This window comes from Tamandua tetradactyla, chromosome 13 (genome assembly GCF_023851605.1).
Source record: "Tamandua tetradactyla isolate mTamTet1 chromosome 13, mTamTet1.pri, whole genome shotgun sequence".
Classification (NCBI taxonomy): Eukaryota; Metazoa; Chordata; class Mammalia; order Pilosa; family Myrmecophagidae; genus Tamandua; species Tamandua tetradactyla.
The window spans coordinates 96,814,821-96,885,794 of NC_135339.1; the positions used below are offsets into that span (position 1 = coordinate 96,814,821).

General features: G+C 45.7%; 2 protein-coding genes across 4 annotated transcripts; one reads left to right on the forward strand and one right to left on the reverse strand.

The window, feature by feature from the left end:
* Positions 1–1,369: 1,369 nt before the first annotated feature.
* On the forward strand, positions 1,370–11,272 carry SYCE1 (synaptonemal complex central element protein 1). The gene is made up of 13 exons (XM_077126473.1): positions 1,370–1,506; positions 5,891–5,953; positions 6,621–6,680; positions 7,057–7,131; positions 7,795–7,842; positions 8,056–8,110; positions 9,013–9,102; positions 9,294–9,357; positions 10,114–10,180; positions 10,254–10,377; positions 10,472–10,582; positions 10,794–10,881; positions 11,104–11,272. The coding sequence occupies exons 1-13, from the start codon at positions 1,428–1,430 to the stop codon at positions 11,194–11,196; spliced, it is 1,017 nt and encodes a 338-aa protein (XP_076982588.1). The 5' UTR covers positions 1,370–1,427; the 3' UTR covers positions 11,197–11,272.
* A 10,083-nt stretch (positions 11,273–21,355) lies between these two features.
* Positions 21,356–44,669, reverse strand: LOC143654490 (zinc finger protein 248-like). 3 transcript variants are annotated; one of them, XR_013161821.1, is made up of 7 exons: positions 44,265–44,669; positions 41,744–41,802; positions 37,627–37,737; positions 29,115–37,172; positions 26,458–26,582; positions 24,391–24,499; positions 24,094–24,205 (listed from the first exon to the last, which is right to left on the reverse strand). XR_013161821.1 is itself a non-coding variant. In XM_077126472.1 (5 exons), exons 2-5 carry the CDS (start codon positions 26,464–26,466, stop codon positions 21,472–21,474), a joined length of 339 nt encoding a protein of 112 aa, XP_076982587.1. In that variant the 5' UTR covers positions 26,467–26,582; positions 29,115–30,308; the 3' UTR covers positions 21,356–21,471. The 3 variants fall into 3 exon arrangements, 1 of the variants encoding a protein (XP_076982587.1); XM_077126472.1 differs by lacking the exons at positions 37,627–37,737; positions 41,744–41,802; positions 44,265–44,669 and adding an exon at positions 21,356–21,581 and having other exon boundaries at positions 24,058–24,150; positions 24,391–24,517; positions 29,115–30,308; XR_013161822.1 differs by lacking the exons at positions 24,094–24,205; positions 24,391–24,499; positions 26,458–26,582; positions 29,115–37,172 and adding an exon at positions 43,051–43,330 and having other exon boundaries at positions 37,182–37,791; positions 44,265–44,660.
* Between the last annotated feature and the right edge of the window lie 26,305 nt (positions 44,670–70,974).

Consider the following 70,974-nt stretch of genomic DNA (forward strand, 5'->3'; position numbering starts at 1 on the left):
AAAAAAAAAAAGTTGCCAGCTAAGGATTCTATACCTAGCAATTGAATTGCTATATCTAGCAATTCAAAACTTAATACAAACTATGCCCTTGTGCCAGTACAAAACAGTGTTGTACTGGCACAAGGACATGCCTATTGAGCACTAGAATAAAATTGAGTTCAGAAGTAAATCCACACATGACAGGGGTGTCAAGTCCACTTAATGGGGAAAGAATAGTCTCTTCATAAATGGTACTGGAACAACTGGACAATGTTTGATAAGTGCTACCTGCAGTTGCATATTAGTCTAACCTACATATATGGAAAGCTGGGGGGGGGTGCTCTTAGAACATTTGTTAAGTGTCAGGTGACTGCAGCCCACAGATGAGCAGATTGAGGTCCTTCAATCCTGTACCACTCACACCCAGGTCCCACAATCTACGTTAATTAACTAACGTGCAGAAACATTAATTTAACCTCCAGGCATGGCCAAGAGGCAGCCCTAGAAGGGGTTGGGGTGGCTCTGCCACCCTCTAATCCTCATCCCTCTCCCAGCCCTGCCGGTGATCTCCTCCTTGGAGCTCCACCTGCCTCAGGCCCCAGGTGACCACCTCCTGCACCACATGAAGGAGGACACGCTCCACAACCTGCTGAAGCACTGCACCACTGCCCAGGAGTCTGACCCCAGGCAGCTACTTGCCGGGTTTCCAGAGGGAAGCTCATGGGGGCCAAGTGGGGAGCCAAGGGCTTTCTGTTCGTAGCCCCTCTCTCCAGACCCAGCATGGGGGTGTCCGGGACCCTGTGGCCGACGCTGATGGGGGGATGCATGGCAGGGGGACCATGCACCAGGTGAACGTCAGGACCCCCAGGCACGCGCCTGGCTTGTGGAAACTTTGGACCCCATTTCCCTTCCTCTGCATGCCCACTGGATGATGTCTCGCGCCTGACTCTCTAGCCCTGCACCAGGGCTCGGCCTTCTGACTGAACTTCCAATTCGGGTGTTCCTTCGTCCCTCCCGCGTTCCTCTGCTTCCTCTGCTCCTGCCGAGAGGCAGCGCCATCAGAGCTTGTGGTTTAAAGACTGATAAGGTGAGACAGGTACATTCTGGCCTGTATGGTCCGGGCAGAACACTCGTCATGTCTGAGCCGTGCTGAAGTCCAGAATTTTCACGCACGGAATGAAGATACCACCCACGAGGAAGAATATGGGCAGAGAGCTGCGCACATGCACAGTAGTGCAACACCAGCGTGGAAGATTGGCGCGGCCGGCAGTAGTGTCCATGCGCAGGACACTGACTGTCAACTGGCCAGTGCTGGCTCGGCCCTCGCGCAGGCCCGGAACCAACACCCTCGGCTCCTGAGGCTGCACTGCGCAGGCGTGCTGCGGCCGTCCCGCCCCCACGAGGGTGGGGCCCAATCATCACGTGAGGCACCAACGGGTAGGACGGAAATGGCGGAAATGGCGGGAAGGTCGGGGCCTTCGAGCGCGGAGCCCACAGGAGCCGTGGACAGCGTGGAGCCAGCTGGAGGTAGTGGTGTGGAGGCGGCGAGGCCCTCCTTGGGAACTGGGCTTGGGAAGGGGCTCGGGGCACCAGGCGCCGGCGGAGGGGCGGGAGGCATCCCCTGCTCTCTCCAGATGGAAGCCACGTTTGTGGGAAGCCTCGGCTGTTCCACAAATGGGAGGCACATTTACCCACATTCCTCCCACCTGGATTTAACTCATTATTTGATCCAGATTTTGCTCAAGACGTCGTTTCATTTCTTTCCTAAGAATTTCCGTTCGTACCTCTTAAAATAAAGAACTCTCTCTTCTCCTGCCGCACTTAAGGGAATGAATAATTCCCGTTATCTTCATCTCACAACCAACCGGTATCCAAATTCTCCTCTTTATCCCATAGTGGCTCTTACACGTGGATTTCCTCCCACGGAGTCCCTCTTTTCTTCCTGACACTGACCAGAGTGACGGCACTCCCCTTGTCCAGGGAAAGAGGGACATGGCAGCCCCTTTAATTTGTTCAGAAGTTCAGAGATCGCAGCCCAGCAGAGTAGAGAATTGAAAACTTCTCCCCCTGCTATTGGGTGTTTTGTGGGGATTTCAGATGTATGTAACATGGAATTGTGCAGTGACTCCCACATGAGGTCACTTGTTGACCCTGTCAGGTTGGCTCGCGCTCCACCCGTTCAGGCACATTGAGGTGCTTTGTCAATGCAGGTGGCGGTCGCTCCCTCCGAACTTGCTTACAACAGAGCCTGCTTCGCACATTTACACATAAATATTTGAACAGTGAGGTGAGTTTAGCACAAAGCTGGCTTAGGATACAGCATGGCACCCTACCACAGCCCTCCTCTAAGGACAACAGAAAAGAAACAAGACAGATGCATGTATATCCCTTTTATTATGCAGCTGCAGTGATTGCCACTGTCCTAAAGAAGACTTTTGGTATTTCTCTTTCCAGTTCCTCAAATAAGCTGACATATTTGCATGAAGATTTAATCAACTTTACCATCAATGGAAGAAATTTAAAAGAAAGTGAGATTCTGTTTTCAGTTCATCAGATTGTTTCAAAGAGAGCAGGGGTGCTATCTAGTGTCACAGGTCTTCACATACAAGCTGGTGGGAAAAACAGTAGGTAAAGACTATGCAGTAGCCCGTCTGGTAAAATTTTTAGCATTTAAATAACTTGTTTGCCTTTTAGTCACTGTGTTAGTCAGGTTTCTCTTGAGAAAGTCACCTTCCTAGGGATCACACAAGACACAGATCCATGTACCAAAAACAGTGCTGGAGCCTTGCTCTTCATAGCAAAACATGGGAATGGAATGGCTAAATCCAAGTATACACATGCACACCATGAAATACCTGGGCATTAGATTTCTAAAATGAGGAAGAAACATAATTAAAGTCAAATGTATTGGACTTAATTTTTACATTATATATATTTATAATGGATACAGGAAGTTAAAAGATATGAGAAGAAAGCAAGTTGGAAAATTGTGTTAATTGTACCCCAGTTTCCATTTCACAGGAAAGTGTCTGCTGAGACCTATGTTCCTAATTGATGACTCTGGGAAGGGGATTTGGATTTGCGGGTGTGTGTGCAGAAGTGGAGGGACATTTTCAATGTCATTGTTTGATTTTTCTGTTAGGGAAATGTGGGTAGTACTTGTGGAATTTTAAAGTGGAAAGGAGAAAGAGAAATTTTTTAATGGTATTTAAAGATCAGATATTAATAACACTGTTAATTTCTTGGATTTGATTGTTGTATTGTAGTTTCCACATAGGAAAATGTTCTTGACCTTCAGAACTTCACAGTGGAGTATTAAAGGGTAATGGGACATTGTGTGTGCATCTTATTGTCAAAGATTCAAAAATATTAGCCAGTGAGAAATTGAGGTGAAGGGTATAAAGGATCTCTGTGTCCTACTTCTGCAATTTTCATATAAATTTGAAATTATTTCAAAATAAAAAGTTAAAAGGAGAGGGCTCATACTGTACAAGTGTTTGGTTTTAATTTTTTTAATTGTAGTAACATATAATTAACATAAAATTTGCCCTGTTAACCTCTTATAAGTGTACAATCCAATGGCAGTAATTATTCTTATAATGTATTACCATCACTACCATCCATGGGCAAACCTTGTCAACACCCCAAATGCGAACTCTGTACCCATTAAGAATAACCTCCAATTTCCCTTCCTCTATCCCCTAGTAATCTGTATTTGATTTTCTGTCTCCATGAATTTGCTTATTCCAGATATTTCATGTAAGTGGATCATACAATATTTGCCCTTTTGTGTCTGTCTTATTTTACTTAGCATAATATTTTCAAGGTTCAACCATGGCATGTATAAGAAACTTTATTCCTTTTTATGGTTGAATAATATTCCATCAACTGTCTATACCACTTTTGTTTATCCATTCATCTATCAACACTTGGGCTGTTTCCATCTTTTGTCTTTTTTGAATAATGCTGCTATTATTCACAACATAATATTAAAATTACTGCCATATTCAACATATACATTGGTAAATGTTTATACATTTATGGAACAGGTAAATATCTGAGTCCTTGTTTTTGATTCTTTTGGATATATACCTAGAAGTGGAATTTCTGGGTCATATTTTAACTTTTTGAGGATCTGACAAACTGTTTTCAACAATGGCTGCAGTGTTTCACGTTCCTACCAGCAATGCAGGAAGGTTCAAATTTTTTTACATCCTTGTTGCACATCCAACACTTCTTATTTTTCATGTTTTGAATTCTAGCCATCCTACTGGGTGTATCTCCTTGTGGTTTTGATTTGCATTTACATAATGATTAATGATGTTGGGTACCTTTTCATGTTCTTGTTGGCCATTTTTATATCTTCTTTGGAAAATGTCTATTCCAGCCCTTTGCCCTTTTTTCAACTGGGATGTTTGCCTTTTTGTTAAGTTGTAGTTGTACAGTATTTGCAACTAATTTCTTCTGTTCTTTAGACTGTTTTCACTTTCTTGATAATGTCCTTTGATGCACAGAGGTTTTTAATTTTGATGAAGTCTGTTTTATGTATTTTTTTTTCTTTTGTTCCTTGTGCTTTTGGTGTCACACCTAAGAAATTATTGCCATATTCAAGGTCACAAAGATTTTCCCCTATGTTTTTTTCTAAGAGTTTTCTGGTTTTAGCTCATATATTTAGGTCCTTGATACATTTTGAGTTAAATTTTATATATGGTGTAAAGTAGGGATTCTTTTTTTATTTTTTTTTATTTGTACATCCAGATTTCCCAGCACCATTTGTTGAAAAGATTATTATATCCCCATTGAATATATTTGGCATCCTTGTCCAAAATCAGTTGGTCATAAATGTGTGGGTTTAATTCTGGCCTTTGAATTCTATTGCATTTGTCAATATGTCTGTAGTTATGCCAGTACTATACTGTTTTGAATACTGTAGCTTTGTAGTAAGTTTTGAAATCAGGAAATGTGTGTTCTATGACTTTGTTCTTCTTTTTGAAGACTGGCTCTTCTGAGTCCCTTGCTCTTCCATGTGAATTTTGGATTTGTCTCTTACATCCCTTTTAATCTGTTAGGATCATCCTTTTGCTCTTTTTTCTCCTTCAAATTTATTTGTTTAGAAAAAGACAGATAGTTTGCTCTGTGACATTTCTCATAGTTCTGCATGCTGCTAATTGCATTCCCATATGTCATTTAACACATTCCTCATCCCTGTCTTCATGGAACTGGTATTCAGATCTACTGGCTTAATGACTTGTAGGTTTCATTTATTTGGCAGTAATCCTTAATGGGTATTTCACAATGTTTGGTTATTTTTATTGTAAAGTTATTGGCCATTAATAATCACTGTCTAGATCTAATCATTCATTAAGAATTTTAAAATCAGTATCTATATTGATCTTTTAAAATTTGTTAATGAGATGTTTCAGAGAGGTTTTATAATCATTTTTTATTTATATGGGAAAGCTATTTATATATATATTATCTTATTAAATTTCCTTCCTAGTCCTTATGATGCTTTATATGGTTTTCTAGAACTTTCTAATTGACATGTCATTGCTAGTTTTAGTATTTTTGACTCCTTGTTTCCATTTTTTTATTCCCCCCGCCCCCACATTTTTTCTTGCATTATTACATTAGTAAGCTTTGAACAACCCTGACTGGCATCAGCAGTGAGGTGCTGTCATCTTTCCTTGACTCTGAGTTTTATTTAGGGGATATCTGTGGTATCATTTCACCCTTTGGGGAATAGCTGACCATTAAGGGCCCCTGAATCATCTTTGGTGCCCTGACCACTTCAGGACTTTGGCTGGACACCTGTCCTCAGATTACCTTAACCCCCACCCAGAGCTGTCTGACCTGCATTCAGGCCTCTTACTCTTAATAGATTCTGAATTTTTAAATTTTGTTTCCACAGGGCAGGCCAAGTCCTCAAGGAAAATTGAAGACTTGATGGAAATGGTGAAAAAACTACAGAAAGGTCATGTGTCTCCTTTGTTCTTTTGTGTCTGAGGCACATCCTGGGGCTTGGGAACAGGCAGACATAGATTCAATCCAGGCCCCACATTTCACGGTGTTGGGAAATTATCCCATTCTCTTTCTCTTTCTTTCAAAATTTAATTTTTTGAACTAACAATATGACCCCATGGCTCAAAATTAAAGAACTCTGTTGCTGACCACCTCTTTAGTTCTCACTACATTCGGAATGAAACCAAGAAGACTTCATATTCTATCCCTTCCTTCCACCTCACTTCCTGCTATTTTCTTCTTGCTCACTGAGTTCCCTCTGGCACATTCCCACCTCAGGGAGGGTCTTCCTATTTACTCTCCCCATGCCCCTTACCAGAGAGCTACTCCCCTCAGTTGATCTGGGTCCTCAGAGGCTTCCTGTATCTGAAAGTTGCCCACTCCCACTTTTCAACCACTTGCCTCACTTTATTCCTCCTAATAGTAGTTACCACCATGTATTTTATGTCTGTTTTCTGAAACCCTTACCCAGAATATAAGCCCCTTGAGGGGTATACACAGTGTCTGTTCACAGGTGAATGAAAGCAGCAGAGACATAGGGCTGGTACCCTCCCACCTCTGCTTGTTCTGTACAGCTGGTCACCTGTCACCTCTGGCTCAGTCTCCTTTCCTCCCTGCAGTGGGAAGCCTGGAGCCTCGGATTGAGGTCCTGATTAACCGTATTAATGAAGTTCAACAAGGTAAACTCAGAAACTTGGCTGCCAGCCAGTGCCAACCATAAGATTTGCATGGCCCGGTACAAAGTGAGGTGTGGGGCACTTGTTCAAAAATTCCTAGGAATTTTTGAAGACAGGGATAGTAGAGCATTAAACCAAGCATAGGACCCTATTACGATGGTGACCTGTGTGACTGCACACCCTTGAAGCTGGCACTTGGTGCCAGTTGAACCCAACCAGAATAACCTGAGGTTTGAAAGCCCCCTTTTCTCCTCTGAAAAATCTGGACCCTTCCAAGATTGCATGAAGACAAATGTGAAATGTCATAGTTCAGAAGGGAATAATAGCAAGGCTGGCAGCTGCACCAGTATAATGTCTGAACTTGTGCTCTTTGCCTCAGCAAAAAAGAAAGCCAGTGAAGAGCTGGGAGAGGCCCGTGCCCTCTGGGAAGCCCTGCAGAAAGAACTGGATTCATGTAAGTTTGGAAGGGGCCCCCAGAGTTCCCTCAATTTCTTGTGCCTCCCCAAACACAGTCTTCAAAAGACTCAGCATCCTTGCTGTGGCCCACAGACCCTCTTCTGCAGCCTCAGAGCCTATCACTCTCCCTGTGTCCCACTCAGCTGGTATAGTGTTTCCAAAACACCCTCTGAGAACACTCCCAGTTCAGGCCCTTTGCCTGGCTTTTCTCTCTGTCCAGAACACTGTTCCTGCCAGATAACCTGGACAGCCAACTTCCTGTTGCCTCATGGCCTTTCAGCTCTAATGTCCCCTCTCAGAGAGGCTTTCCATGATCCTCCCATCTGAAAACTGAACCCTGCTCCAACCTGGTCACATGCCTCTCGGCGACTTGATTTGTTCCTTCATTGTTCTTATCTCCATATGTGATATACTGATTTCTTTCTCTACCCTCCATGTAAAAGACTCGGTGCATTCCACCAAGTCTTCGTACTACCATTTGTAAATGTCAGGGCCCTTTGGTGCTTACAGTGAATATGGACACAAAAGGGGAAGGGCTTGCCTTGAGGTATTTACATTTGGGATTGTAGGTAGGGGCATACCAAACCTCAGCACAGCACCTGTGTGACCATGGGTGCAGTGGGTGGTCTCTGGTGCCTGAACATGTCACTGTGTTTTCCAGCAATTGGAGAGAAGGTACGCCTGGAGGAGATCTTGAACAAAAAGCAAGGTATTTGCAGCTACTTGGTCTCTGTGCCTTTACCTGTGTCACCCTATATAAATCCCTATAGGAATCTTTTGAAACCTGAGCCAGGTTCCAACCCTCCTGTGTCTTCTACCAGAATTGCAGTAAATCTGTTTCCCACAAGACCTGTCATGATCTTCCCAAACCTGATGCCCTTGATGAACTCTCAAAAAAGCCCCTTGGTTCCTCTCCCTGCAGAGACACTCAGGATCCTCCGGCTACACTGCCAGGAAAAAGAATGTGAGTCACAGAGGTAAGAAGTTCCACCTAAGCCTTGCCTTGTCCTATCCCTTCATTTTGTAGAGAAAGGGAAATAGCCTTCAGACTCACACCCCCCATTACTTCCCACTATAAAATGTATAGTCAAGCAAGTGTCTTCCCCCCTCAGCCCCAACGTGAGGCAGTGGTGTTAAGGGTAACTTATTCAGTGGTTCATCTGCTGGTTTGTCAATTAAATTTCGTTCTGTGACTTTTATTTTTCATGATCCAGCTCCTCAGCTGTCTATTCACTTATCTGTCTCTCCATTCATTTGCACTTCCATTCTGTTATCTGTCCACTAGTCACCAATCCTTCCAGCTACTCATCACCCACACACCCATTTATCCAATTCACCATCCATCCACCAAACTCTCAACTGTCTGCTCATCTAAACATGTGTCCATTCTCTCTCCATTAATCCTTTATCTTTTCATCCATTTCTCCACCTCCTTAATTCTCATGTAACTCATTTTTGTGATCAGAGACCGTAAGCTCTGGCACACAGCGATTGTAACTATTTGGGAAATCTGATGAAATTGATGTGTCTGTGCATGTACACTTGGCCATGCCCATGCTGATTTCCTGAATCCTCATCATGATACTCTGAAGAAGCCAGTGCTCAAGCCACTCCCTCAACCCCACCATGTTGCACAGAAGGAAACTAGAAGCCAAGGAGGTGAGGTACCAGGGGTTCCAGTGGAGTAGCAGAGCCACTCGAAGCTGGGCTTACAGAATCTTCCACAGCAAACTGCTGGGTCCACATGTAAGCTTCTTGGGAAGGCAGCCCTGGCCTGATAGAGAAATCACAAGCTTCTCATCTCAGGCCCTTCCTTAGCTCCCACCTTTTGGGGGATCATTCAGGGAACATGACTGAGGATGGCCTTGTCCCTCCTCAGGAAGCACACCATGTTGGAGGACTGCAAGGAGCGAATTTCTGCCCTGGACTCCCAGATTGCAGAGGAGAAGAATAAACAGAGGCAGCTGAGGTGAAGTCCAGTGCCCAAGGCCTGGGCAGCTTGGGATGGGCTATAAACATACGGCAAGCTGGGTACAGGAGAAGCTGTGTGAGCTGGGGCTTGGAAGGTCAGGCTGGTGAAGGTGCTCCTAGCAGAGCAAAGAGCAGGAGCCTCTGGGGAAGGGGTTCTCAACCCCTCAACCTTTTGTTCTGGGTCCCCAGGTTGGATTTTGAGGAACAGCTGGAGGAGCTGATGCGCCAGCACAAGGACCTTTCAGAATTTCACGTGAGTCACAGTCATCGTTGCTCACCCAAATCTTCCATAACAGCTCCTATGAAGACCTGCTACATAGGCCCCAAACCATGGATTATCCTTGAGTCTGGTCTCCTTTTTCGCTGGCACACCCAGTTTCTTGTGCCATAATGAGAAAATGGCCTCAGTCCAGTCACTCTTCACCCTCACTGACAGCCAGTGTTGTCCTCACAGCTGCTCCTGCCCACCCCTTTGCATCCCTCCCTACTGCCCTCTATGATCCATCCACCCTCAGCCATCAAAAGAAACCTTGACAAGACCAAGGCCTGGTTACTCATATACCGATATCCATGGAAAATGTTTGGAATCCTCACAATGGGGAATAACCTGGCCCGTCTTTGCCCTCTTAGGCTTACTTTTAGGTTGGGAGGAGGATACCAGAAGCTAAAGCAAAAGTAGGCAGAGTGAAATGGCAGTGTCAGGAGGAAGGAGCCTCGCTGCAAATAAAATAATTCCTAGCATTTGCAGGATTCCCTTCAGATTCGATTTAAATTCTTGCAAAATTCCTGAATATCAGCAGTCAACATGTGCTTCTCCACAGCACTCCGGGCCTCTCTTGTGAGAGTTCATGGTACAGGCCTGCCTGGATGGGGGAAAGGGAGGGGGAGAGTGGTGGGGATTGACTTACTGAGTGGGGTGCTTGGTGAGCGGCCGGGTCCAGGAAGGCTTCTCTGTAGCTTGTGGGAGGAGGTCCGGAGGGGTGGACAGGCTTCCCTTCTGTCACTTCAGAGTCCTGAGCGGCTGGCGCAGGAGATCAGCACCCTGGATGGCAGCAAGGAGCAGCTGCTCAAGGAAGGTGAGGCCCGGAGGGTTGGCGACCCTGTCCTTCCCTACCTGCAATGACTTGCTGTCCCCTCTTCCCACCACAGAGAAGCTGGTGCAGGCGAAGCTGGAAGACGTGAAGCTTCGGCTGCATGCCCTGTGCGGGGCTGAGGGCCCCACCACCATCACTGAGGGCATCTTTCTCCGCAGCCAGGAGGCCACTGCTGCCATGTAAGGACAGGGCAGGGCAGGGTGCAGCGGGCAGTGTGGGGGCAGGAGGGCGCGGTTGGCCAGGGTGCTGATGACCCCCTCCCCCGCCCTTCAGGCAGCTGTTTGAGGAGGAGAACCGGAAGGCCGAGTTACTCCTAGAGGTTGCCCAGCAGCGCTACCAGCAGCTGCAGCAGAAACGCCAGCAGCTGCAGGAAAAGCACCAGAGGTGGATATAGGGCCCCCCAGTGCATATGGCGAAGGTGGCTTTGGGGTTCTCACCTGCCCCCCTGCCTTCTGTCTCCTGTCTCTTCTGAGCCTCTCCCAGTTTGAGCTGACAAAGTTCTCAGGGCTTTGCACCCACTTGTCCCTCTTCCCACTTTGCCCTTTTCCCTCCCCCTCCTCCGTCTCCTCCCCATCCCATCTTGCCTCTTTTCCAGGCTGAAAGAGGAGCTTGAGAAATATGGAGTTCAGGTCCCTGCCCAAGCACAGAGTGCCCAAGAGGAAGGGTCCTGCCTGGGAGAAGTGGTGAGCATGGGGGCTTGCGGGGAGAGATATGGGAGCGTAGACTATCCACCAGGGATCAGAGAAGGGGTCTGTAGGGAAGGGCATTCCTGGCAGGGCACCACCTGGACAAAGGTGCTGAGGCTGGAGCAGTATGGTGGGGGCTAAGAGGAGTAGGCTGGAGGAGGTGGGTGCGGGAATGCATGTAAACTCCCATTCAGAACTCTGACTCCTTGTCCCTCCCAGGTGCCATGCCTCCTGCAGGGCAAACCCAGGCTCCTTGGAGTCAGAGAGGAGGAAGAACCACTGCTGTCCACCAAAGAGGGCCTGCCCAACTAGGCCAGCAGCACACCTGAGCCCTCCCTCCTCTCCACCTTATCCCAGTCTATGGGAAATAAAGGCTGTTTGCACATCACCTGCCTTGGCTGAGTCTACGCTAGGAGAGGGATGGGTGTTGGGCCCAATACCCTGGCCCCTGAAAGTGGGAAAGCCATGGTCTGCCTCTACCCATAAGAGGGAGGCAAACAGCAGGCAGTCAATTCATGCTTGAGAACAAAGTGAGGTATAAGTGGATGTCAAAGCTTCCTGGCCCCACTGTGGGCAGTTTCACCACACTAGCCTCCTGGGCGCCCCAGCCTTACTGTCATCTCTAGAACTTGACCACCCTTCTGGGCCTCCAGGCAGAGGGAGGCATGTAGAAGCAGGCCTGAAATCTTCACAGTAGGCCCAGGGGGTCTGCGAACCCACCCTGTAATTACTTGTTCAGTTCCTTTATGCGAGGCTGCAGTGCACCCACTCCCAGAAATCCCCACACTAAGGATCAGTGGGCAGGTACCCTCAGTTAAACTGTTCATACATAGGAAAGGGCCGCAGCATGCCTGAGGCCCTTGTAGCTGATCTGAGAAAGAGAAATTCATAGGCACTAAAACACATTTGTTAACAGGAATGTAATGGAGTCCTCCATTGTTCCTGGAAGTTATGCTCTATAATATTGCTGGTGATGAGCAAATCCTAGGAGCAAGATTAGGTTCCCGGGAGCCTCTGGTTATACATTTTTTCAAGGTATCAGTGCAGAACCTTGTTTTATGTGTATTTCTGTTTAAAAACACCTTATATCTTGTGCTTTGTTAAAATTAAAAGGAGGTCACCAGTAAAATCAGAGCCGCAGGTTTTTTGAAGAAGCTGGGAGAGCTCAAGCCCAGGGTTAGGTGAAGTAAGAGCCTCAGTAGCTATCTAGGCACAACTATTAAAGACATTTAGGGAATGTCCAAGTTGGTGGTGGTGGAGGGGGGAGTTGGTTTACAATGACTGCCTGGCATTAAAGTTTCTTATGACACAGGATGTCTTTTATTATAAAGTGGAGAGTAGCTACACAAGGTATCAAAAGACAAAATGAAACAGCAGGTTTACCTTTGAAAATCAATCAAGTGATTCACTACAATAAAAGACGCAAAAAAAGAAAAATGATTATTTAAATTGACAAATAAAAGACCTTAGGCAAAATTTAACACATTCATGATAAAAACTCATCAAAATAGTTTAGGAATAGACAGTAACTTCCTTCATACTTATTGGTGAAATGTTTAAAGCATATTCTCTGGATTGAGAGCAAGACAAGTATCCAAATGGAGGGACAAGTATAACTACTTGCAGTTATAATGGAAGTTCTAGAGTATAAAACAAGGCAAGAAATAAAGGCATAAGAAGGTATGATTATATACTTTTAAAAAATCTAAAAGAATGCACAGATAAATTACAGAAGTTAGATGGTATACAAGTTTTCTAAAAACAGGTAAATATTACAAAATCAACTTTATATGTCTTACATACCACTGCACAAGACCCAAAATGGCAAATGCTTAGGAATCTACAATTTATTGCAGGAAAAGGATACAATATAGAAACAGCATTAAAAGAAGGACATACCTCAAGTTAGGATAAGCTTCACAGCCACCAAGACCACCCTCAGGTTCAATGATTCACTAGTAGGACTCAGCACTCTGAAAAACTGCTTTACTCGCAGTTATGGTTTATTATATCAAGAGGGCACAATAAAATCAACAGCAGGAAAAGGGGTATAGAGCAGGATCTAAGAGTGGTCAGGCACAAACTTCCTCTTGTCCTCTCCCAGTGGAGCTGGGTGCACAGCTCTTAATTCTTCCAGCAACTATGTGTGACAATGCACATGGAATGCTTCAACTAGGGAAGCTCACCTAAGCCTGCTGTTTTGGTTTGCCAAACTGCCATAATGCAAAATACTAAATTTTTATTTAGTATTTTGGAACAGCTTTTAAAGGAAGAATTTATTAAAGTTGTAACAGTTCTAAGGCTGTGTAAATGTCCAAATTAAGGCATCAACAAAAGGTTACATTCCCTCAAGAAAGGCTGATGCCATCCAGAACACCTCTGTCATCTGTGAAGGCACGTGGCTGGTATCGGCTGGTCCCTTGTTCCTGGGCGCTATTGCTTTCAACCTCTTTTTCCTGTGGGGGTTCCTCTCTTGGGTTCTCCAGGATTGGCTTTCATCTCTTGGCTTTCCTTGTCTCTCTCCATGTTCTGGTTTGCTTAGCATCTCACAGAAGGCACATGGTGATGTCTTCTGGGCTCTGCATTTCCAAATGACTGGGTCTCCTGTTGGCTCTGTTGGTTCTCTGAGCATCTTCAAACATCTGTGTCTCTGTCAGCTCTGAAGCTCCTGTTCTCCAAGCATCTGCATGTGAGGTTTCTCCAGAATGCTTTCCCATTTAAAGGACTCGAATAAACTAATACTCACCTTGAATGGGTGGAGTCACATCTCCATCTAACCAAAAGGTTGCACCCACAATTGGGTGTGTCACATCTCCATGGAAACAGTCCAATCAAAGTTTCTCACCCTAAACAATAGGTCTGGCCCCACGAGATTAGATCAGGATTAAAACATGGCTTTTCTGTTTTAATAGTTTCAAGCTAGCACACTTGGCATCTGAGGTTTTTATTGGGGTTCAAGTTAATCAAGGAATGTCTGCATGGCTGTCCTTAATACTCAGTCTCTAGCCCCTCCACAGATCAAGCCCTTTGCTCATGAGCCAAGACCACCATCATTCACACGGTTATCATAAACTCTCTGGCCTAGGTATACAAAGACACTCTCCTTAGGCTATTACAAAGGCTTAGAGGTTATGTGCAGGGTTTGAACACCCCAAGCCTTCTGGGTTAACTCTTCATGACACAGGCTGCCTCACAAGGGGTCTAAGGGTTTGGAAAGGCTGGGTACAGACTCCAGTTTTCCTCTCTCTGTAGGGATGTACCTGGGTGCACTTTATCTCAGATCAGGAAAAAGAAATATGTGCATAAAGTGCCTCGGTACCAGGCAGCCCCAAATGGAGACTAGGCTAGGGTTTCATCTACAGCCTGGTGGTCACGCAGGTATATCCTTGCTCTGTACCCAGCCCTGACAGCAGAGCCTCCCAAGTTCTCACCAAGCCCAGCTAACAACTTGGCCAATTATCAATCTTACTATTATCAATAAACAATACTGATGAACTGGTATGACCAACACTAAAACAGCTCAGACCCATGACTGGTAAAGCAACATTTCATGCCTTGACACCCTTGTCAGTAACTTTCAGGTACATCTCTTACTTCAGCAAAACAGCCAAGGCCAAATCCAGGCCTGTTAGAATAAACACAGCCAGCAACAAACAGGAAAAAGAAATTTAAAAATAGATATTTACAACAGTATCAAATAAATCATGTGCCTAGGAATTAATGTAATGTTTAAAAAATATTTCACCCTAACAAACCACCCAGCTTAGAGAAATTTTAAAAGACATAAAAAATGGAAATAGATCATGTTCATGCATTGGAAACTCATAATTGTAAAGATCCATAAATTGTTCCATAAGTTCATTACAATTTTCAGTAAGAATTGTAGCAGGTATTTTTGTGTAAATACACAAGAGGACTCTGAAATTAACATGAAACACAAAGGGTCAAGCATATACAAGCAGTTGAAAATGAACATTGTGGGAGGATTTACTTTACAGGAAAAGCTATAGTGATAAGATCTTGTGGTACTGACGGAAGGATAGACAAATGGCACCTCCCCAAACTCCTGGCATTGCTCAGAGACTGTGAGTTCAACATCTGCTGCACAACATCTGAGGGCCCAACCAGCTTGGACCTTGACCCCTCTCCTGTCCACCCCTCTCCTCTCCATGCTCCTCTGGCCAGGCCCCCTCAGCTCAATCCTTGTCCACAACTGTGAAGAGTCTCAGGATTTACCCAGCTCGGAAGCCCATATCTTAGCCTCTTAGCACGTTACTATTTCACAGTCATTGGCAGAAGACTAGAGACTACTAGGTCAGATTCACAGGGTTTTTTGCTCATGGCCCAGCAAGCAGCTTACTTGTATCAGCTTATTTGCTTCAGCTCCACTTTCCACCAGTACAACATGACGAGTCCAGGTGGAAGCTAGACACAGTGGTGAAGAAGCAGCAGAAGAACCCAGGACCATGGCCCAGGATATTTTTGGCAAGCAGCAAATGTTGTAGCAAGTCGCAAACACGCCCATCCTCGTGTCATCCCCACCAGTGGACCCGGAGCGGTAGTCTCTGGCCGTCATGCTGTGACCCCTTGACTACCTGGTGCCGGCATGACTGGTTGCAGGAAACCCACCAGCATTGGGCCCCGTGGCCCTGCCTGTGCAGGGGCTGCTCCCTGCCCTCCCAGCCTTGCCCCTCCACCTTCCCGCCCTCACTTCACAGACTCGTGGACCTGCCAGTCTGAGACCCAAGGGAAGAAGAGTGTGTGGCCACCTGCCTTCACAGTGCCCAGGCCTACCTTGCCATGCTCCTGCCTTTGGGGCCTGAGTCTCAAGGGAGCCCTGAGGGGAGTGAGAAGTCACCCCGCAAGCTCCCGGTCCCCAGGGGCGCTTGGAACCACACTGGCCATCCTTAGGCCCCTCTGGGGGACGGAGACTCCCATAGCCTAAGCCACCTTCCGGTCAGCAGGTTGGGTGGACCCCCCCAGCTTTTTCTCACAAGACTTTCAGCAGAGCCTGCACTCCAACAAGCTCCCCACACATTTTCAAGATGATAATCTGGCTCCCCCAGTGCTTTGGGATTTTTGCTGTGCTGTTGGTTAGTATTTTCCTGGCCTGGTGTAATATATCAATAAAAAGCATTATTTGGGGCATTCTGCTTTGAATGCTAAGCTGATCATTTTATTACTATTTATCTGGTTTCATTAGTTTCTTACCTCTATTTTCCATACCTCACTCATTTTCTAAACCCAATGGAGAGAGGTGGGTACATGCCTCCCTCCAGAATTGTGGATTTCTCTACCTCCCCTTTAAGTTTACCAGTTTTCACTGGGGTTGTATTGTTAGTTGCATAGATATTTAGAATTGTTACATCATCACCTTGACAGATTAACTGTTCTATAATTATAAATTTGGCTCTCTCTAAAAATGCCTTTTGCCTTAAACTGCACTCTGTGTAGAATGAGTATAGCTATTTTGGGTTTATTCTGTGTAATGTTCTCATAATACATAGACGCCAATATCTTTTCCTTTAAATCTTTCTTTTTACTTGTACTTTTACAGGCCTACATCTTGTAATCAGCATGTGGGAGACGCCCATGGTGACTTGTAGGCCTATCACCAGGATGGGGTAAAGAGCAGAAAGGGCCTGAGCCCCCATCCCTGGTTTTGTTGCCTGGTTGCTTTACAGTGGTTCAGGCCACATGGGTGATTTCACCCTGTTTGGGTATCCTGGCCAAGAACTAAAATTTAGTGCAAATCCAATCAGTATGCAGAAGGGGATTTGTGGATGAGGAAAGGAAGCTTACATAGATCTTAAATATAATCACCAAGAATCAATGTAAGGGGAGAAAATGAAAAAAAAAGAGTATTTCCTCTATAACATTTAAAAAGTGTTATAAAGAGTTATATAGAGTTGTCCAGGATGTAGTAATAGCCAGCTTTCGGGCAATTCTCAAAAGCAGTCATTCTACTTTTAACTGTGGCATGTAATATTTCCGAAGTGAACTCATAAAAATGTATCTGACAATTAAGAAGCCTTCATCTCTAAGTAACAGAAACCCAAAACCTAACTGCCTCAGACAAAAATGATTATCTACATGTAGCAAATACATCTAAAGTGAGCTCTAATAAGTCACACTCTATAATTCTCTGCATTTGAATGTGGGAAGAAACTGTGGCTTGCTTCTAACCAACACAATAGAGCAAGGAATGGGCTGCCACTCCTGTGCTTAAGGTACATAAGGCTTACTCTCAGCCAACCAGAGCAAGAGTGTCCTGGTGGTAGTTTCTTACACAGCAATAGACAACACACACATTATTTAAGTTACAAAACAGAGCAACTCTGGGTTCAGCTAATTCAGCAGCTTTGCCATGTCATCACTCCTGTAGGTGCCTGTCTTCTTTCTGCTCTGCCATCCTTGGGCTTTACGTCTCAGTGCTGCAATGTGCAGCCTGTGACATGTCCACAAGCAGTAATGTCAGCAGAACCACATTTCCTTGTCTTCTACTTTCAGAAAATTTTTTCCAGATGTGCCATGAAGTGATTCTCCCAATGTCTCATTGGGAAGAGTGGGCTCACATGTCCAGCCCCCAAAAATCATTGAAAAGATTAGTCTATGTCAAATAGAACATATGGATTAAAAATAAATAAATAATGGGAACAAATGTTAAAATAAATTTAGTAGATTGAAATGCTAGTGATCAATGAAAGGGAGGGGTAAGGCGTATGGTATGTTTGAGTTTTTGTTCCTGTTTTCTTTATATTTTTTTTTCTGAATTGATGTAAATGTTCTGAGAAATGATCATGATGATGAATATACAACTATGTGATGATTTTGTGAGTTATTGATTATATAACAAGAGTGGAATGATCATATGGCAAGAATATGTATGTGGTTATGTTTCATCAAAAAAATGATTATGGTGAAGAATACACAACTATGTCATTATGTCGTGAGCCACTGACTGTATACCATGTATGGACTGTATGTTTGTCAAGATTTGTGAATAAAAATATTAAAAAAAAAAGAAAAGATTAGTTGATGCCAACCATGAAGAGCTCAATCAAGATACATCCCTGAATAAACCTCTGTGTAGACATGGAAAACAAAATCATATCAAGATGTCTAAATACTGGAGATGACTCTTGGGTAGCCAAGCAATAGCCTGTTACAGCCTTCTTCCAACTTATTAGTTGGTACAAAAAATTGCATAATTTGTAAATTATGATAATCACCATCACCATAAAGTTTACAAACTGCTTGCTACATGGCAGGTAATATTCTAAGCACTTTCCTTATCTTAAATTATTTTACTCCTTGCTCCTTGATGCAGGTTATAACTCCTTTTTGAATACAAAGAAACCAAGGCCCAGAGAGGTTAAGTTTCAAGGTCATGCAGCTAATAAGTGGTGGAGCCTGCATTTGTCCTTCATCCTTAATAGGAAAAAAACAGACACACCATCATTCTAAAGGCAAATGTAGATTTTTCAGTAACATAGTACTTGGTGCTCCATTAAAACTATGAGGGAAGGAAAGGAAGGGAAAACTTCTTTTAAGAAACTATTCCCTGAGTAGAATGAAATGGGCACTATTGTTCATAATAGCTGTTTAAATTAACTCAGGCTTAAGCTGTTAACAATTAAGTGCCCATTTTTTTGCATTTTTATGTACAGAACATTTTTACTAGCCTCAATTCATTGGCTGTCTCTGTATTAGCTCCAAATTTTAGAAAACATTGCCTTCTTTAATAACAGTCAAAAACTTAGACTAGAAAATATGCATAATGCTTTACACTTATTAGGCATGATTCAAAAAGGCCATAGTGTCTTTGGGTATGGAAAATCCTAATATAAGTCACAGTATTTATTAAGCTAAGGGTATTTCCTTCCCACAGTTATACTGGGTGCTGTTAAGCAAAATTTCTAATATAACATGCTTATAAACTTAAACCCTGCATATCTTGTGTGCATTGTCCTGAGTTGCAGATTTTTTTCTGAGCTTTAAAAATGCGTATATTATCAGGAAAATATGTTTATGGCAGGATTTCTCAACCTTGGCAATACTGAGATTTCAGGTTGGATGATTCTTTGTTGTGGAGGGCTGTCCTGCGTACTGCAGAATGTTTAGCAGCATTCCTGGTTTCTATCCAATTGATACCAGTAGCACCCCCTAGTTGTGACAAACAAAAATGCCTCCAGACCTTGCCAAATATTCACTGGGAATCCAAATATCCCCTGTATACTGACTCATTTACAGTCAACAACTTTTATAGATTGCTCTATTTTCAATGAAAATAAACATATCTATTTGAAAATTTTCATCTACCTAAATTGATAGCTTTCTCATTACAAATTCTGATACACAATAAAATTTCAAGTTTTGCTGAAAATCTTTATAAATTAAAAATATTTATAAGGTTTTATACTTCATCCTCAGTTATCTAATGGTTCAATGAGCTGTCCCTACTTAATAGAGGCATTCCTTTATTTGTTGCAGGATTTGTTTCTCCCTATGATTTATTTAACTTTTCCATTAACTGACTTGGGGATGAAAGGTAACAATAAAGGTTTCTCTCCTGTGTGAATTCCCTGATATACAAGGAGTGGTAACTTCTCACAGAAGGTTTTCTACATTCACAAAATGTGTACCTACAGCAGGGTGCATCTGTTGTAGTGCAAAGACATCAAAACATAGAACAACAGTATGTATTTATTTCTCATTCACATAAAGACCAACGGTGATTTGGGGGTAGAGGTGAAATCTCTGCTATTTCCACTTAATTCACTCTGTCTTAAATTATGATTGCCACCTTCAACTATGGCTCCCAAGGTCACCTGGGGGTAGGCTCCATTTTAGTCCAACAAAGGATGAGAAGATAGGGAGGACCATATCATGTGTTTTGCAGGCCAGGCTTGGAAATAATGAATACCACTTTTGCCCATATTTCACCGGTCAGAACTGAAGTCACATGCGCCCACCCGTACTAAATGGAGGCTGAGAAATGTAGGCTGTGTGCCCAAGAGAAAAAGAAAGTGGGCATTGGTGAGCACACAGCCAGTTTCTGTCATACTCAGTTTCTTCCCTGTGTGAGTTCTCTGATATTTGCTGAGGTGTGACTTCTGGCAGAAGGTTTTTCCACATTCATTACATTCATAGGGTTTCTCCCCTGTGTGAGTTCTCCGATGTATAGTGAGGGCTGACTTCTGGCAGAAAGTTTTCCTACATTCCTTACATTCATAAGGCTTCTCCCCTGTGTGAGTTCTTTGATGTTTATTAAGGGTTGACTTCTCACAGAGGTTTTCCCACATTCACTACATTCATAAGTTTTCTCCCCTGTGTGAGTTCTCTGATGTACAATGAGCTTTGACTTCTGGTAGAAAGTCTTCCCACATTCACTACATTCATAGGGTTTCTCCCCTGTGTGAGTTCTAAGATGTACAGTGAGTTTTGGCTTCACACAGAAGGATTTTCCACATTCATTACATTTATAAGGTTTCTCTCCTGCATGGGTTCTGTGATGTACAATTAGGGCTGGCCTATGACTGAAGGATTTTCCACACTCCTGACACTCATAGGGCTTCTCTCCTGTGTGAGTTCTCTGGTGTGCAATAAGGACTGATCTCTTGTGGAAAGTTTTACCATACTCACTGCATTCATGAGGCTTCTCCCCCTTGTGTGTTCTCTGATGTGCAGTGAGGGCTGACTTCTGGTAGAAAGCCTTGCCACAGTCATTGCATTCATAGGGTTTCTCCCCTGTGTGGATTCTCTGATGAACACTTAGGTCTGATTTATGGCAGAAGAATTTTTCACATTCATTACATGCATAGGGTTTCTCCCCAGTATGTGTTCTCTGATGTACTATAAGGGTTGATTTGCCAATGAATGTTTTCTGACAGTCAACACATTTATAGGGCTTATCCCGTGTGTGTGCTTTTTGATGTTTAGTGAGATAAGACATTTCACAGAAGATTTTCCCACATACATTACATTCACAAGTTTTTTCTCTCAAGTGAGTTCTCTGAAACCGAGTGAGGTGTAATTTCTTGCTGAAATTATCCTCACTTTGATTATATTCATGGTATTTTTCCTCCAAATGAACTTTATGAAGATTAAAGAGTATTGGTTTCTCACAAAAGGTTTTTCCACATTCATTACATTTATGGTGATCCTCTTCTACCTGAGTGCTCTCTTGTACAATGAGAGGTGACTTATCATAGGTTTTTCCACATTCATTAGATTTACTGGGTTTCTCTTCTGTATGAGCCCTCTTGTGTATAAAGAATATTGCCTCCTTGTTGAAAGGCTTCCCTTGTCCACTACATTCAAAAGTTTGAATATTCTGATGATGAATAAAACATTCACTCTGTCTGAGGGATTTCCCAATTAGAGTAAAGTCATAAGGTTTCTCTTCTGCATGCATGTGATTGGGATTAACAGGGAGAAGCAAGTTCTGACATCCACTGAACTTCTCAGGCCTAATGCCTGAATAGTTTCCATTACTTATAATAAATTTTGAAATATAGTTTGAACTCATTCCACAGGTTACTTTTCTTAAAGGAAAAAGGGTTGTGCTCAAATTAAACATTTTTCCTAATTCAACTTTCTCAGTTGATTTTTTTTGTTGATGATTACAACTTGACAAAAATGTTTGTCTTGATTTTCCCAACTCCTCTCCATCAGGTCATCTATTTTCTGGACATCTAAAATGAGAAAAAATTTTCACATCTATGAACCACATCTGTTTCACATAGAATGGGATTTAGTACAGGTATTTCTGAGGTTGCCTTTTTAGTTTCAGTCACAGTCTCACAAAATGAAAACAATCCTAAGAGCCTGTTTTTGTTTTTTACCCTTAGACCAAACAGAAATGAAAAAAGGGAGGAGAAACTATAAATGCCCACATGTGCAATTTTTTTAGCACTCTACAACTATAACCTTCAAAACAACAAACTGAAGACACCAAATTTATGGAAAGGTGACTCATCCAGGGACAGAGAAACATGCAGAAAATGAGGGGAGCCAAAAAAAGAATAACAAACAATAAACAGAGTAATAAGGAAATTAGTAGACAAGGGTGTTCAGGGGGAAATGCCAGAGGCACTATCACTAATCTAGAGCAACAGAGCAGAACCCACAGAGTGTTCTTGTCATCCCTCAATAACTAAGGTGGGATCTTTACTAGTAAACTTGTGTCCAGGATCTTTTCTGTTTTTCCTTCAATACCAAATTACATTTGAGAAAGTACCAATATTCTCTTTTCTTTACAGGGACCGTCTTATAACCCCAGCTTCAAATCGAGCTGTGAAGCAAGGTGTGCTGGTTTGAAAGGATTTACGTACCCTAGAAAAGCCATGCTTTAATCCTAATCCAGTCTTGTGGAGGAAGACTTTTCTTTTTGATCCCTATTCAGTACTATAGATTGGAAACTTGATTAGGTTATCTCCACGGAGCTGTGACCCACCCAATTATGGGTGTTAACTTTGGATTAGAGGGTTATATGACTCCACCCATTCCAGGGGGGGTGTCTTCATTAATACTGGAATCCTTTAAAAGAGGAAGCATTTTGGAGAGAGAGTGAGAGCAACAGAGCAGAGTCACAACAACCACAAGAGCCCACATAGCCACAGACTCTTGGAAAGTAATAAGGAATACATCCCCAGGGGAGCTTCATGAAACAAGGCTGGAGAGAAAGTTGGCAGACATCACCACATTCAGCATGTGCCCTTCCAGTTGAGAGAGAAACCCTGAACTTCATCAGCCTTCTTGAACAAGGTATCGTTCCCTGATTGGACATTTTTATAGCCTTGCTTTAACTGGGACATTTTCATGGGCTGAGAACTGTAAACTTGCAACTTACTAAATTTCCCCTTATAAAAGCCATTCTTTTTCTGGCATATATCACATTCTGGCAGCTAGCAAACTAGAACACAAGGGTGCACAAACATCTCACGAGTGGAAAATCAGCCTTGCCATGTGGTGTGTTTGCTGTTCCCTGCTGGGGGCAATTTCTCCTCTGATTCTCTTAGTTGATCATCTTCCAGCCTGGGTTTACCATCAAATCCTACATTTCCTAAATCAGTTCTCTTTCTCTGAAGAACCCTGACAAATACAGCAGTCTCCTCACTTCATTGAAAATGGAATCCCCTGTATGTTTCTTATTCTCTTTGTTTTAGAATGATTCCACAAAGAAAAAGGGAAAAATGCTGACTTTATACTCCACCTTGAAATCATAAGTCTGGCTGCCTTCTTGAAACTCTTGGTTCCTTTGGCCATAGGAAGACTGTGATTTCTTAGTTCACCTTCTACCTCAGTCTGCCTCTTTCCACACTCCTTTGCTGGATCTTCCTCTGCTTCATGATGTTGGAATGCTGTGCTGCCCCAAAGCTCAGCCTCTTCTCTCACTTTCTTAACAATTCCCTACAGGCCTCCCTACTTTGTGTACCTTTAAAGACCATCATTAAGCTAATCATGTTCAAATTTGCAACTTTAATTCTGATGTCCACCCTTAACTACAGATTCTGTATCTAACTACACAGAACATATTAAATTTTGGAAATTATAATTTTAAACTTAAAACTGTCCCAAAGTAAACACTTAAAAAAATCCCTCTAAAACTACATTCTCTAAACACCCTTCCTAATTTTTCTTCCTCCCTTACCCTGGTAAAGTGTTCTTATCATATGATTTAACATATTACAAATTTGTTCTTGCTTCTCTTTCAATGGAACATAAGGTATACGAAAGGAGGGGCATTATTTGATCAGTGCTGGTATCTCCACAACTATGAAATGACCAGCACCTAAAAGCTGCCCATTTAACATATGTATGAATATACAAATAAATGCCAGAAAGGAAAGAGCCCATGACAACAGATGAAAGGTAGACAACTGAGCATCTAGAGAAAGAGACTAACCAAGGAAAAAGTCTAAGAAAAGGCAGGTGGGGATTGGATTTGGGATAAATCTAAGAAAATATTCAGTTGGAAAAAAGAGAATGAGCTCTTACATGAAAGCAATCTTGGGAGACTGCATTAAGCATGTGTCTGATGCAAGTAGACTAGCTGTGCTCAGGTATGGTGCCTAAAGACAAAATTTGCTGAAAAAGGTCCTCAAAGCTGAATTGTCCTCAAGATCTAATTTCCCCTGCTGTCCCCTCACCCAGTATGCACAGACAGACCTGGGAGGCACTGGCTGGAGAGTCCTTCTAATGTCCAGGGCTCTTGTCCTTGCTCCAAGTTGAAGATCACCTCAGGTTTGGGAATGCAATGCCCTGTTGGTGGGAAACAATATAGGGATTGTGCCAAAATGCTTCAGTTTCAGGGCCTCTGAAGAAAAACAACAGCACAGCTTTAGAAGCTTGTAATGAAGAAGCCAATTTGAGAGAGGGTACATTCTTTTTAGAACAGAATCTCAAACTTAAACAATATTAAACTTTGTAAATGGTCTATATACTTATTAATGAAGAAAACAGATGCTGGCCCCTGGGAGTTACTGGGGAAGTTCCGCTCACCCAGGGAGAGCAGGCTGCTGTAGTTCTCCAGCATCACATCCCTGTACAAGGTCCTCTGAGCAAGGTCCAGGCACTGCCACTCCTCCTGGGTGAAGCCCACAGCTACATCCTCAAAAGACAGAGATCCCTGTAATGGCACATTCCTCCTTAATTCATTCATTGATACTGGGTCACAAGAACATGACATATGGGATCTCATTCTGTGTATGCGGGTATGTATATCTTTTGTAAAATACTTACTACATACCTTCCTTTACAATCTGTATTGAGGGAGAAAGAGAAGCCATAAAAATATCCTGCCTCCCTAACAATTTATTAAATCCTAAAAATATTATTAAGTTTCCCTTACATATCTGTCCTCAGTGATAGGAATAAAATGGTAAATAAAATTCTGCTCCTACAGAGAGCTTATAGCCTGGTATGGAGACATAAACATAAATACATACCTGCAAAAATGTGTTAGAGAAACTAAATAAGAAACATGTTCAAGGTTTACAAAGAAGGAAAAAGATAGTTCTATTTTGTATTATCAAGCTACACTTCAGTGAAGAGCCAAAGACATTTATGCCTTCAACAGGAATGAGTTCTCACAAATATGAGGTGACAGCTTAAATCAACCCACAAAGATATGAAGTACACAACCAGCTAAAGGAGCCACGACAGCCCAGCAGCAGGCAGTGTAGGTATTCAAGAAACTGCTAATGGAAGAATCCTGCATTTCTACATTAAACAATTTATCTCAACAATAACATTTTTTATATACTCATTCTTATTATAAATTAAAATTATGTACACAGATTTCCTACTATTTTCTCCCCACATCCCAACAGACTGCTTGTATTCAGCTCAGGGTGAGTATCTTCCACTTCGGAAATCACAGATGTAAAGATCTGCATGTGAATGCTCATTCTCTGAAAGGGGAATGGAGAGCAGTTGAAGGGAGAATTGGAGGGGAAGAAACCAGGGAGGTATTAAAGTAACAGAGCAGTAAGAATGCAGAATAGGGAGTTAATCCTAACAAACAAACAAATACAAATAAATGAAAGCAATAGCAGAACTTGGTCCTAATCTGCTGTGCAGGGGGTGAGAGGGGACTTTTACTTCCAGGTGTCCACATGGGCAGCTGAGTAGATAATGGAGCTGTAAACTGAAATTGGGAAAAAGAGATGACAAATATGAAAGGAAGAATTGAGATGGATCTTGGGTGTGTACTGTTTGAGTATCTGTGACCCAATGTCTGGGGATGTCCAACAGGCAGGAGACTATATGATCCTAGAGCTCAGAAGAGAGCTCTAAGCTGAAGATAAACACTTGGGAAGCATCAGTATTTCAGTGGTAGCCAAAGCAATGAAATGCCAAAGAGATGCTAAAAGATTGAGAGGAGAAAAGTAACAAATACAGAATCTGAGGAAACACTAATATTTACTGATAGAAGGAAAAGAAATAAACCATGTTGACTGAGAAGGAATTTTCTGAGTTTATTCTAGGAATAAAGGAAAACTTAATATTAAGAAATATATTATTATAATTCATAGTCACAGTTCTACAGAGAAAAATCCAACATCATCCACATAGACACTGAGAAGGTATCTTGAAAAATACCTTCCCATTTGTAATAAAAGAGCTCAATAAAACAGAACTCAGTGTATTCTTCCTTAATGTGATAAAATGTATATATTTTAGGACAAAAGTTAGCATCATGCTTTATGGGGAAACAGCGGGTGATAAGGATGTCCCATTGCCACTATTATTTAACAATGTACAAGCTGGTAGCGGTAAGTGCATCAAAAAGAGACAAAAGTTAAAATGATCATGATTTTATGTGATGTAATCACCACTAGAAAATCCAAGAGAATCACCTAAAAACTGCTTCAAATATGAAAAATCAGTAAATTAGCAGACTATAAAAAGGATAAATAAAATCAAGGGTCTGCATCTGTACAGCCCTCATACAAAAACAATAGAAAGATAAAATACCCAGAAATACATTTAACAAGAATGTACAAAACCAGACCAGACTAAAGAGACCCTGAAGGACACAAGAGCAAAACAAATGGAAAAACATACCATGTTCATGGATGGGAAGATTCCATGTCACAGAGATATCAATTCTCCTTAAGTCAGTAAACTAATTAAACATTATGCTAATGGAACATGTTCTCAGATATACAGACAAGCTGATTCAGAAGTTCCTGTGGAAAATACAAGCAAAATAGACATGGTGTGGTTGATTATATTTCTGTTCATCTATATTCAGTGCCCCTTTGTGGGGGTCTTTCTCTCCAGGCTGATTCTATATCCCCTTCCTGATGAACTCATGTAAATAATTTATAATCCACATTTGTCTTGGTTTGGTCAATGACATATGAATGGAAGTGAGACATGTCCCTTCTAAGCAGGTTTAGGAGCCATGTTATCTTTTTCCTCTGCCATAAGGACCAACAATGTTACAGAGAAAAAATGGTCACCTCTGTGGGAATCTTAGTGGAGCTGAGAGGAGCAAAGCCAAAGCTGACCTATCATTTTGGGACAGGAATGTAAGGTAGATAAAAATCTTTTTTGGCTTAACTGGTAAATAAATTGGTACTTTAACACAATAAACAGCATGAACCCTAACAATAGGCAGTATAAGTAAATTTTGGTGCTGGTGCTATCTATGATCACTTTTCAGCTTTATTCACACATGATACAGTCCAACCAAAGTGAACAATCAGTGGCTCTCAGTATAATCACAGAGTTATATATTCATCACCTATAATAACTTCAAACTCAAATATTATTATCTTTTTGGCTTAAATTTTAGGAATAGAGGTCGAAGAACTGAATGTTAGTAGTGTATCCCAGATACTATTCATGCATTTGATAGGAGTATCTTAGAGAACTGATGAGCTGAGAGGAAAAAAAGAGCAGGTTTGCATGCACAAATAAAAGGGACTATGGAAATACTAGAAATATGGGATCTTGAAAGACTGGAAAACTTTCAAAGCTTTTCTAATTTTACCTTTTGCTATATAAGATTTTAAAAGTTGCCTCTTCCAATTCTTAAAGAAAAAAAATATTATGAGAAATGCTTTGAGAGTCAAAGACTGGCTAAGAGTGAACTTCATGGCAAATTACCATTTAAGGGCATGACCATCACAGCCGCTGTTAAAACCTACAAATGGATTAAGTTGGTTTCTCAGTGAAGAGAATAAGTTATGAGTTGCTACTTAGGAAACCTTATAGGCTAAAAAATCCAACTAAAACAAAAAACACACAAATAAAAATGCATATCTCAAAAATAATCTGAAGCAGTTGGAATCATAAAGATATAAATTGGACTATGCCTATGAGAGTTAAATTGTCCAAAACAAACAAACACCCACAACCAAACTGACCTAGAAAATGCTGGCAGTTTAAGACTTAAAGAGATCATTTGAGGTTATAGGCAAAAAGCAGAACTGCTGCCCAGCTCTAAAAAAAAAGACTTCATCTGAAAGACCTTCATCAAATGAGGCCAAAGAAAGTAACAGAAAAGGAAGGACCTTCCAGAAGACAGAGGAAGGCACCATGGACAGCGATGGGGTAGGGGTTGCCAGGGTGCAGAATCTGGGCCTCGTTAGGAAAGGTTTCTCACTCCAGGCCCGGTGCAATAGCTCCCCACGACTTCAGTGGGCCTCCCCACTCTGCCCACGCTCCAACTGTTCTAGTCTGCTAGCTACTGGAATGCAATATACCAGAAATGGAATGTCTTTTAAAAAGGGGGAATTTAATAAGCTGCAAGTTTACAGTTCTAATTCCATGAAAATGTCCCAGTTAAAGCAAGGCTATACAAATGTCCAACCTAAGGTATCAGGGAAAGATACCTTGGTTCAAGAAGGTCAAGTTCAGGGTTTCTCTCTCCACTGGAAAGGCACATGGTGAACATGGCAATGTCTACTAGCTTCCTCTCCAGGCCTCTTGCCTTCATGAAGCTTCCTGGGAGGTGTTTTCCTTCTTCATCTCCGAAGGTCACTGGGTGGCAGACTCTGTGGTCCTCTCATTCTTCTGTTGTGGTTCTGCAACTCTCTCCTCATTCTCAAAAGGGACTCTCTCCAAAATGTCTCCTCTTTTATAGGATTCCAGTAAACTAATCAAGACCCTCATAGAATGGATTGAGACATGTCTCCATCTAATCAAGTTTAATACCCACAACTGATTGAGCCACATCTCCATGGAGATAACTTAATCAAGTTTCCTACCTATAGTACTAAAAAGCGATTAGAAGAAACCACTACTCCCACAAGATTGATTACGATTAAAACATGGCTTTTCTAGGGTACATAAATCCTTTCAAACCAGTACACCACCTTGCATGTTGGGTACAGAGAAGGCAGTTTGGCTTGTTTTACTTGACAGGTCTCTAAATCAAAAGTAATCATCTGGATGTGAAATAAATTCCTGGCATCAATGAGAGATGTTGGACTTTGAGAACAAAGTAAAGACAAGATGGAATCTTAAAGCTGTCTTTCTGGGGAGGGGGTAAGCTTGAAGTACATGTGGGAGGACACGAAATCCCCAAAAGAGAGGAAGGAATAGTCAGAGGACCAGTACAGTGGATATTTAAACCTCCTATAAAGCATCAGCAATGAAACTGAGGTCCTCATACATCCATTACAAGAGCAAGAACAAGCAAGCAAGAGAGAGAGAGAGAGAGAAAACAATGGATGGATATAGAAATTGGAACCATAAACCAAAATACTCACAGAGATTTTGTAGCGGATAAAGGTAGCACCTCAAACCTATGGATGAAAGAATGGACTTTTCAATTAATGGTATTGAAATAACTAGATATCCAGCATGAAGTTAAAAATAGATTCATATTTCACAGCAAAGACCAGGACAAATTCTAAGTGCATAAAAAAATTTGATTGTGAGAGTAGACTGATGTCTTTGTAATGCTGGAGTAGGAAATCCACTGCTAATTGAAACTCAAAATTCAGAAGTCATACAAGTACATAACAAGAAATATGAATGCATACATATCAAAGCTTCTTCTTAAAATAAAAATAAACAATTCCAAAGCAAAATTAAAATAATAATAACTAGTCACTTCACAAATAGCTTCTCTTCCTAATAATAAAAAAAAAGAAAAAAGAATCAGCAACGAAATAGATGAACAAGCAAAGGACATGGGCATTTCACCCTCTACCTCCAGAATATAAAGTTTTTAAAACTCCGAAAAGATGCTCAAACACTCAAAATAAGAGTAAAACAAGTTGAAATTATACTACAATATATTTTCCCTCTTAAAAGATTTGAAAAAAATCTAAAAGTTTTACAACAGCTTTTTCTGTGAGGCAATAACCAAATAAGCACTTTCATTCTAACTGATCTGCTTTCCAAATGCACCCCAGATCAAGCCAGCACTTGCCAACTCTATTGCTACTCTCCTTTCACTGTAGTATTTTCCTGCACAGAATCTCAGCTTTTGAACTTTCCCCTGCGGGAAACTCCAGGGGTTAGAAAAAACAGCAGAGTTTATGGAAGTCACAAGGAGATGCAGTGACAAAATTGGTGATATGAGGGACCTCAAACCACTGTGTAAATTGTCTAGCAAGAAGATACAACAGCCATATACAAATATGCACCAAGAGAGCCCCAAAATACATGAAGCAAATATTTATAGACTGAAGGGAAAAACAGATAGTTCTATAATAATAGTTGGAGACTTCAATACACCATTTTCAATAAATGATAGAATATCTAAATAGAAAATCAGTGAGGAAATACAGGACCTGATCAACACTATTAGCCATTTACAGAACACTCTACCCATATTCTTCTCAAGTGTATATGGATCATCTTCCAGGATACACCATATGCTAGGTCACAAACAAAATCTTAATACATTTAAAAAGTAATGAAATCATACAAAGTATCTTCTAGGACCACAATGGAATAAAGCTAGGAAATATCTTGTAATAAATGAAAAGGAAAATACAATATATCAAAACTTATGGGATACAGAGAAAGCAGCCTAGAGAGAAATTTATAACTGTAAATGCCTACATTACAAAAGAAGATGATTACAAATAAATAACCTAACTTTACATGTAAAGAAATTAGAACAAGAGCAAAATAAATGCAAAGTTAGAAAAGGAAAGAAACAGTAATGACCAGGATGAACATAAATGTGATAGAGAACAGAAAAACAATAGAGGGACTCAAAAAAAACAGAAGTTGGTTCTTTGAAAAGATCAATAAAATCGATAAATCTTTAGGCAGACTGAGAAAGTAAAAGAGAGGGAGGACACAACTAAAATCAGGATGGAAGTGGGGTCATTTCTACCACCCTTATAGAAAAAAAAAAGGTCTTATAAGAAAGGGTAACATGAAAAATTATAAGCCAACAGACTAAAAAACCTGGACGAAATGGACAAATTCCTAGAAATATATAAATTACCTAATCTAAAGCAAGAAATCTCAACAGACCTATAATGAACAAAGAGATTGAGCCAGTAAACTAAAACCTCTCAACAAAGTCCGGGGTCTGATGATTTCAATACTGAATTCTATCAAACATTTAAAGAGTACTTATCACCAAGCCTTCTCAAACTCTTTCAAGAAACAGAAGAGGAGGGAACACTTCCTAACTCATTCTTTGAGGCCAGCATTACCCTTATAAGAAAGGAAAAATTACAGATCAGTATCTCTTGGATATTCACACTGGGAGAAGACAGACACCATGTAAGAAGTCCCAGACTGAGACTGCCAGGCTGTGAGGAAGACCAAGCAGGCAGGATGCCTGCTCAATGACTGTCCTGAGTCATTTGCGTCCTTTCAACCAAGACCACAGACACTGTGAGGCAGACATGCCAACCCAGTGTACCCTGTCCAGTAAAAAACTGCTGTTTAAGTCACTAAGTTTTACAGTTCTCTGTTATGCAATATCAGATAATTGAACACTGCTAAAGTCATTAGAGACAATAGCAGTACCTTAATTTGCAACATGGTGCATTTAGGTTTAGATTATTAGATTCTGTGCCAGTTTGAGACTGCCATGGACCACAGACATGACAAGCTCTTTAAAACTCATTCAGTATTGCTGGATGGGATCTTTTTTTTTTTTTTTTTTAACTTTTTCTATTGCAGAGTATAATATATATACAAAGCAAAGAAATAAAAAAGCAATGGTTTTCAAAACACTCTTTAACAAGTGGTTAGAGGGACAGATCCCAGAGTTTGCCATGGGCAACCATACAATCCTCTCAGATTTTTCCTTCTAGCTGCTTCAGAATATAGGAGGCAAGAGGGCTTAAATATTTTTTTATCATCACAATTGACTTTTTTTCCTTCTCTTTTTGTGAAAAATAACATATATACAGAAAAAGCTATAAATTTCAAAGCACAGCACCACAATTACTTGTAGAGCATATTTCAGAGTTTGACATGGGTTACAATTCCATAATTTTAGGTTTTTACCTCTAGCTGCTCTAAAATACTAGAGACTAAAACAGATATCAATTTAATGATTCAGCATTCATATTCATTTGTTAAATTCTATCTTCTCTGTTTAACTCCACCATCACCTTTCATCTTTCCTTCCCTCTCTTTAGGATTGTTTGGCCTATGGCAATTCTAAATTTTTGATATTGGAAGGGTCTGTCACTAATATGGGGTAGGGAGATGGAACTATCTGATGCTCTGGAGAGGCTGGGCTAGGTTTCAGGATTTATCTGGACCAGGCACCCATCTGGAGGTTGTAGGTTTCTGTAAACTTACTCTAGTGCATGGAACCCTTGTGGAATCTTATATACCGCCCTAGGTGTTCTTTAGGATTGGCTGGAATGGCCCTGGTTGGGGGTTGGCAGGTTATGGTAAGTAGCAAGATCTACCTGAAGCTTGCATAAGAGCAACCCCCAGAGTAGCCTCTTGACTCTATCTGAAATCTCTCTGCCACTGATAACTTTAAATTATACTTTTCCCCCTTTTGGTCAGGATAGAATTGTTGATTCTGTGGTGCCAGGGAGACTTTCCTCCTGGATGTCATGTCTCATGTAGGGGGAAGGGCAATGATTTCACTTGCAGAGTTGAGCTTAGAGAGACTGAGGCACATGTAAGCAACAAAAGAGGTCCTCCAGAAGTAACTCTTAGACATGTCTATAGGTAGTCTAAGCTTCTCTGCTACCTACATAAGCTTCATAAGAGCAAGCCTCATGATCGAGGGCATGGTCTATTGGTTTGGGTGTCTGTAACATTTCGCACAGTATCAAGGGATTCCCTGATGGTAAGGTTTAATAGTTCCATATTCTTTCTCTCCTCCCTCAGGAGACTTTGCCAATACTTTTTGATTATCTGCTTAATATACTCTAGGATGTTTCCAGGCATTACAATAATCTATACAGGATTAAAGGACCTCTTTCTTATTCTGTGCTTCCAGTGTTTCAATTGTTCAAATGAGCTATAGAGACAGGTTGAATTAGATTATGCACTACAGAAAATTTCGGTTTCAGATCAAATAAACCTTTCTTTCATGGGTCTCAAAGAGTAAGAGTGGTTCTAAAATACAGACACTGTTTTCCTTACCCCTATGTTTTGAATTACTTTAACCCCAACTTGTTCGCTTCTTTCCTATCTCTAAATATCAGGTTATATATATATGAAATAGCCTCTCAAAATACAGAAATAATGATCACCTCTCTGGTCTTAATGTGTCTGCTCTAAAAGCTTACAATCTAGGCCCCGTTTTCTTATAAGCATTTTCTAGAGATGTGTCCGCGACTTCTCGCTCAGCGTCAAGCCCCCGGCCGGCGGGTGAGACAATGAGGAGAGACAGAGAGACGCAGACAAATCCGCGCTGGTGAGAAACACAGATCCAAGACACGTAGCAGTTGTAAGCACAGACCTTTACTGGAGTTAAGCTTGCATTCTCTGTTACAGGTTCCGCGCGGGACAAGATACCCCGCAGGGGAACAACCTCTATGCGGCCGTCAGGTACGGCTCCCTGTGGGTCGTCTCCACCCACCCCGTCCGGGTAACCTCTTATATACTGTGCCCAAACCCAATAGGTTAGTGCCACGTATACAGAGGTGATTGGAAGATAGGGTTGGTGGGCGTGTGCGTCATTTGCGGAAGCAGGATGTGAGCGCCATCTTGGCTCACTCGATGGGCGGGGGGAACTCTAGAGCAGGCTGCAGCGTGTCCACTAGGCCAAACCCGGAAAGCGGCTCTCTACATCTCCCCCTTTTTGTTTTTATAAGAGGCATGGTCCGTAGACCGTATTCTTGTACCCAGTGTCTCTATTGATGATGGTGCTCCCGTGGGCCTGAGTGGCTCACAACATAGTTTGGTGCTTTGGGGAGTCTGGACTAGGCTCGCGTCATCACACGACGGAGCCTCTGGCACCGACCAGAATGCCTCCTCATATAGAGACCAGAGAGCCCGTGAACTGGAAACCACGTGACTCTCCCTGCAGTGCTTTGCCTCGCAACTGGGCTAAGCGGGGCTCAGGAGAGCGGCAACCAGAGTCGAGAGTGTCACTAGATGTCTCTGTGCAATGGCCGGAGTCTAGTCTGGCCAGGACCGTGACTCTGCCTTAGAGATCATCCTTTAGACAAAAATTATGACTTCTGGTGCCGCCTTTTACACCCGGGACACAGCCATGGGCCTTGCCGCTGACCTTGCTTTCGAGCGTCCCGCCCTGAGTGGCCGTGACGGGCCACGCAGTGGGGGGGAGGACAGGGCTACGGTGCGGGTGTCGCCAGGGGCATCAGGGGCAAGTGACATAGCCAACATAGTGGTGACGCGTAGCTGTTGCTGCGTCTGGAACAAGCGTTCTAACAAACATTTAACAATGAACAGAGTTACTAAGAGTCCCACTGCTACGAGAATCCAAGTAGTCAAATTGGGCCAAGAGAACCAAGAGGTGACTCGGTTCCACAGACTTTGTACAGTCTCGCCCAGTTTGGAAAGGTCGAAGGCAACGGGGGTAATTAAAACTGGTCCCCCTTCTAAACAATCGAAGGGTGACCGGCGCTTTCGTTGCTATCTCGTCAGTCGCCGCCGTCATCAGCAGAGTTGGAGACCGGATCTGGTGGCTCTGGTTGGAGGCTTATCAATTTTCTGGGCAACAGTTCCTTGGCGTCCTCGGGCGACGTCACGGTTCTCACCAGTCTTTCCGGAACCCACACTGGTTGACGTCCTGGCTCCTGGGGAAAAACACAAACAGAGCCTCTGGCCCAGCTGAGCACTGGGTCAGGGCCTTGCCATTGTCCTGACAGGACATCCTTCCAACGGACTAGACCTCTATGTGGAGGACTCGGAGTAGTATGCTGAAGAGCAGGTGTCATTCCTAGTGAATTTTCATTTAAAAAATTATATGTAAATAAGGCTACAGACAGTTGAGCCTTCGGGGACAGGCCGTGGCCTATTCCTCTAATGGTTTCCTCCGCCTTGCTGAGACTGAACCATAACCTGGGCAAAGCCTGTGAAATCCGAATCTACAATGCCTGGTATAACTGTTAGTCCTTTCAGGGCTGTGGATGCTCTCCCTAATATGAGCCCAACAGTCTTCGTTGGTAAGGGCCCTTTAAAGGAGGTCCCTATCAACTGGACACCCATGGAGGGGGTCAGTACAAGCCTGGAGGTGGCACAGAGGTCCAGTCCTGCTGATCCAGGGGATGCGCGAATTTGGACGGGTGTTGTGTCGCCGGATGGCATGCAGGGGGGTCCACCGAAAGGGTGGACCCCCTCTGCCCATTTTTTGGGTCCTGTTCAGGGTGGCCAGAAAGGCGCACACCCTGCGCATTGAAGGCTGACCTACAGTCTTCTGCGCGATGGGGTCCCTTGTGGCAACGGCCACATAGCCTGGTTGCCGCATATGGTCTACCAAACTGTTGAGTGGCAGGTGGTTGGCCTTTATTGGGACAGTTTCTCTTAATGTGTCCCAACTGGCCACAATGATAACATCCTCTTGGCTTTGTTCCTAGGTCTTTGGATGTCTTTGCAGCTACTTGTAAGGAGCTGGCTAGCATGGCAGCTAGACCTGCATTAGTTAACGGGCTACCAGCATCCCTGCAGAGCCGAACCCATTCCGTCAGGTTTTTTCCTCTGTTTTGTGTTAGGATAACTTTACATTCCTTGTTGCACTGCTCAAATATCATTTGTTTAACTACAGTCTCTGCCACTCCTGGATCTGAGAAAATTCTCTCAGCCGCAGTTTGCATTTTGGCTACAAAATCCACGAAGGGTTCTGTGGGGCCCTGATGTATGTTGCTGAGTGAGGCTTGAGCCTCTCCCTCACCTGTCAGCTTTTTCCAGGCTCCTACGAAACAACGGAAAATCTGGGCATAGACTTCTTGAGGGAACCCTGTTTGATTCTGGGAGTGGGCACCTTTCCCCAATAGCATATCTGCATTCCACCCGCCACGTCTCCCCGCTGCGTTTTTTGCGGCTTGTTCCTCAGCTAGCTCCTCAAACCATGCTTTCCAATCTATATATCGGCCCTGTGGTAAACAAGCACGGGCCAGCTGAAAAATATCTGCGGGTGTATGATTCAGGGCGGAAAGGTTTTCAACCATATTCAGGGTAAAAGGGGCATTGGGGCCATACTGATGGACGGCCTGCCTCAATTCCTTTAAAATTTTGTAATCATATGGCTCATGCTGATTGTTACCTTGGGGATTGATAATAACTGGGTACATTTCTGAGGCTGGCTGTGGCTCAAGTGGTTGGTAACCACCCAGCATGCCAAAAGGTCTAAATGTTGAGAAAGGGGTCCACTTCCAGAAATGTCTCCCTCTGTTACCTGATGACGAAGAGTTCTGAGGGCCTGTGTACTCGGGGGGGGGGGCACGGCAGTAACTGCTCCTCCCCCGACCAGCCTGTAAGGGGTTCCGGGTCTCGCAAAGGAGGGCCACTGTAATTACCTGATTCGGCCACCAGAGGGAGCCCGTGGTGAGGGTTTTTGGCGAGATCACCAAAACCATTCACCGGAAGCCGCCGCGTCCCTGCAGCAGGCGCTGGTGGGGCGGAAGGCTGTGTGGGTGAGACAGGGGGCCTCCCCCAATCGATCAGCGGAGGCGCGTCTGCACCCTCGGTCTCATCACCATCTGACTCTGAGTCAGAGGTGTCTGAACTAGCGCCAGACTCTGGCGGCTTGCCTTTACGGGAGCCGTCCGCAGACGAAACTGACTGAGTTTCTTGGAGCGCGTGCCGTGCCTGCAGCAGGGCGGAAGACGGACTTAGGCCTGCAGCATTCTCCGCCTCAGGGCAAGCACGGACGGTTTCCCAGATAGGGACCAGGATCGGGTCCATACAAAGGCCCGTCCGGCGCGCCCGTTCTATGTCATTACCAAGTTTTAACCAAGAAGGCAGACTAAGGCTCCCGGAGTGGGCGAACCAAGGTGCAAAAGCAGCAACATCGTCTAAGAACCGCAGGAGGGAACTCTTCCTAACCGAGATACCCCACTGCTTCAAAAGGGTCTTTAAAGGAGCTAACAAAGGTGAACTTCCTGACTGCCCCATGCTTGCAGTCGGCACTGTACTTTAATCACTCGGAGAGCTCTTCCGAGTCCCCGGGGCTACCTGAAAGCCCGCGGGCCTTAACTCTCACGTAATAAGAAGTACTCACCTTCTCGCGGTGATCAAGCGCGGGAAGTCCGCTGCGAACTCAAGAAGCACGTCCTCACCAGCTCGGGGAAAGGCAGCAGAAGGGTTCCCCGTACGGGCCACCACTTGTCCGCGACTTCTCGCTCAGCGTCAAGCCCCCGGCCGGCGGGTGAGACAATGAGGAGAGACAGAGAGACGCAGACAAATCCGCGCTGGTGAGAAACACAGATCCAAGACACGTAGCAGTTGTAAGCACAGACCTTTACTGGAGTTAAGCTTGCATTCTCTGTTACAGGTTCCGCGCGGGACAAGACACCCCGCGGGGGAACAACCTCTATGCGGCCGTCAGGTACGGCTCCCTGTGGGTCGTCTCCACCCACCCCGTCCGGGTAACCTCTTATATACTGTGCCCAAACCCAATAGGTTAGTGCCACGTATACAGAGGTGATTGGAAGATAGGGTTGGTGGGCGTGTGCGTCATTTGCGGAAGCAGGATGTGAGCGCCATCTTGGCTCACTCGATGGGCGGGGGGAACTCTAGAGCAGGCTGCAGCGTGTCCACTAGGCCAAACCCGGAAAGCGGCTCTCTACAGAGATGACTATGCCATTGCCGTTCTTTTGTTTCTAACTTATTTTATCTCACCAAATGTCCCACATGTTTACTCACATCGTTGCATGCCTCACGACTTTGTTCCTTTTTGTAGCAGCACAACCTTCATTCATAAGTATACACCATTGTTTGCCAATCTGCTTCTCTGTCAGTGCATCCTTCAGCTACCTGCATTCATCGGGTATCATGTAGAAGGCCCAAAGTCCACAGTCCATCAACATTCTCAATTTTAGATAATTTCATTGTTTCCAAGATAAAGAAAAACAATAAACACATCCTCACCAAATAGGAAATCTAAACCTCTTTTTAACTCTTATTCCTCCCACCATTTATTTACCTCTGCTGTTGCTGTGGTAGTGCTGATGGTTTCATTTTGAACACAGCTCATAGCATGCAGTAGCAGTTTCTCCGTATACCTTGGACTTAAACACTCTTTGTACAAGAATTATATCTTTGAAGTAATTCTTGCATGAACTAATTCATATTTCTGTTGTGAATCAGTGGGACATGTAGGTCTATACAACCCCTTTCAATCTTGTTCATCTTCAATATCAGAATATTACTTATAGACCACCTACAAAATCACCTTCGCTCCTATCTATTCCTACATTGGAATTCAACCTCAATAGCTAAAAGTTCTGGGTGGGATCTTTTTGAGTGTTTCCATGGAGATATGATTCACCCAATTGTGGGTGGTAACTTCTGATAAGATGGTTTTTGTGGCAATGTGTTTCCACCCATTCAAGGCGGGTTTGCTTACTAGAGTCCTTTAAGAGGAAACCATTTTAGAAAAAGCTAAAGAGCCAACAGAGCCCACATAACCAGAGACCTTTGAAGATGCAGAAGGAAAACGTCCTCAGGAAAGCCTTATGAAATGAGAGAAAGCTAGCAGATGTTGCCATGTGCCTCCCCAGCTAAGAGATGTGTCCAGAAGCCAGAGACCCCCAGCAGGCACCAGCCACGTGCCTTTCTAGCTGACAGAGATGCTCAGGACCCATCCACCTCTATTGAATCAAGGTATCTTTCTCTGGATGCCTTATTTGGACATTTTTATGGCCTCAGAACTGTAAACTTGCAACCTAATAAATTCTCCTTTTAAAAGCTGTTCCGTTTCTGGTATATTGCATTCTGGCAGCTTTAACAAACTAAAACTGGTTCTAAATAGATGAATGAAACATGTTTTCTATTTTAGCTAGGATCTCAAACTATAGTTATAAATTCAATTATACTGTCATTTCCACAGTTCTACTCCATAAATAGTTATGATTGATGCACACAGTCATTTATCCCAATTTTAACTGATTAATTGAAACAGCCGGATAGTCTTCAAAATAGTTTAAAATTTTCAGGTAGAATCAATGAAAAATTTACATTAGCAAAAGACAGAGAACACTAATCTATGTTTTTTGCTCTTATTCTCTGCTTATCTTTCTCTTGATCCTTGCTTACATATGTCACACTAACTCCTGTATACTTTCTCTCACTGGATTCCTAAAGTTGTCACTACTCCTGCTGGCTAGTAGTACAGCTAAAAGGGATCTAACCTCATCACAGCAAACAAGCCCTTCAGGGTTTGCCAAAAATGATATTTCCAATGTAAAAAAAAGTCACTGTTATTTGTTTGTGAGCACCAATGTCTCCTCCCATTTATTAGCACTGCATGCAGGTATTAGAATAAAATCAAAACAATAAAAAAAGAAAAATAGCGGGATCTGACACCCAAACAGCTATGATTAGAACAGAACTGAAGAAGAGGAAGGATCTGAGTCAGAAATACCATTACTGAGGTTTGGGTAACTGGCTGGATGGAGGTAACACCATATGAAAGGAAGTGAGAAGGATGTGGTTTTCATTTGTTGAGCTTTAGGTGCCCTTTGGCTAACTACAAGAAGTATTCAATAGGTGGTTGAACATATAGGCCTAAACACTGGGAATATGTTCAAAAGGAACCTCAAATCACAGACAGCTGAACCAGTCTAAGAGAACGGCAGAGTGAGAAAAATAGAGACAAAAATAGAAAACTTGGATGAGCTATGGAAGAAATGAGAACATGGGGAAACAATGAAGAAAGCAACACAGAGGTAGTAGTAGAAACTAACAGAGAAGAATTTCAGGAGGTCATGGTCAGTAGTTTCAAATATGGCAGAAGAACCAAGTAAGGCAAAGAACAGAGAATAGTCACTGGATTTGACTAATTTAGGTTTTTGTGAACTTCAGAAGAACTGAACTAAAACCACAGTGATTTAAAATGCAAATGGGGCTTTTATCAGGAATCCTTTTTACTGAGTAACTGTGGCCTCATGTCCAAAGCCATGGTGAGGAACTGAGGCTTTCACATAAATGCCAAGCATGAGCATTTTCCCTGTTCCTTTCAATTTTTTTCTTCATTCTGACTTCAGAAATTTGGCTCTGAACTAATAGATTATCCAAGCCAAAGGTCTTCTGCTATTTCAGTTTTGTTTTCAGAAAACTCTAAATCTGCCAAGGAATACTTCTGTAATTTCTTCTTCTTTACAAATTATCAACCACAAAATACCTGATTTTCAAGCATACCACCCTGTGTGGCTGAGGAGTAATTTCAAATATGTGAAGTCGTCACTTCGTATACAGGATAGAAATTTAGATAAACTATTTTCTTGCTTTACGTTCATTCATGGCTCTTTTTGCATTTTGCTTTATTAGTGATAAATGTGGCATTCTTCTCTGATTATCCAATAGAATATGGAGCAAGCTACCTAGGTGTCAGCAGATTATTCTTTGATGCTTTCCTAAGTGTCAAAAGAAAACTTTTCGATATAGCTTAAGAAATTGGGTCATTTTGATTTATTCCCTTTGCTCTTTTTTCAACCTCCAGGCCCACTCAGAGGAGCAAGGCAGACAGCATCCTATGTCTTTTGTCCTAGCCCTTCCTGCACTGTTTACAGCTTTCATTGCAACACTCCGCATTTAGTTGAGTACAGCAGTGTTGATCCAAGATCTTGAAAACCTATACCCTAAAGTTCAGTCTGTCTGACTTTAACAGTCCTCTGTCTGTAAATATACCCCTATATTTACGCACACCTCTGGTAAAGGGATAAGGCTGATGAGAATTCATCTTCCGGGAAGGGGCTTTGTATTTTAAGAGAAAGCAGAGGCCTCCTCCTGCCTTTTAAATGAGATCAGCCAGCTTTTAAGTCTAAGGTTACCAGGGCATGTTATATATACATCATATATATTCTCCTTCTGTTGGCCCTCTACCTTCCATAGCTATCTTAAATTGTAGCATCTGCTTGACAGGGATCAGGCTCCTCTTGAAGCCTCAGATTCTTGTGGCCTCAAGGATCCTACCAATCGTCATGTCCCCTAAATATGTTAAAAATCCATTATTGTGGGTATTAAAGTAGCAATTATACTGTAAGCATATTTATGTACTCATTCTGTCTGATTTATTTTCATCATGTGAAATCTGAATCCAGCATTGGTTTCTCACATCTTCCACAAATGTCTCCAAAGAAATTTTTATATCATAGTTTATGTTAAATAAAAGTGAAATATTAAGGAACATTTTTAAAGATGCAAGTGAACAGTGGAAATATAACTTTGAATTGTCTGCTGCACAACCTGAATACACAGAGTAGCTGAGAGAAATTTATGGAGTTATTTTAAGGGCCTGTAGTCTAGTCAGTCTTCTATACAGCCTAGGTTTAATCCCAGTATCAAGCAGGCCCTTCAAAAAGCAGTCTAGAACCACACTATTTAAGAACTCCAGAGAAAACTTACTTAATCAAGTTCTACTTTAGCACTGGGAATCATTTCCACTGAAGATCACTGAGAGTATTTATTTCAGGGTTGTTAGAGAAACAGTTCATTATATCATCCATATGACCAATAAAGCTACTGTTTCCAAGTACAGTGCCAGTAAGTCTTCACATCTATGAGAATTTAGCATGGTCTCTTCTTTGGGTCAATAGTGTCTTGTCCTTTCATTATGGTATCAGAAAGATCAGTAACAAATTTGTATGAATTTAGATGACCCTAAGATCATGTGACCTGCCTGAATCAACATGCCAACTTTATGTGCATTTCCTTAATGCTGATTTCTATTTATTTCTACTTTTCCATTTTAATTTACAGACTCTCATAAAGTTAATAAAATATAATGTAAAACAAAATGAGGAACAAACAAACAACTCACCTGAGATTTATTCATTTTCTGTTGATCTTTGAAACACATAAAGGACTCTGAAAGTATAGCTAGGAGAGAAGAGGAATGGAATGAAGTAACTTGAGAGAACTAGCCTGACTTACAGCTCCTAGATTTCCCTGCCAAAAACTCTCAACACATTAGCTGGAAAAGAAAAACCAAGTCTCCCTAAGGGAGAATAGCCCTTTAAGACTTGAGAAGTAGCTGGAAAGACCCCATCGTTGAAGGAGCAGCCACAAATTCATTAAGGGTGAAGATCAGACATAAAATTCATCATTGGGTTAATAAAAATAATTACTTCCTATTGATTTAGAACAATCAACGTCCTCTGCTGCGAGATATAAATAAGAAATTGAAAACTTTAAAGATGTGTGCTTAAAGATATTACAGTACAACAAAGGAATAAACATTATGCCTTTACTAAAATTGATGGTAGAGAAAAACACTTGGGATGTACTGTTTAACTGCTTTCCTATTATACAGGCATACCTTGCAGAACTCCCTAATAGTTTTCCCACCAGAAAACCCTGTTGTTTTACACACTTACAGTTCACAGAAAGTATGCGACTTAAAACACAAAGTTTTGGCTCACAATTATATAGAAAAAATGTAGACAATGTGTATTTATTTGTGGTAGACTGTTATAGTAAGAGTCAGCAATGAGGCTTGCCTCCTGGATCCATGCCCGCAGGAATTTCCTACCCCAGTGAACCTGGGCTTTGCCAATTGACTTGCTTTGGCTAATGGACATCAGTAAAGGTGATCCAAATATAGGTTTCAAACGTACTTTTCACTGGAACGCGCCTTCTTGGAGGAGTCACCTTGTGAAGAAGCCTGAGGCAAAGATGCCAGAAACTCATAGCCTAGCCAGCAGCCAGCACACACCTCCAGACAGGTGAGTGATGCCACCTCAAACCAATCAGCCTCAGCCAAGCCACTAGACGACAAGTCACTTGTGACCCCAGGCAGCACCAGTATAAGAACTGCCCAGCTGAGGCCAGCCCGAAATGCTGATCCAAAGAACCTGTTACCCAGCAAAGACAGATACACCTAAGCCCTTAGAATTCATTTCTGACAAAATTATGTGAGGGAGAAAGTCTTGAATCTGATACCAAATACACTCAACAGAATTTAAGAATCCCATGAGAAGTTCTGAAAAACTGAGTGGCAACTGGGCAAAACTCTCCAAGGATGCAGGCACTAACATGACTGCTGTGTTAACTACACAAAGCAAAGGTCTGGAGGTCCGAAAACTTTGTTTTAAACACTTCATATTGTAATATGAGTCTGTTACTTACATACAGGCATTTTACTGTGTTTTTTTGCACTTTAAGAAATTGGTTAATAGTAGATGCATGATGCATTATCATTTCCACCATTTTAAATAATGAAAAAGACTCCTATTATTTTCCTGCAGAATTTACAATTTTTCATAACAGATTACTGTCATTAAGTGGGAGACACTGTGTTATCCTCTTGAGCTCACATAATCCATAGCAAGCGTTGTAGACATGCTTTACGGCAAGATCTTTTAAAATAATGTTCCTTCTAACTTGACTGCAGTATTTCAAAGAAGATCTAAAAAAAAAAACAAACAAGCAGACACTTGTTTTGACTTAGTTGTGGCAAAATGGATAACACTGGCCTAAAAGTCAGGAACCTAGACATCTATAAGCCATAAAACCCTGGCAAGTTACTCATCTCTTCAAATTCAACTTTTTTCTTTCTTATAGAGCAGAAATACCCTGAAGAACCTTTCCTGCACCATTCTTTGCATCAGCCTATCTCCAGATACCAATGACAGGCATAGTTTGGGAGAGCTAAGACTCTGGAAACAGTAAAAGGAGACTGAAGGAGTGTGTGTGGGGGTGGTGTTGAGGCAACACTGGAGACAAATTCTCTCAGGTTATCCCTCCTCCCTCAGACCAAGACCCCTTCAACTACATAACATTTCCTATGCAGCCCACTCTTGCCAATTCCCTTCAGCCCCAGCTCACCTCTCTTCCAAAAGTTGGTCCAAACCTTCCAAGGCAGTTTTAACAGCTTCTAAATGAGGAAATACCACCCAAATCTTGTTTACTCTGGGCAGGAGGCTTAATAACTGCTTCTGGCATTCAAAGCTTCTCCTCTGGTCTGAAGCTCTCCTGAGCGATTTCAGGTCACAGGGGTGTTTTTCTGTTGGGGTTCCTATTCCTGGGGCCTCCTCCTTCATATTTCACAAATTTTTAAGTTTTTCCCCAAAGATAATGGAATCATTATTCAGAGCCCCAAGCTCACTCTCAGAAGATACTGTCCCTGTAAACTTGGCTTCTATTTACATCAACCTTTTATGAAGTCAAGCCTCGATTGCTAGGCAGGCTTGACAGTGAGGAAAACAATCAGAAACCTCTATTGGTGAAGAGACACCAAAAAAACCCATTAAGCCAAGTGACACATAGTAAGATTCAGTAAACATACACTTCATAATTATTTCTCTGGGGACTTGGGAGCATTTCACTGGTGTTACTAATACCTTCACATATAGCTGAGTGAACAGTGCCAGTAGGTTAAGAACTGCCCAGGATCCCTCAGCGGCAGAGCTTGACGCTGAACCCAGATCTCAGGCTTTCATGTTCACGCGGTCTGCAGATCGGCTGCCTTCTACCCAATTCACGGAGCTTCTGGAACCAGCTCAGGTACGGTGGTAGCACACACCCCGCCTTCTGACTGCGCGCCTTCCTTTGACAAGACGATCACTGACAGCGCAGTCCGAGGCCCCCGGGCCGCGGCTCCGGATGCTCCCACAGTCCTCCCGGGACCCACGCCCCCTGCTCCACCTCGTGGTGGGACACCCTCCCCCCTACTTCCGACAGCCAGCCGCAGGGTTTGACTTCCGCGGTTGCTCCACTTCCGGTGGCACGGCGTCCAAGCCCACAGCCCATAGGCAAAGCTGCCGGAACTGGATCGTCCTTACGGAAGTGGGCGGGGCTACGCCTGCGCCAAAGGAACGCGTGGGGGGGGGGTAGGGGAAGGGACACCTATTTCCAGGGTCTGTGCGTGCGAAGCTACGTTCCTCACCGACCTCCGCGTCCAGCCGTGGGGATGCGCCAAACAGGTGTCGCTATCGGTCCGCGGTTGTCTGTCCCCTTGTCCACTTCCTACAGGTGCGCGCTAAGCCTGTAAGACTTCGATATCACCGTGTCTTTTACTTTAAAATTATTTTAACAAACATAAGAAACCGATACTGTAACTCTTCCATCCCGTTGAAAAGCTGCTTGATCTCATCTGCTGAAATGATTTTGTGAGCCATCCTATTACACAGCTGGAAAAACTACCCTGGAGTATAAACTGGAATAGAAGCCATGGGTCGTCGTTGTGCAAATTCACACTCCCAGTGTCTGCTACTTACCTGCTCAGAACTCCCAGGATCCATCCATCCATCCATCTAGCTAGCTAGCTATCACCTGTTATCATCTGTTCAATTACCATCTGTCAAACCTTTACTAATTTCTTTTAAAGAGAGCTGACCTGAATTGGTCTTCACTTCCATGGTGACTGTCACAAACTTGGCAAGGAGTCAGAGCTCCCCACTGCCACTGCTGCTTCCCTCAAGTGGGGATGGCCCTGGCTGCAGTCAGCAGAACTGGGGATGGGGAATGATGATGGCTTTCTGACTCAGACCTCTGGTCTCTTTTCCTAAAGTAAGATCTGCTCTGTTCAAATTTTTGTGTCTTTCTTCATCCTGCAGCTACTACTCACTGACTGTATTCTAAAAACCCAGAGACCACAGCCTTGATTTCTTCCCACTGGAATCCTTACCTCCCTCTCTCAAATCCTAGATCCCAGGCTCCTTTGTTAAATACCTCTTGGCATGAAATATAGAGTTCTTTAAATCCGGGACAATTGACAGGGTCTGCGGTTGGGGGAATTGATGCTTGATATCCAACCCTCTAGGATATTAGAAGTCACTCTCTCTCTTGGTTGGCCTCAGACTTCTCATCTATAAAAATGGAGGCAGTGGTCCACAGATAGATGTGTGGGTCCCACCCCTGAGCCCAACTCTAATGCAGGCCAAGAAAGCAAACCGTTGCCTGCCCCCACAGAGATAAAGTCCTCAGAGCCAAGGAAAGGAGGCTCAGGACTAAAACCTAGGAAGTTCCCATTCAGGCCTGTACACTGCAAAGTTGGGTCTCAGGGTCATATTCCATGAAAGAGACAATGAATTTGCATGGATCGAGAGGATAGACTGGCACCACAGGATAGAGGTCTCTCCTATCCTTTCTGAGAAATGGTTGTTCCTCTGCTGATGGTTCCTGGGGTCAAGGTCTACCTACTTGGGGTAGGATGAGTTCTTCATACCAGGAGAGAGACCACACATGGATTCATCAAGGGGGATTTCCCTGAGAAGAGGAAGTGTGAAGACCACACTCAATCACAATTATGTGTCATGTACTTATAAATGCCAGTTTTGAGTATTATTAGTCTAAAATTTTCATGATCTTTAGGAAAATATCCCTTGTGCTGACAGTTCAGTATTTCTGAGAGATGGGGGATTGTTTTTATTTTATTATGCTTCAATGTTTCATTTTTAAGATACGTGAAAATTGGATGTCATAATATTCTTATGTAACTGTACTTTTTGTTTTGCAGTATGATTTTGAAAACTATAATTTATTCCACCTCTGTATCATTAGTTTCCCAATATTTTATTTTATGAATTACTGTAATTGATTTTACATATAAATCAATGTTAATGAACACTTCCATTCTAGTGTGACTATGTATGCACACATGCATGCGCATGTGGTTGTTTTGAAAATAACACTCTGGGAACCTAACTCTCATTTCAAAGACTAAGTCCTTCTCAGAGGTTGGTTGTGTCTAAACCTACCACTTTCAGGCTGTGGCTTTGGGTAGGAAGGCCCTAGGGTGATGGGACTGAGGCAGGAAACCTGTGGAAGCCTTCTCTGAGGATGCTAAAGACATTTTTTTTTGCGGCCCTCTGGAAGCAGGCTCAATCTAAAAGTCTAGCGACACCCCATTATTGCCAGGTGGCTGCCAAACATGCAGCCCCTACTCCATTCTAGGGCTTGGTCCTTAGGCCACACTTGATGACCCAGATGAGTCCTATGCTTAATGGGGAGCAAGTACTGGAAGTTCTGAGAAGAGGGCTTGCCTCTACAATACCCAGGGCCAATAGAGGACTCCTAGTGACTCACACTCCCTCCCAGTTGGCTCTGGGTCTGCTGATCACATTCAGGATGTAATTTAATGCCACCAACCCTTGTGAAGTTGCAGCAAGTTGGATTCATCGAGAACAAGTCCCTGAGGAGAAAAGGAAGTGTGAAGACCACATTCAATCACTATTGGGTGACCTTAGGAAAGTACTTTCTTTCCTAAGCCTGATGCAGCCTGAGCTTTATGGTAGAGAGACTCTGAGAGATCTATGAGCAGGTGGGTTTGGCTTTACTGCACAATCTTCCTCTCATTGATAGGAGCCAGTTCTACCACCACCCAGTTCCTTCCAGGTAGGGCTAGCTTTGTGGCTATCAGACCTGTACAGCTGCATAGGGCCCCACCTTCAGAAGGGCCCAACACTTGGTTTAATGTGCTTCTATCACCATCTTGAAAGTCTTAATAACAAAGGGGTCCTACATTTTCATGTTGCGCTGAGTCCCCAAATTACACTGCTCCCAGAATCTTGTTAACAAACTTAATCCAACTGACATATATAGAATACTATATCCAACAATTGAAGAGCATGCTTTATTTTCAAATATCCAGTACATGGAACATTCCCCAAATTTTTGCCATATGCTGAGCTATAAAACAAGTCACAACACATTTCAAATAACTGAAATCATAGGCTCTAGGTTCTCTGACTACAGTGGAATTAAATCTAGAATCAATAACACAATACCCATATATTTGGTAATTATGTCACAAACTTCTAAATAAACCATGGAGCAAGCAATAAATCATATTGGAAATAAATAAATGAACATTGTAATAAAAATACTGCATGTGAAAATTTGTAGGATGCAAGCTAAGTCATGCTTAGATACTTATAGTTGTATTAGATTTCTCTAGGGAAACAGAACCAATAGGAGATATTTGGTAATAAGAGATTTTATAAATGTGGGGGGGGGGCTGCATGAGTCCAAATTCCATAGGGCAGGCCGCAAGTTGACAGCTCCAATGAAGGTCTTCAATGAATCCCCCAGGAGAGGCTGGCTGACTGCAGTGGCAATTTCTGACTTCCCCTTTAAAGACTTCAACTGATTATATTAAATGTCACTAATTGTGGAAGATACTCCCCTTGACAGACTGCAGATGTAATCAGCCATAGATGCAATCAACGTGCTGACGATTTAGTAAACCAGGCTTCTGGTTTAGTAACCAGCCACTAAACATCCTTGCAGTAATGTTTAGGCTAGTGTTCACTTGACCAGACAACTGGGCACCATCACTTGGCCAAGCTGACATATGAACCCAACCATAACAACAGTCTCAATTGCATATTTTAGAAAAGATTAAAAGCAATTATCTAGTTATAAAATGCAGGAACTTAGAAAAAGAACAACAAATTAAATCTAAAGAGTATTCAGGAAAATAAAGAAAGAGCAGAAACTAAGGAAACAGAGAGGATCTATAAATCAAAGATTGGTTCTTTAAAAAGACTAATAAAACAGCATGGGTACATGGATGATTCAGTGGTAGAATGTTCATCTTTGATTCCCGGACCTTGTACCCCCCAAAAAAACAAAACAAGCAAACAAAAACCTGGAGGAGAGTAATGAAGGGAAATATATGAGTGGGCAGAACAAGCAGTGCACTTGCTTGTTGATTTTGCTTGGAAGGAGAAATGGCCAGATTTGTGATTACAGATTCATGTGCTGTGGCCGATGGCTTGGCTGGATGGTCAGGGGCTTGGAAAGAACATGACTCATGACAAGGAGGACTAGGGGGAAAGTACATGAAGATATTTGTATCCCATGTGAATGCTCATCAAAGAATGACTTCAGAAGAGGAGGATTTTAAATAATCAAGTGGGTAGGATGACCCATTTTGTGGATACAAGTCATCTTTTTTCCTCAGCCACTCCTGTCATTGCCCAATGGAATCATGAACAAAGTGGGCATGGTGGAAGGGATGGAGGTTATGCAAGGGCTCAGCAACATGGACTTCCACTCACCAAGGCCAACCTGGCTACAGCCACTGCCGAGTGCCCAATCTGCCAGCAGCAGAGGCCCACACTGTCTCTGATGTGTCACCATTTCCTGAGGTGATCAGCCTGCTACTTGATAGAAGAATGATTATGTTGGACCACTTCCATTATGGAAGGGCAGCATTTTGTTCTTAATGGACTTGCTTTCCATGTATACAATGCTTTTTACAAAAAGCACCATCTGTTAATTTAATGAATGCTTTATCCACTGTCATGGCCTTCCACACAGAATTGTCTCTGATTAAGGAACCCACTTCACAGCAAAAGAAGTGCAGGAATGGGAACATGCACATGGAATTCTCTGGTTTTACCATGTTCCCCAACACCCTGAAGTAGCTGGATTGATAGAATAGTGGAATAGTTTTTTGGAGACTAAATTACAGCACCAACTGGGTGGCAGTACCTTGAAGGACTGGGACAGTACTCTCCAGGGGGCTGTGTATGCTCTGAATCAGCAGCCACTCTATGGTACTGTTTCTCCCATAGCCAGAATTGATGGGTCTACGAATCAAGAGGGTGGAAATGAAGTGGCAGCATTCACTATTATACCTAGTGATCCACTAGCAAAATTTTTGCTACTACACAATGGAGGTAAGGAAGAATGTGTCTGGAATATAGGAGATCCATTAGGGTGCCTCAATACTATGGTATCATTTTTGTCAGCACTGCTATAATAAGTACCACAAACTGGTTGGCTTAAACCAGGAACTTATTGTCTCATGGTTTTGGATGCTAGAGGTCCAAATCAAAGTTTTGACACACTACAGTTTCTCCTAGAGTCTACTGCATTGTTTCTGGCTTGCTCCAATACTTGAGCTTTTTTGGCTTGCTTTTCTACCTCTGACACATGGTGATCTGTTTCCTTGGCCTCTTGTGGCTTTCTCTGACTGACCAAACTTCCTCTCCTTTATAACAACTCCAACCATATGGATTAAAACCCACCATGATTCAATTTGGCCCCTTCTAAATAAGATCTTCAAAAATCCTTTTCACAAATGAGTCCATATCTTTAATAATAAAATTTTCATAGGTCCTATTTACAAATGGGGTCATACCAACAGGAAGGCAGATTAAGCTTGAACATGTTTTTTTTTTTGTGGGAGACATGATTGAATCTCCAACAATTACCATCCATGGAATTAAAATCAAAGGACAATGGCAATAGTTTTCTGATGGAGGATTTTCTAGTGGCCTAGCCCCTTTAGGAAGTCTGGGTCATTCCACCAGCCAAAGAATCATAACTATCTGAGATGCTTGTTGAGGGCAAAGTAGATGAAGGTAGTTATAAATACTAGACATGACCATGTCACCAAATGCAGAAATGGGGACTATAATTGTTATGAGTAATCTTTTATTTAGTTACGAATGTTTGTGTGTGTATGTATAAAATACCTGTTTTCTTATACCCTTACTGTTTCAGTTTGTTAATACTGCCAGAAATGCAATACACCAGAAATGGGTTGGATTTTATAATGAGACTTTATTAAGTTACAAGTTTACAGTTCTAAGGACATAAAAATATCCAATTGAGGCATCCAGAGAAAGACACCTTGACTCAAGAAAGGGCTATCTGGAAAGAGACATCCAGCCCAGTTGAAACTTAGTCTAACTACAGACCTAGATATCTGACTGCAACTGCAATGGGGATGCCGGATGAGAGCAGCCCACCTGAACCAACTCAACTCACAGAACTCTGAGAGATAATAACTGTCCACCAGGAAAGGTGATTAACTACTAAAAGATATAAAACTGACACAGTCATATGGAGAAAGCCCACACCCTACTTCCTCTTCGAACTTCCTTTTGAGTTTCATGGTATCTTTTGAAATCTTCACCAAGACATCTGATCCAGATAGCCAATCAAGCCCCCTAGTTCATTATGTTTCACCCAATACAAAATAAGTCCCATCTATCCTAAACCTGCCCCTATAAGATGGATAAACCCCTGTCCAATCAACAGAAGCCAAGCTAACTTCCTCTTAACGTTTATAAAAATCAGGGCAGTCCACGGTGGCTCAGCAGGCAGAAGGAGACCTGGGTTTGATTCCCAGTGCCTGGCCATGCAAAAAAAAAAAAAAATCGTTTATTTATGTTCTGGTAAGTGACCTGCCTACCACTGCTGTAGCAAAAAATTTGATGTTGTGAATTAAATGCTGTAGTCTGCAAACTCGGCTGTCTTTTCACAAGACAACTCTAAGGGGTACAGTGGTAGCAACTGCCAAAAAATGACTTCTACATCAACCGCTATGGGAGCATGAGCAAGGCTCAGGTAACTATGGCATGGCTACACAGGAATGTGCTTCCTGTCTCTCTTCAACAAAACAACTCAATGGAATGCCTCTCATGAGGGAACTATGAGTAGCTGCCTCTATGGTGGAAATGAAACTTGCCAGAAGGTGTAAGGCCTCTACTGAGCCAGGAGGGCCACCAAGGTGAACGACATAGCCACATGGCCATCTGCATGGTAAACAGCATAACAGAGGAAGAAGGGGAGTCTCTTCTGCTCAGCCTTGCAATCTCCCTCTACGGCCCTTCAGTGGCAAAGCCAAGCATTGTGCCAGCTGACAAAAAAGAACTGTAGCTCCAGTGTCACCAGAGTAACCAAGGATGGGTATCCAGCTATACCTGTAAGCTAAGTGTTAACAAATGATTATAGTTACTGTATCATTATGTTCCAACTTAGTTTTGAAGGGCTTGGGCCTGCGCAGCCCCAAGACCAAATAATATGCTAGACACACAGTCAGAATGAGATTTATTAGGACTTATAAACAGAAGAGGGTCTCTGATAGCAGTTGTGCAGAAAAAATGAAAGCAGCGGTCTGCAAAGGCAGAGGTGCAAGGGCAGCTTATGAGGGTTTAGAGTAAAGACATTCTATAGGATATGAGAACAATTTCAGCAGGGTCTCATGACACAGAGGTCTGGAATATTTGTTATCAACAGTGATCAGGGGAAAGGAGTTTTAATGCATTGTAAGTTTATGATACCATCTGTACATTCATTCCTCCCTGAGGAGTCTGCTGACCTTTAACTTCTGTCTGGGTCACAAAGGCAACTATGTGCAGCACCTTACTGTCAACAGGGAGAGCGAGCCCAGGCCCTGGGTCCCCACAATCCATCCCCACACAGTGAACTATGTTGACCATAGGACACTTCATCTATATTTCACAAGAATTGTATGAGACAACAGAATACTAAGAGTCCCCTACACAAAGATAACCTACAGAAATGCTGCCATGGCCAGGAAGGGAATTAAACCATTTAGACAAGAGATCTACTGATAATTGATCAATTTTATATATGTGCTCTTGCATATGATCTAAGACTGCTGAAACATTGTACAGATGATCAGGAATATATACACAGTGCTGCATGTTAATTAAGGAACAGGCACCACCTTGAGGGAGAATATCTAGGGTCATTCTTATCTTGTAAAACTACTTTTCTAAGCTGTGTGGTTGCTTCATTTAGCAGGGATATGGCTATTTTGGAATCATTAAGTGCTTGGGCAGTGATTGCCTAAAGGTGCCACATGTTTTTCAGTAACTATTGTAGGTCTACTTGGTGCAAAAATGGCTAAAGGATAATACCATCAGGGAGTGTGTTTTATTCTGTATCTAGCTTCAAACATGAGTATGGGGTAAAAAGTCATATAAGTAGCAGGGACACAGGGATGTCCTCACATACAACATCCTTTACAGCTATAGGGTAAATAGGGCCAACCTCATTGCCTACAGGTCCATAGCCATCTCTTAGAGGAAGGATATGCCCCATGTCGATTGGAGATATTTTGCCAGTAGAAAAGACTACTGTCTTGCAGTTTAACAGCAAAATTATACAATTCAGGGAATAGCCACCCCACATCATGAATTCCATTAAGTCATTTCATGTAGACAGGGGCAACATGGTCTACTGTTACAGCTTCTGCTGTCACCTACCCTAAACCATCATATGTAGCATACCCCAAAACAGGTTGAGGCTTGTTCATCTGTCCCCATAAAAGGGAGATATAAACCCTGGTCTTCTTATAGGATGGTAATTGACTTCAGTCTTAAATGAGAAGATTCTTTCCCAAAGTTTCCAATGTGCTGAATTCTACCAGGCCAGTAGTGTATTCCATGCAGTCCAATTCACAGGGGCAATAATCCAAGGAAGGCTGGCAGCATGCAAAGATGGTAAGTCCATGCAAAGCCAACATTGGGTTTGATTGTGGGCATGAGTAACCACTGAAGCCAACTGTAGAAAGGTGTTTACTAGGGTGACATGGGTGAAAAGAAAAATGTTTATGGAGAACAATAAGGAGGAATTCCTGCTGATCTGACAATATAAATGCTAGAATTCCACTGGTTGATGAGGTACTAGGCAGAGAAACACTATGGGGAGGCTTTAAATACCAGACATTATACCCCTACAAATCCTGAGAGTCCTCTACCATTACACCAATTGTTAATATGGGCATAAGAAGGGTCCACATAGTTATTCATAAGTTCCTGTAGAAATAAGATGCCCTGTATTGATGATAAAGATTTTAAGACATTTTCTGTATAAATCAAGGTCCTTAATACAATATTTTGGGTGCCTCCTATTCACCAGGGACTTAGGATTCGTAACCAGTGCAGCTGCATAGGCCAGCACAAAGGCCAACTGACCACATTTCCCCCATTTTGTAAGGTCTGAGGCACAGGCAACAACAAATTATTATTTTCTCTTTTCGGTTGAAAGCAGTGAGCCCTTTGACTTGTACTCATTGGGCTTGCACTGGTCCTGCCATCAGCATTTCAGCAGGGGTGGGTACAGTAGCCCGCATTATTGCACTTCAGGCAAGTTAAGGCCCGATAGTCTTAGTCCACTGTTGCAAGGACCTCTTATCTTTTAGCTGTTCCTTTAACAAACTATTCATTCTTTCCATAAGGCCTGCACCTGTGGATCGTAGAGCAGTTGGAAAGTTCACATGATATTCTGATCCATGGCCCAGGATTGGGCTATTTGCCTGTGAAAGGGGTCCGCGTGATCACTATCTATCTGTGTAGGCACTCCATACAGAGCAGTCACCCTTTCCAAACAGTGGATAGTGGCCCACTAGTTTGCCTCTCTCACTGGGAAAGCTAACAAAATTCCTGTAGCCATGTCTACAGCACTAAAAGCATACCTTGCTCCTCTGAGAGCAGAAGGAAACTGATGTAATCCACTTGCCACTGGGTCACCGGGATTTGTGACTGACCAATGTGCCCCATCTGGTGTGGTAGCCTATGGGGTTGATGCAGGGAGCACAAAGGGTATTCTCTAGTGATGTCCACTACCTGTTCATGAGTGATTGGCAGCTGGAACTGCTGGTCCAGATGCCACAGGGTTTGATACCCTCAGTGTCTGCTTTTCTGATGAAGCCATTCCACCACTTCCCTGGTTTCAGCTGTGCTGCTCCAAACCCATGAGTGCACATTCCTGGGTAATGTGTTGGGAGTGTGGGCAGGGACATGATAGTTACCTTTCATCATCGGTACCCATCCCAGATGTTTTTCCACATTTCTTGTCCCAAGAAGGGGCAACCTATGACTGCCCATTGTTCCTGCTTCCAGGTCATAAGGCCTTTTTAAACAGCCCCAACTGTTGACACAGGGAGCACCTCCTGGTTCAGGCACTATTATAATCCATACTGCTCTTAACTCAGCCCATAGACTGCTTTGCATAGTGCCAGTCTCCCACCATATGATGTCAGTACTGGGTTGTACTGACAATTGTCCATGTGGGAGGCTGCCCACTAGCGGATCCATCAGTGTACCAAGCAGACTAGGGAATGGTACCTGTGCCTTCAAGAGTGGACAGTTCAGCAGCTATTTCAGGTGCTGTGACTTTAGCTGTTGAATCTTCTATATAGGACACTGCACTCAGAGGGCTGGTATTGAAAATGGTGTGCTATAGCAGGTAAGTTTTCCATTTGTTCAGTGTGCTCAGTTGGGCACTGCTAAAGCATGGCTTAGAAGATGTGTCGGTTATCCACTCCTGAATAAGGATGGCCGTTTTCAAGGTGATGACCATCTTTACATCAGTCTCTTCATTTGAAATAAGATATTATGTGCAGCATACAACTGCTTTTCCAGGGGGCTGTATCTCAGTTCTGCCCCTTTTTGTAACTGTGCCCAAAAGCCAAGGGGCATTATTTTAGAGTGCTGCCTCTGTCTCAGAGTCCCCCCACTCGAAAACCAATATCAGTTCTGGCTACATCCAATTCACATGTCAAGTTTGGATCTATCCCCCCCCCCACCCCCGCCCCACTCCAGTGCTTGTGCCTCTGCTATTACTCTTTTTGCCTTTTCAAAAGCAGCTGTTGAGAGGTATCCTATTCCCAGGGATGGCTTCTCCTAATTAAAACATACAAAGATTTTAACATTTGGGCTAATTGAGGAACAAAAGGATAGCTGTTTTGGCATTTGCAGCATGGTCTGCACCTGATTAGTTACAGCAGAATATATAGTTTTTGTCTTATCCAACCATATAAGATCATATAAGACCGAGGAATTTGAAAGAGCAGCCGGGGCTCTTTGCAACTTGTTACAACTCGCTGCTGGTCCCTGGCTCTGAAGATGAGATAGCAATAAGCCTGAGGCTTCCTTTAATTCTGAAAAAGAGTTACTGGTTAACATGACATCATTAATAAAGTGAAATAGAGTTACACTTGTGGGACTTTTACACTTAGCTAAATCCTTTGCCACCAGACCATGGTATATGTTTGGACTATGTACACACCCTTAGAGAAGCACAGTAAAAGTCCATTTTTGGCCTCCACAAATGAAAGAAAATGCAGGCTGGCTGATTTTTCTAGGAAGATACATAAGGTATTAGGAATATCCAATACAAAATGATACTGACACAATCAGATACTATTCTTTTATAATACCTGCAATTTTCAGGACTGCAGCATACAACAGTGGTGCTACTTTAACTCCTGATAATCTGTTGACATATACCATGTTCCATTAGGCTTTTGCACTGGCTATAGAGGACTACTGAAAAGGCTATGGGTGGACCACTCCAATTCTGTGAGAGTGGCTGAGATTTCTTGGTGCTCTCCAGGAAGTTTATATTGCTTTGTATCCATGACCCTCCAAGGCGAGGTGGGGTGGGGGAATTTTTACAGGGGACCATTTAGTTTGTCCTCTCAATACTGTTTTAATCCCTCTACACAGGAGGCAGAATTCCCCTGTAGTGGTCAGCAACATGGCATTCTGTAGATCAATCCCTAAAATGTACTCCAGCATAAGGGAAATATATGCCATATACACTTGAGGGGGTAATCTCCCAATTCGCAAAGTTAGACTGTGCCACTTTGTCTGGATAGGGCCCCCCCCCCGCCCCCCATAGTTTTCTACAGCCAGTACTGATCAGTGGAATTGGGTTACATCCCCATAGATTAAGGTACATTCGGCTCTCATATCTACCAGTGCTAACATTTGCTGCTGGTTAGTAGGGAACCAGTAGATGGTTAATTTCACATGTGGTCTCTGATCCCAGGAGTTCCTGTCTATTGTTTGTTTCCAGCATCACCAGACACTAATCTTAATCAAGGAACCAATGGCATGTGCCTAGCTAGACTGCAGAGTTGCTATTGACCAGTGATAGTTAAGTGCCTCCCAAACTTAAACATCCTCCTACCTCTTTTAAATGGGGGTATCTCTTGGGGTTATTCTATTCCTATGCTATGTTGAGTGTGTGTTTGGGGAGGAAGGGGGGAGAGGTAACTGATTTCTTTAGTCCTGTTAAAAGAAATGCAACAAAATAGAAATCTATGGCTAAGAGATTACAAATAGGATCAGGAAGTCATTCTGGAGGTGGCTCATGAAAACCTCAGCCAGAGATCACAAACCGCAAGGTATGTAAAGCCTCAAGCAGAAAACCACAAGATAAAGAATTCAGTTAAATATCTAACCTGAAAGACAAGTGGAGTACCCCAAGTATCCCTCAACCACAAACAACTTGTGAAATCTTCCTCTTTTCCTTCAAAAACTGTTGCCTGGAAGTGCCAAGGTGGACACAATCTGAGTTGCTGCCTCACTCTGTGCTCCCCAAATTGCAATTCTATGACCCTAAATAAAAGCCCTTATTGCCTTGCAGCTTTGTTTATTCCTCTATTGACAGTTCACAGGTCTTCAGGTTAAGAGAATGCATACTCAAGGAACTGTACTCAAAGAGCCTTGCCTGCAGTCAGACTTCCTACAGATGACAAGAGGCTAGACTTTGAGCCAATGGCTTAATAGGATGAGATGCCTGGGGACCTTGGGAGGTTGTGCATGTATTTTGTATGTGGAAGAAATGCCAGTTGTCCTGGTATCCAAAAGTCGTTTTTAAAAAGTTATATTAAAAAAAAATCTGCACGACAAAAAATACCATAAGTAATATCAAAAGAGAAAATACAGGGTAAAGTGTGCAACTCATATCACAATGGGCTTATTTCATTAAAAAACAGGTAGCTAAGACCATACATATATAAAGTCATCTATCTAGCTATCTAGTAAGATCAAAATGTTTAAAAATAAAACAGGCTTCATCCTCCCTCTGAACATAAGGAAAGAGACCTCCGCCCCCTGGAGTTCTAGAATTTTCTCTAGGAGACCTGTAAGTGTCCTTTGGGAACATACTAAGGAAGACACTGCCCTGTCTCCCAGCCTCCTGCGAAGGGCTTAGCTCACCGCTAACCCACCCGGGAGGGCGCGGGGCGTCCACTAGGCTGTGCCTCACCTCACGGTAAAGGTAAACCCACCGGGGAGGGGGCGGGGCGTCCACTCGGCTGTGCCTCACCTCACGGTAAACCCATCCGGGAGGGGGTGGGGCGTCCACTCAGCGGTGCCTCACCGTAAACCCACCTCGGCCACGTCCTCTCGGCTATCTCCAGATCTCGCCGCAGCGGGGCTTCAGTGCTCACACAGTAATAAATTTTTTTCTTTCTATTCTACTGTTGTGCAGAGGTTTTCTGGGTTGGGAGATTTTCTTTTTAACCATACTTCGCCTTACCAAAAAGGAACCACAAGGCGAAAACAAAACACAACCCAGAACAGTCCAGAGGAAACTCATGCAGTCCGATGGAGAATTACCAGGCCTTCAGCTATGTGCCGGCTTCTCGAGGACCCACAAGGGGATTCCAGTATAACCCATCATAGTAGCCAAGATAAACGTACAAAACTTCATGTGCTGGCCAAGTTTTGGGCAAGGGCAGCGCGGCGCCCCGAGACCACCTCGAAGGAAAGGGGAGGCGGCACACAGGCGCGGGCAGAGGGTGGCCATTGCGGACAGGACTAACCGGTAGCGCGCCAAGACGAAGTGCAGCAAAGAGAGCCGAGGGCAGACGGAGAGGGCGCGGCGGACGGAGCCGAGGGCAGACGGAGAGCGGCGGGAAGAGCCGGACTGTAGACCGAGCAAAGTAGTGTATTTTCGCCTGGTTACAGGTAGTCGTCGGGTGTTGGTGCGCGGAAGGAGACGTGTCGAGAGCTGTGTTTCGCCACGGCCCGCTCCGCCAGGCCTTCCATGAAGGGTCCGTGGAGCACCGTCGGCTTAGACCCGCCCACTCGGGTCGCTCTGTGGATTTGCCCTGAACACCCACTGCCACTGGCAGGCTGGGGGCGGGCCTGCGTTCGGCCTCCCGTTGGCCTGGGAGTGACGCCTCGGCCCTGCCTTCGTCCTCTGGTGCTCGGGATGCGGAGATGGGACCACTGGCGGCCCCCGCCTCCCGGGACCGCAGAAGCGGCGGCCGCCATCCTCTGCGTTCCGCCCAGGCACAGACGCCCCTCTCCAGAGCAGCGCCGGCTCCAGGCTTGGGAGGGCGCAAAGGGCAGTGCCCTCCGCGGACCTCCACCCTTATGCCAGCTGCAGCCCCCCGGAGAAGGCGGAGGAGGAGCTGAGTCTTGGACTGGAGCGTGAGGGAAGGGGCCATGGCCCCAGAGGGAGGAGGAGGCGATGGTGGTGGGCACCGGGACGCCCCTGAAGGCTGCTGGCCCCACCGTGGTGGTCCCGGGCTCTCCTGCTCCCTTCAGACCTTCCAGCGACCAGGGAAGAGGGGTTTAGACTGCCTGAGAGGCGTTTGAGAGATGGGCGGTTACGAAGAAGGGACCAGCGAGCTCCTGGGGGGCACGGAGTCGGCCCTCCAGGTGCGCTGTCTGGCTCCCGCCCTTCTCGTCTCGTTCCCTCTTCCTGGTTTTCACCTGAGGAGACGTGCAAGTGCGTTTGAGGAGAGCCTTCCTTCCCCTTGCGGAGCACGGAACAGAGGAATTAAAAATGAATCCATTATGCAGATTTAGATAATGCTACTATAATAATTTGGAAAAACATACTGGACCCTAAGCACGGTTTTCTTTGCTAAGTTTACTGATGAGCCATCAAGAATTTTTCATCTCTGATATTTTCATCTCATGAGTTTTACTTCTGCATTTCTGTTTAACACATTTCACTCTTCCCTTCTCGCTGCGAAATTGCCCATATGTTCATGTACGCCAGTGCACCTTTTCCGCTTAAAGGATGTCAGAAACTTTACATTTTGAAGTCCCTGTTTGAGAGTTCCAACATCTGGTCATCTCTGCTTCTGATTCTTGACAGTGGGGAGTGTTTTGCTTTTTTGTATGTTTGAATTTTTTCAGAGCTGAACATAGTACATAGAAAAGGACAGACTGAAGTAAGTAGCATTTACACCTAGAAATTGGCATGCCTCTTACTCTTTCAGCGTTGGCGTGGAGGATTGAGACTGTCTAGTTGGAGTTGAACTGGGTTTGGGATTTGTTGTCGCTAGCATTACTTCCATTAGACCACAGACTTCAAGTTCCTCCAGTGGTTGGCTGCCATCACTGCATGGGGTGGGGGGGGGGGTATTGGGAGGTTTTAAACAAACCAGTTTTAGTATTACATGCTCAGCATTTAACCATTGTGGCATGGCTATGCTGCAGATGGGAGTTCCTCCTTGCTCTTGCCCTTCACCAATGTAGACTGCTGCTGCTTGTCACTTGGTAAGGGACAGGGGACATTCTCTGTCGTCCTGGTCCAGCTTCACTTTTTGGCAAGTTTTTTGTCCCTGGGCTTCAGGTTTCCTGCCTCTCTTTGCTAGAGTGGCCAGACTGTCTCTGCGGGAGATACTTCCTTCTTCCCAACCCCTGGGGTAGCAAATCTGTTTGGTATCAGTATCAGATACTGGGCCTGGATGGCTTCTTGCTCTTTCCTCAGGGGTTCAGGGCTTTTGTGTCAACCCTTCCTCAGTTGCAATAAGTCTTCACCTATGCCTGGGAGTGATGGAGTGTGCTGAACCTTTCCTCTCATCTTAACAGTTTTGCTTTTTGAGGGAGGAGGGTTGTAGGCAAAGCTGTGGGATTTTAAGCTTCACCCAGGTACCCGGTTCAGTACCTTCTGCATGCGGTATCATTATGGGCAGCTCTCCCTTTTGTTATTGTGCCTTTATCTTGTAAATAGCCAGTGAGTGAATGTGAACTTCCTCCCCTTGTGTCTGGTGCCCATCTTTTCCAGTTTGACACACCAGCCCAAATTTGGTCTTGAAAAATTCATGAACGTTTTGGCCAATTACTTCTCACCCACTTCCGAGCTCTGTGGCAAGGTGAGCCTGCTTTCTGCACTATCCCTTCTTAGAGGGGCCTGTCCCTCCTGGGGATTCAGGCTACCTGGTTTTCCTGTGACCTTGGCTTTCTGTAGGTTGAAGGAAAGTATGATTTTATAGTATATCTGGATTTTTCCTGTTGTGAGGACATTCTTTTCCCCTTTCTATATTCTGGATGGAAGTGGAACACACAAAACCCTAACAGTCTTCCCTTAGTGAAGTCTGCTCATCCCCGAAAATATCCTCCAGGTTATAGACGCTTGTGATTGTGTTCATGCCCAGTCTTGCTTTGGTCACAGATGAAGTAGTTTACACTTCCTTAACATCTAATGAACATGTACTCTGTGCTAGCTATTATTTAAATTGAGGAAATATATTTTGTTGAAACAGTTTTTACTTGTTAGAATGATCCACATAGGTAGAAGAGACAGGTTTCTGGTTTTTTTTAGCTTGCTTACAGGCTTGCTTTTTTTTTTTTGAGTAACTGTTTTTTTCAAATATAACTCCTAATCAGATCCCCAGTAGACTTTTTGTTGTTGTTGAAATTGACAAGTAATACTAAAATTTATGTGGAGATGCAAAGAAACTAAGGGAGCCAAATAGGTATTGAAAAAGAAAAAGTTGGAGGACTTAGACTACCCGATTTCAAGTTTTATTATAATGCTACAGTAATCAAGACAGTTTGGTATGGGCATCAAGATAGACCATTAGATCACTGGCACTGAATAGAGTCCAGAAATAGACCCACACATATATGGCCAGTTGATATTTGACAAAAATGTCAAGGCAATTTAATGGGGAAAGTTGCTCTTTCAAAAACTAGTGCTGGTCAGAGGAACTGAGGGCAAGGACACAAACAGACATTTGCACACCAATGTTTATAGCAGCATTATTTACCATTGGCAAGAGATAGAAACAGCCCAAACGTCCGTCAGTGGATGAGTGGCTAAACAAGCTGTGGTATATACATATGGTGGAATATTACGCAGCTGTAAGACAGAATAAAGTCATGAAGCATGAAGCAACATGGATAACACTTGAGGATATGCTGAGTGAAATTAGCCAAAAGCGAAAGGATGGATACTATGTGGTCTCACTAATATGAGCTAACATTAATGAGTGAACTTTGAGAGTTGAAGTTAAGAACGGAGGTTATCAGGAGATAGAAATAGGGTAGAGACTTGGGCATTTGGTGCTGAAGAATACAGATTGTACAACAGGACAGATTGTAAAAATTCAGAAATGGATAACAAAATACTACCTGATTGTAGCCCAATAATATAAGTACATTGAATGAAGCTGAATGTGAGTATGATTGAGGGAGAAGAGCTGGGCACGCATATGAAACCAGAAGGAAAGACAGAAGATAAAGACTGAGATGGCGTAACTTAGGATTGCCTCGAGTGGACAATGAAAGTGACTAAATGCACAGATAAAAAAAAAAAAAAAAACTTTTGCATGAGGGAGAACAAATGAATGGCAACATTGCAAGGCGTTGAAAATGGATGGTGAAAGGTTTAGGAGGTGAAAGAGAGAAAAGGCAGACAAAGAAACCTTAGAGATTTAGTCCTGCGCTCCCAGGTGGAGCTCACAGAACCCAAGGTAGGGGGTGGTGAGTCCGCACCTGGGTCTCGATGTGGGTGGTTTTTAAGCGAGGGAGTCAGGTGATGTCCAGAAGGGGTGGCACATTTTGCACAGCTCGAGTCACGGTGACCTCCCCTGTTCAAGTATACTAGTGTCTCCAAGCTAGAATGTCGCTTGAGTTTCAGACTGACTGACAAAAATACCGTGTCTTTATGACATCTCGATCTAAGCATATAGGACCTATCTCCAAGCTTCAAAGGTCCTAAACAAATATGTGGTTCCCTTTCCCCAAACCAGATCCATCCCACTTGCCCCTTGAAACTCTTCCTTTCACAGTATCCTCCAACTCTCTTGAAGGTAGCACTCAGAGAAAAAGCTAAGAAGTCAGCAGTGTTGTCTCTCTCTCACCTTTCCATCAGCAAATAATGTTTTCTTCTAACTATATACTAGTAGTTGTTATTCAGAAATTATTATTTGTCCTGTGGCTATAGAAAAAGCTAAGAAGTCAGCAGTGTTGTCTCTCTCTCACCTTTCCATCAGCAAATAATGTTTTCTTCTAACTATATACTAGTAGTTGTTATTCAGAAATTATTATTTGTCCTGTGGCTATATTTTTAAAAATAATTATCCTGCAGTTACATTCTGCAATATTTTTCAGATTAATTGATATGATTTATGAAGTTTTTGTAAAAATGATATAATGGTTGTGCAAAGCGTATAAAATACCGATGAAACAAAATTGATGATTGCTGACACTGTGTCTTAGGTCTGTGGCGGGTATATTAAACGATTCTCTCAACTTTTCCATGTGTTTGAAGTTTTCCATAAGCATTAAATAAGATGAATTTTATGGGACTTAACACCACATATTCTGTGGGCTCTTAATAGCTCTTTTTCCCATCTTCTCACCCAATACACAAACCCATCTCTCATTGAGAACTCTCCTCTTTTTACAACCTAGGTCTCAGGTGATTTCTGTCTCTGATACTCAGTCTCTTTGAAAGACTGAAAACCATGGTAAAAGACTGATAAAGAAAACTTTTCAACGACATGAAAATTAGGACTTCACACCTGTATTGATTGAGTCATGAATTGGGCAGCACCGAATCCAAATAATCTAAGGGAGACTGGAAGAGTGTAAAACAGGGAAGAGTCTGTATGGACAGGCCTATGCAGCCAACGAGGCAGCAAAGAGTATAAACTGGTCTAATGGCTGTGTCAGGGTATTGTCCTTATTCGGTCAATGTTGAAGGGGCCAGGTCACACAGAGTAAGCATTAACTGGCAGACCATGATTGGACGGCCTTAGGCTGCAGGTTTTAGGCAAGTCAAGCACTCACAAGAGGCAGTGACTAGGGCAGCTTCCAGTTTGCTGGCCTGGGACTCAGCATGAGTGACCCTATCTGGGGGCTATGTTCATTAGTTAACAATTTCCCCCTTTCGATCCAGCTTTAAGCCACTGAGAGCTGTAATCAAAGTTTAATGCATAGGGATAACCCTCATTTATTGCTTGGAATTTCAGAATAGCAATCACAGGTCACAATTTTGTTTTGTTTCCTTCTTTTTTGTTCTTATTACAGAAAAATCGTTTTCTGATTTACTGGTGACATGGTGTGCCCACTTAAAACTCTACAAGCTGTAAAATATCCACTGTTTAGAGAATGCTTGTAAGCGAAGTTTCTCATGACCCAAATCAGATGAAATCAACAAGATCAAAAAATGACCCTGAGGAAGCTCTTACCTGTGTAGCTATGAGGCCCGCTTGCTTTATGTTATTGTCTTGACTTCCCCAGAAAAGTTTACCCAAGTACAAAGACTTCTCTTGTTCATCTAACTTGCAAGCAAGCACAACCCTATTGTCTAAAAGAACCTTAGCTCATGAGTCAGGTGAACATGGCTGTGCAGCTGTAGCTTCTGTGGGAGAGTCAGCAAGTTTCCACTCTCACCAATAGATTTATAATCACGTGTTCAGCACTGACCACAAGCAAAGTGTTCTAGTGTGCAAGCTGCTGGAACGCGATATACCAGAATGGGAACGGTTTTTAAATGGGGAATTTATTCCCCCCTCGTCCTGTAGTTCCCCCCCCCCCCCCCCCCCCCGTCCCGCAGGTCCCGCCTTCATCCCGCAGGTCCCCCCTCGTCCCGCAGTCCCCTCCCCCCCATCCCGCTGGTCCCCCCAGTCCCGCAGGTACTCCTTCGTCCCGCAGGGCCCCCCACGTCCCGCAGGTCCTTTCTTCATCTCGCAATTTCCCCTCGTTCCGAAGGCCACCCCCACCTGTCCCGCAGGTCCCCCCACGTCTCTCAGGTCCCCCTCGTCCCGCAGATCCCCCTCGTCCAGCAGGTCCCCCCCAGTCGCTCAGGTCCACCCTCCGGGCTCCGCCCGCCCCGGAGCCGGCGGCTCGGTTCTCCGCCGCGTCTTCGGAGTCCGCGCGGGTCGTACTTCCCGCCTGCGCCGCCTCTCCCGTTGCCGCCCCGCCCCGCTGCAGGTCCTCGCCATCCGTGTCGCAGACTCGGCCGCCATGCGCGCCTCCGCCCCTCCTGCCGCTGCCCCTACGCTTCCTAGCGGTCTCATACCCATTACGGCCTCGGTGTCAATCACTTGGGCCGCCCTCCTTTCGGACATCTGGCATCAATCTCGGCTCCCTCCGCTGTTCCCCGTGGCCTTTCGTCACTATCCGACAATTTCCGCCTTTCTTCGTCACCCTTCGTTACTGTCCGACAATCAACGGCTTTCTTCGTAGTTTTCCTTCACTGTCCGACAATCTCCGCCACTCTTCGTCATTGTCCGAAAATTTCCGTCACTCCTCGTTATTGTTCGACAATCTCCGCCACTCTTCGTCATTGTCCGAAAATTTCCGTCACTCCTCGTTACTGTTCGACAATCTCCGCCACTCTTCGTCACCTTTCGTCACTGTCCGACAATCTCCGGCATTGCCCGTCGCCTTCCTTAGTTGTTTCCACAATCTCCTCCGATATTCGCTTTCTCAGATACTACTCCTTGACCAGTGAACTCCGTCATTTTCGTCGCCTTTCGACTTGCCCGACAATCTAAGCTATTATTCGTCGCTTTTGGTCACTGTCCCACAATGTCTATACTTTCGTAACTTATCGTTATTATCCGACAATCTCCGCCATTCTTCGTCCCATTTCGTCACCGTCGGAAAATCTCTCTCATTCTTCGTAGCCGTTCGTCAAAACTCGACAATTTCCCCCATTTTCCGTTGCTTTAGACATTACTCGACGATCTCTGGTATTCGTCGTCAAATTTCGTGACTTCCCGACAATTGTCGCCCCCTGTGGCTATTCTACATATCGGCTAATATCCTCCATTCTCCATCCGCTACCTTAGATGTTTCGACAAACTCCGGGGATCTTCGTGGTAATCTGGCAATCACTGTTGCCCAAAATTTCCGCCACTTCCTATGGTCATTCCTCACTGTCCGGCAGTCTCACTCACATACGGCCTCCATTCGTCCTTAGGGTTAGGGTTAGGGTCAGGTCGGGGTCGGGGTCAGGGACAGGGGTCAAGGGTCAGGGTCAGGGGTTAGGGTTAGGTTTAGGGTTAGGGTTAGGTAGGGTCAGGGGTTAGGGTTAGGTTTAGGGTTAGGGTTAGGGTTAGGGTTAGGGTTAGGGTTAGGGTTAGGGTTAGGGTTAGGGTTAGAGTTAGGGTTAGGGTTAGGGTTAGGGTTAGGGTTAGGGTTAGGGTTAGGGTTAGGGTTAGGGTTAGGTTAGGGTTTGGGGTTAGGGTTGGGGTTTGGGTTAGGGTTAGGGTTTGGGTTAGGGGTTAGGGTTAGGGTTAGGGGTTAGGGTTAGGGTTAGGGTTAGAGGGGTTAGGGTTAGGGCTAGGGTTAGGGTTAGGGTTAGGGTTAGAGGGGTTAGGGTTAGGGTTAGGGTTAGGGTTAGGGTTAGGGTTTATGGTTAGTGTTAGGGTTAGGGTTAGGGTTAGGGTTAGGGTTAGGGTTGGGGTTAGGGTTGGGGTTGGGGTTGGGGTCGGGTCGGGGTCGGGGTTCGGGGTCAGGGTTAGGGTCAGGGTCAGGGTCAGGGTCAGGTCCCAGTCCCAGGCCCAACCTCTGGCCCCTGACCCCCAGCCCCCGCCCCAGGCCCAGTCCCAGGCCCAGCCCCAGGCCCAGCCCCAGGCCCAGCCCCCAGTCCCAGGCCCAGTGCCAGCCCCAGCCCCAGCCCCAGGCCCAAGCCCATACCCATCCCCCAATCCCCAGACCCAGCCCCAGGCCCAAACCCAACCGAAGCCCCAGTCCCAGCCACAGGCCCAGGCCCTGGCCCAGGCCCAGCCCCTGGCCCAGCCTCTGGGCCCTGACCCCCAGTCCCAGCCCGAGCCTCAGGCCCAGCCCCAGCCCCAGCCCCAGCCCCCGGCCCAGCCTCTATCACTGACACCCAGCCCCAGGCCCAGCCCAGCCCAGCCACAGCCCTAGCCCCAGGCCCAGCCCCAGGCACAGACCCAGGTCAAGCCCCATCCACAGCCCCAGGCCCAGGCCCACCGCAGCCCCAGCCCCCGGCCCAGCCTCTGGCCCCTGACCCACAGACCCAGGCCCAGCCCCAGCCCCAGCCAAAGGCCCAACCCCAGGCCCAGCCCCACCCTCAGGCGCAGTCCCAGCCCCAGCCCCAGGCCAAGGCCCAGCCCCAGCCCCAGTCCCAGCCCCAGGCCCAAACCCAGCCGAAGCCCCAATCCCACCGACAGGCACAGGCCCTGGCCCAGCCCCAGCCCCAGGCCCAGCCTCTGGCCCCAGACACCCAGCCCCAGGCCCAGCCCCAGTCCCAGCCCTAGCCCCAGCCCCAGGTTCACCCTCTGGCCACTGAGCCCTAGCAACAGACCCAGCCCCAGCCTCAGACCCAGCCCCAGCCCCAGGTCCAGGCCCAGCCCCAGTCCCAGCCCCAGGCCAAGCCCCAGCCCCAGGCCCAGCCCCAGCACCAGCCCCAGGCCCAGGCCCAGGCCCATCCCCAGCCCCAGCCCCGGGCCCAGCCTCTGGCACCTGACCCCCAGACCCAGGCTCAGTCCCAGGCCCAGCCAGAAGCCCAGGCCCAGGCCCAGCCCCAGGCCCAGCCCCAGCCCCAGCCCCAGGCCCAGGCCCAGCCCCAGCCCCAGCCCCAGCCCCAGCCCCAGCCCCAGCCCCAGTCCCAGGCCCAACCACAGGCCCAGCCACAGGCCCAGTCCCAGGCCCAGCCTATGGCCACTGACCCCCAGTCCCAGCCCGAGCCTCAGGCCCAGGCCCAGCCCCAGCCCCAGCCCCAGCCCCAGGCCCAGCCTCTATCACTGACACCTAGCCCCAGGCCCAGCCAGCCACAGCCCTAGCCCCAGGCCCAGCCCCAGGCACAGACCCAGCTCAAGCCCCAGCCACAGCCTCAGGCCTAGGTCCAGGCCCTGCCCCAGCCCCAGGCCCAGCCTCTGGCCCCTGACCCCCAGCCCCAGGCCCAGCCCCAGTCCCAGCCCCAAACCCAGCCCCAGCCCCAGGCCCAGGCCCAGCCCCAGGACCAGGCCCAGCCCCAGGCCCAGGCCAAGGCCCAGCCCGTGGCCCGGCCACAGACCCAGGCCCAGGCCCAGCCCAGCCCCAGCCCCAGGCCCAGCTCTAGCCGCAGCCCCAGGCCCAGCCCCAGGCCCAGCCCAGCCCCAGTCCCAGCTCTAGCCCCAGCCCCAGGGCCAGGCTCTGGCCCCTGACCCCCAGCTCAAGGCCCAGCCCCAGCCCCAGCCCCAGCCCCAGGCCAAGCCGCAGTCCCAGCCCCAGGGCAAGCCCCAGCCCCAGGCCCAGCCCCAGTCCCAGTCCCAGGTCCAGGCCCAGCCCCAGTCACAGCCCAGGCCCAGACCCAGGCCCAGCCTCTGGCCCCTGATCCCCAGCCCGATGCCCAGCCCCAGTCCCAGCCCCAGCTCCAGTCCCAGACCCAGCCACAGACCCATGACTCCCAGGCCCAGCCCCAGGCCCAGGCCCAGCCTCTGGCCCGGCCTCAGACCCAGGCCCAGGCCCAGGCCCAGCCCCAACCACAGACCCAGGCCTAGCCGCAGGCCCAGCCTTTGGCCCCTGACCCCCAGCCCCAGCACCAGACCCAGGCCCAGCCCCAGTCCCAGCCCCAGCCCCAGCCCCAGGCCTAGTCCAGCCCCAGCCCCAGGCCCAGTCTCTATCCCGGACACCCAACCCCAGGCCCAGCCCCAGTCCCAGGCCCAGCCCCAGTCCCAGGCCCAGCCCGAGCCCCAGCCCCAGCCCCAGGCCCAGGCCCAGGCCCAGGCCCAGCCTCAGCTCCAGCTCCAGCCACAGCCCCACCCCAGCCTCTGGTCCCAGAACCCCAGCCCCAGGCCCAGCCCAAGCCCCAGCCTTAGCTCCAGCCCCAGGTCCACCCTCTGGCCACTGACCCCCAGCACCAGCCCCAGCCCCAGCCTCAGCATCAGCCCCAGCTCCAGCCCCAGCCACAGGCCCAGCCTCTGTGCCCTGACCCCCAACCCCAGGTCCAGCCACAGCCCCAGTTCCAGGTGCAGGCCCAGCCCCATTCCCAGCCCCAGGCCAAGCCCCAGCCCCACCCCCGGCCCAGCCCCAGGCACAGAACCAGCTCAACACCCAGCCCCAGCCCGAGCCCCAGGCCCAGGCCTGGCCGCAGGCCCAACCTCTGGCCCTTGATCCCCAGCCCCAGCCCCAGTCCCAGCCCCAGGCCTAAACCCAGACGAAGCCCCAGTCCCAGTCACAGGCCCAGGCCCAGGCCCAGGCCCAGCCCCAGCCCCAAGCCCAGCTTCTGGCCCCTGACCCCCAGCCCCAGCCCTAGCCCCAGCCCCAGGTCCACCCTCTGGCCACTGACCCTAGCACCAGCCCCAGCCCCAGCCACAGCCCCTACCCGAGCTCCAGCCCCAGCCCCAGGCCCAGCCTCTGGCCCCTGACCCCAGCCACAGGCCCAGCCCCAGCCCCAGCCCCAGCCCCAGCCCCAGGCCCAGCCCCAGGCCCAGCCTATGGCCCCTGACCCCCCCGACGCAGGTCCAGCCCCAGCCCCAGCCCCAGGTCCAGACCCAGGCCCAGACCCAGGCCCATCCCAAAATCCAGGCCCAGACCCAGGCCCAGACCCAGGCCCAGCCCCAGGCCCAGCCCCTGTCCCAACCTCAGGCCCAGCCCCAGCCCCAGCCCCAGGCCCAGCCCAAGGCCCAGCCCCAGGCCCAAGCCCAGGCACAGCCCCAGCCCCAGCCCCAGCCCCAGCCCCTGGCCCAGCGTCTGTTCCCTGACACTCAGCCCCAGGCCGAGGCCCAGTCCCAACCCCAGGCCCAGCCCCAGCCCCAGGCCAAGCCCCAACCCCAGTCCCAGCCCCAGCTCCAGCCCCAGACCCAGCCACAGGCCCCTGACCCCCAGCTCCAGCCCCAGGCCCAGCCCCAACCCCAGGCCCAGGCCCAGGCCCAGGCCTAGCCCCAACCCAGCCCCAGCCCCAGGCCCAGGCCTGGCCGCAGGCCCAGCCTCTGGCCCCTGATCCCCAGCCCCAGCCCCAGGTCCAGGCCCAGCCCTAGCCCCAGCCCCAGGTCCACCCTCTGGCCACTGACCCCCAGCAACAGACCCAGCCCCAGCCTCAGCCGCAGCCCGAGCTCCAGTCCCAGCCCCAGGCCCAGCCTCTGTGCCCTGACCCACAGCCCCAGGCCCAGCCCCAGCCCCAGCCCCAGGTCCAAGCCCAGTCCCAGTCCCAGCCCCAGGCCCAGCCCCGGGCCCAGGCCCAGCCCCAGCTCCAGCCCCAGCCCCAGCCCCAGTCCGAGCCCCAGGCCCAGCCCCAGGCCCAGCCTCTGGTCCCAGACCCCAGCCCCAAGCCCAGGCCCAGGCCCAGCCACAGGCCCAGGCCCTGGTCAAGGCCAAGGCCAAGGCCAAGGCCCAGCCCAGCCCAAGCCCCGGCCCAGCCTCTGGCCCCTGACCCCCAGCACCAGGCCCAGGCCCAGGCCCAGCCCCAGTTCCATCCCCAGCCCTAGGCCCAGCCCCAGCCCCAGCCCCAAGGCCCAGCCTCTATCACTGACCCGCAGCCCCAGGCCCAGGCCCAGGCCCAGGCCCGGCCCCAGCTCCAGCCCCAGGCCCAGGCCCAGCCCCAGGCCCAGGCCCAGGCCCAGCCTCTGGCCCCTGAACCCCATCCCCAGGCCCAGCCCCAGCCCCAGCCCCAGCCCTAGGCCCAGACTCTATCCCTGACACCTAGCCCTAGGCCAAACCCAGCCACAGCCCCAGACAGGTCCGGCCCCTGGCCCGGCCCCATCTTTAGGCCCAGCCGCAGACCCATACCCAGGCCCAGGCCCAACCCATGGCCCAGCCTCTATCACTGACACTCAGCCCCAGCTTCAGCCCCAGCCCAAGGCCCAGCCCCAGGCCCAACCCCAGGACAAGCCACAGGCCCAGGACGAGGCCCAGCCCAGCCCCAAGCCCAGGCCCAGACCCAGGCCCAGGCCCAGCCCCAGCCCCAGCCCCAGCCCCAGGCTCAGCCTCTATCCCTGACCCTCAGCCCCAGCTCCAGCCCCAGCCCCAGGCCCAGCCTCTGTGCCCTGACCCCCAGCCCCTGTCCAGCTCCAGCACCAGCCCCAGGTCCAGGCCCAGCCCCATTCCCAGCCAAAGCCTCAGGCCCAGCCCCAGGCCAAGCCCCAGGCACAGCCCAAGGCCCCAGCCCCAGGCCAGCCCCAGCCCCAGGCCCAGGCCCAGCCCCAGACCCATCCCCAGGCCCATCCCCAGCCCCAGGCCCAGGCCCAGGCCCATCCCCAGCCCCAGCCCGGGGCCCAGCCTCTGGCCCTTGACCCCCAGACCCAGGCTCAGTCCCAGCCCCAGCCCCAGGCCCATCCCCAGGCCAGCCCCAGCCCCAGGCCCAGTCCCAGCCCCAGGCCCATCCCCAGGCCCATCCCAAGCCCCA

Coding starts and splice junctions, on each gene's coding strand:
- SYCE1 (XM_077126473.1), top strand. CDS start 1,428: ATGGCGGAAATGGCGGGAAGGTCGGGGCCTTCGAGCGCGGAGCCCACA. Junction 5,954..6,620: donor GGTGAAAAAACTACAGAAAG/GTCATGTGTCTC, acceptor TCCTCCCTGCAG/TGGGAAGCCTGGAGCCTCGG. Junction 10,378..10,471: donor CAGGAGGCCACTGCTGCCAT/GTAAGGACAGGG, acceptor CCCGCCCTTCAG/GCAGCTGTTTGAGGAGGAGA.
- LOC143654490 (XM_077126472.1), bottom strand. Junction 24,151..24,390: donor CAGCAGCCTGCTCTCCCTGG/GTGAGCGGAACT, acceptor TCCCACCAACAG/GGCATTGCATTCCCAAACCT. Junction 21,582..24,057: donor CTCCAGCCAGTGCCTCCCAG/GTCTGTCTGTGC, acceptor TTCTCATTTTAG/ATGTCCAGAAAATAGATGAC.